We start from the raw sequence: 56313 nt of genomic DNA, 5'->3' as shown, positions 1-56313 counted from the left end.
CCGAGCAAGAGAAGGAATGCGCAGCACGTGCAGCCGAACGCAAGGCTCAACGCAGGCATGAAAAGGCGCTAGCAGAAGCCGAACGCGAGCATGCAAAGTCGCTAGCAGAAGCCGAAGAGCATAGATTGCAGCTCTAATTAAGTCTCGCAGAAGCCATTGGGAGTAGTCGAGAACCCGCACCGGGAACCTCAGTAGCGGTTAGCCTACACAAATTGATCCCGCCTTTCGACGATAGCAGGGATGATTTGGACGCATACCTAAAACGTTTTAAGCGTATCACAGAAGGGAACAGCTGGCCCAAGGAAAAGATGGGCAACAGCACTCAGTATGTCTTTGACTGGGGAGGCTCTCCGTGTGCTCGGTCGATTGTCTCCAGCAGATTCAATGGATTATGATAGGCCAAAACTAGCCATGCTCCAACATTTTCGGTTCACAGCACAGAGTTATCGCGAAAGCTTTCGTGAAAGTAAGCCGTTTAATATAGAAACAGGCGAGCAATACGGAGCACGCTTGCTAAGTCTTTTTGATCGATGGGTTGGGATGTCGGGTACGGCCACAACGTACAATGATTTATGTGACTTGGTGGTGGCCGAACAGTTCATGAGGAGCTGTCATACTCGTCTGGCGATTTTTCTTCGAGAGAGTGCAAGACGCTGGACAAAATGGCTGAGGCAGCAGACAACTTCTAGAGGTCCAGCGGCAAAGAAACTTGTCTTCGTTAAAAGAATCGTTCGAGGTGGGCATCCCGAGAGAAAAGGATGTTCCATCAAATAAACAGTCAGCAAGGTGTCTCATTTGTAACCGACCTGGTCATAAGGCCGCTGACTGTCGCTGTAAGCCAAAACAGCTTTATTGCGTTTACTGCCCAAAAAGAGGGCATTATGTAAGTTCCTTCTCAAGAAAGCACGAAAACGTGAAGCAATCGTCCTCTTGTGTTCAGCCAGAGTGTGTTGCGCCTGAAACGATGTCCACAACAGCAGATAGGCTTGAACCAGCTGCGGATAAGGTGGTGGTTGGACTTGTCCGGAAAAAGCCTGCAGACGCCCAACACATGCCTGTACAGGAGGGTGAACTCTGAGGCCTACCCGTACATGTTTTACGGGACACGGGGAGCAATACAGTGGTGGTGCGGAGAGCCCTAGTTCCTGACTCAGCTCACACCGGCTCGAGATCTACGGTGTTCCTTGTTGATGGCAGTAGCCTCGAAGTTCCCGAGGCAGAAGTCTATATCGCTTCCCCTTATTTCACTGGCACTGTCCTGGTAAAATGCATGGGGGCACCATTGTACGATGTCCTAATTGGAAATATACCAGAGGCCCGTGAGCCGTAAAATCCAGATATTAATTGAAAAAAAAATTGGAGGGCGCTCTAATTTATGTCCTGGAGTAGTCAATGACGAGGTTGCCAGTGAGAATGGTGAGGGCGAAGGCCCAAAAGTGGTGTTAGCTGGAAAAAAAGCTTCTGGACGAAGGAGGGAAAGTACTGCTTTAAGCGTTGGTCCCATGAGATTCACCAAGGATATGCTAGAAGCAGAGCAAAGGGACGATCAGTCATTGAAGCCGTGTTGGGTGAAAGTAGGAAAGGTGTTCCATGCAAGCACGGCGCTTCGCGATCGTATTTTGTAGAAAATGGTTTGCTGTACCGCCTCTGTCACCTCGGTTCTGACAGAGAAGCTCGACAGGTAGTACTTCCAAAGTCTTGTAGATTACAGGTGTTAAGCCTTGCCCACGATAGCCCGTTGGCGGGGCATTAGGGCATTAAGAACACTACAGACCGAGTTCTGGAAGAATTTTAGTGGCCGGGAGTGCAGGGGGAGATTAAGAGGTATGTCAGGTCGTGCGACTCGTGTCAAAGGACGTGCCCGAAAGGCAAAGTAGGGAAAGCTCCATTGGGACGCATGCCTATTATCGACACTCCATTTGATCGGGTCGCTGTCGATATTGTGGATCCGCTGTCGCCCACGTCGGTGAAAGGGAATAGATATATTCTCACTCTCGTCGATTTTGCGACGCGGTATCCCGACGCAGTGGCTCTGCCAAAGATAGGTTCAGCAACCGTGGCAGAATGTTTGGTTGAAATGTTTTCATGAGTAGGTTTTCCGAGAGAGATCCTTTGTGAACAGGGCTCCTATTTCACTTCCGAAATGATGAGAGCGCTCAATGATCTCTTGGCGGTAAAACATCTCAGCACGACCCCTTTCCATCCAATGTGCAATGGGATGGTGGAGAAATTTAACGGCACACTTAAGCAGGTGCTGCGGAAGCTCAGTCAGGAGCAGCCCAAAACATGGGATCATTATATCGCCCCTGTTCTGTTCGCATACAGAGAGGTGCCGCAGGGGAGTCTGGAGTTTTCTCCATTTGAGTTGATATTTGGACGTCACATGCGAGGACTGCTCGCAGTTCTCGGAGCTCTGGACCCGGGAAGAGCTGGGAGAAGACACGAAGACGACCTATGGTTGCGTTCTCGATTTAAGAGAACGTCTCGAGAAAACTGTGAGAGCGGCACGTCCAAATTTGTTGCGTGCCCAACAGTCCCACAAGAAATACTATGACAGGAACAACAAGAAGCGACATTTAAAGGTTGAAGATCGTGCCCTGATTCTTTTGCCGAGCAGCCACAGTAAACTGCTAATGCAGTGGAAAGGCCCATTTGTGGTTTGTGGAAAAAAGAACGACGTATAATATTAGATCGACTTGGGAAACCCTAAGAAGCTTTTCCACATCAATATGCTGTAAAGATACGAAAAGCGTGCGTTCCAAGAGACTGTGCAAGCGTCATCTTTCGTTGTATTCGAAGAAGGTGACTCAGGAGAACAACTGCCTACCCTTAGCACGGACCATGGTAAAGGGATTGAAGTCGTGCAGATCTCCACCAAGCTCGATGACGACAAACAGCAGGATATTCGGAGCTTACTTGACACGTAAGCAGACAACTTTTCTGAGGTTGCCGGAAAGACTAATCTAGTGGAGTGTCAACTCATGCTCTCGACTTCTGAAGTCGTGAATACCCCACAATACCCGTTTCATTTTGCCATGAAGGACGACGTGGTCTAAAAGGAGATAGACGAGATGATGAAATTATGGGTCATTGAGCATTCCAAATATCCATACAAATCCTTTCTCGTTCTGATTAAAAAGAAAGACAACACCTATCGGACTTGCATCGACTTTCCACGCATCAACGATGTGCTTGCGTATGATGCAGAGCCGATTCCAAGAACAGACGTTATAGTTACCGAGGTTAGAACCAAGGTGTACTTTTCGAAATTTGACCAGACTAAACGCTGCAGGCGGGTACTCTTATAGGAAGCATTGAGGCCAAAAACAGCGTTCTCTACCCAATCCGGTCACTATCAGTTCGTCTATATGCCCTTCGGGATTAAGACAGCATCGGCTATCTTTACGCCCCTGATGCGCATTCTATTACAAGACATAGGAATGTCGTTCATTACATCGACGACATTCTTGTAGCGACCTCTACCTGGGAAGAGCATATTTGGACTTTAAACCGGCTATTTAGCAGGGTGCGCGAGGCCGACCTCACGAACAAGCCGCAGAAGAGTGAAATCGGAGCCACTAACATTTCCTTTCTTGGACACCACTGCAGCTTGGAAAAGGGACCGTCCGACTGTTGGAAACGGTGGTGGAAAAGCCTGTCAACGTACCGCTTCCAAAGACGAAGAAGCAAGTGCGTTCCTTCTTCAGGCTTGCCGGATACTATCACGATTTCATCCCTGGTTATGCCGAAAGAGTCCAACCGCTCATGGAGTTAACACGCAAAAATGAACGCAACCTTGTCTCTTGGACACCACAGAGGCAAGCCGCTTTTGACGAGCTCAAGAACGCATTAACGTCCAGGCCCGTATTAAGAGCTAGGGCTCCCAAGCTCAAGTTTGACGGCGCGACAGCAGCGCCGCTTCGGCGCGAGGCGAAGTTGTAGGGAGTGCCGCGCCTAGGAAAACCAAGCGCAGCGGCCTGTTTAACAGTGCTAAACGCTCATCTAGCGTGATATGATCTCGCGTGCAGTTTTTGCAATGGCATCAGCTTCTTCGTGTTCACGGAAACCTCGAAGCCATTACTGTTGTGTTGTGGAGTGCCATAACAGTCTGCACAACACGAAGAACCGGGAACCGCCGCTGAAATTTTATCGCTTCCCTGGCAAGTGGTACGAGAAAGAGAGGTGCCAAGCGTGGATCTCAGCAGTCCGCAGAATAAAGTTAGTGTTTCCTTTGCGGTAGTATGAGCTTAATTCGTATCGCACAGCAATACTATAGTGATCCCAGTCATACCTGTGCGGCTAACTAGCGCGAAGACTGGCTTAGCCCTCAACCGATGCGCACGGCAGTTGAATGTGTGGATGGGCTCTTATGTTTATCGCGCACTTGAAGGCAGTGCGCGTTTTTAGCAGGTAGATTGTAATGAGTATAACAGTTCCGCATAATTTGCAGGCTAGGGATTTGAGTGGGTTTTTGATCCAATCTAGATTAGCAGCGCAACAGGACGAAACACCGAACGAGAAGGGACGCTTGTATCGCTTCTCGTGTTTTTCGTGGTGCTTTTCGAAGTGGCACTAAGATATTTGACAGTTTTTGTTTCGGCTGCAGTTAGTGACAGGTCATGAAGGCACCGGATTGTTGGCTTCGCCCGGTAAGTGTGTCGTGATAAGCGAATTCACCGTCGTCAGCTGATTTATGAAGGAGGGCCGTGGTAGGGCGGCCGCTTTTTAAGGACACTTAGAACAACTATCCGTTATTAATCTTCTGAACAGCTTTTGCCAATGCTACTTTTTGTTTAGTGTTACCATGGCACGCTGCTTTTGAGCTATATATTAATATTATGCTCATTTATGGGCTACAGCTCCAGACAGGCACTTTGATCAATGACATTTAATGCGGAGGCTCAGCGTCTTTGTTTTAGGATTGAATAGTTTTTTTCGCACTGTGATTTTTTTCCAGTAATAAATATTACTACGTTCTGCTGTTACATTAGAAAATGCAGTAAAACACAGAATTAGCTTTAACAATTTCTTTATGATTTTCTTGGCTTATGCCTGTTGTCTCACTACACTACGTACTGTTCTTTATGCAGTCCCGATGGCACCACATGGAAGCCAAATGCTTCATCAAGAATTTGCAGCGACCACTTCGTGGGCAACTCTAAGAGTGATATCAGCCACCATCCTTCGTATGTGCCCAGCATCTTCCCTTCAGTCTACAGGAAAAAAATGCCAAACCAAGAGAGGGCAAGAAGGTATGTAAAAATGCCTTAGAAGTATGTATACCTGAATGTAAGAGGGGCACAGACAATTCATAAAGAGTGGTAAGATGCGTAGGTATCCTATCGAGATATTGTGCAAAGCATGTATTCATTTATCTTTCAGAGGATGGAAGTCATAGTTTTTTTTTTGTTTATACGACACAGGTGGCTGAAGCATTTTAAACAGGCAGCATCATCACCTGAGGAAGCTGATGTATCACAGCAGCAGCAGAAAGTGGCGGTCAATGACTCCACTCCTCCATATACTGTTGATTCGGCGAATTCCATGGATGACGTGCAGCTTGCGTGTATGAACAGCACTGCAGCTGAAGCTCCCCTCCCAACACATGCTGATGTTGCTAGTACACCTTTAATTGCAGACACTTCAGTGTATCCAGAGAGCACCTTCGCAACATTGTAGGGCACTTTCACTATCACCTTCAGTTCTAGAAGCTATAACAAAGATAATGACATTCAAGCAGGTTTTGTTTTTGAGTTGCTAGACAAAACCTGCTGAACGTGGAAATTCTTTCTACTTCTGTGATGAATGGGGCTGGGGCAGCAGCCTCTGCTGCTCACTTGGCTGAAGTGTGGCTCTAAATGTTTGTTTGCATACATAAACAATATGTTGTGTTTGGTGTTAAGGAATAAACGAAATAAAGGTAATGCAGGTCATATATGCTACCATAACAGGAATAAGCCTTGCAACTCAATACTAGGTATTCTCATGTACCATGACAGCCGTGCTGCTTTGAAATTAAGTAATTTCAAAACTGTTTTAAAGCACATGCACCTACAATTGTCCAAATATAATGCAATACAATGTGTTGCAACTGCTTGTAAGGAAAATGTGTGCCTTAGGGGAAGGGGAAAGCTGCAATTTGTGGAAATATATATTTACCTAATTTGTAAGTTTTTGTGTTCATAAAGCAATTGTAACTACTGCAGTCTGTGAGATGTTCACCGTAGATTGAAAAGCTCTTGCGATGTGGCACTTTGTTTGGGGTTAGAATCTTAAAGGGAAGCATCGACATAATTGTGCCTGAAGATTATACACCTATAAATTTGTTCTTTTAGGACTGCCAAACAGCACCCTTTTCTTCAGGAAGGCGAGCCCTGCTTCTGTGTGTGACCAATGGGAGTGAAGCATCCGCCAAGGTGTCTCACACAGAACTGACCGAAGAGGTTTGGCTAATCTTTATTTGTAATTCAGTAGACAACGAAGAAGCGCTGTGAGACCTGTGTGGAGTCACACTGCCGGTTTTCTGCCTCCTACTAAACTTGATGCCCCGTTCTAAATACAGAGGTGATATGGCAGCTGAGGACAAACTGCTTGTTTCTTACAAAGCTGCGGCTCGGGATTACCTAGGCCGCACTGGCAGTCATGTTTAATGTAACAAAAACGACAGCATCAAATGTGTTTCTGAAGACTTAAGACGTTCTTAGTGTGGCCTTGCAAGAGTGGATTTTTGTACCTCCACGAGAGTTGATTAGCCTGTCTATGCCATCGCCATTCAAGGAACACTACCCTAATTGTACATTCATAATTGACTCCACAGAAGTACGAACTGAAACACCATCTAATCCTGAATGTCAGTATACGATGTATTCAAACTACAAGAGTGGCTACACTATAAAATTTCTTGTTGGGATCATACCAAATGGAATGATCGCATTTGTGTCTAATGTGTATGGTGGGCGTCAGACGGATTCTTTTATAACTCAAGATTCTGTGTTCTTGGAAGTCCTGAAGCCAGGTGATTTAGTCCATAGTGACAAAGGGTTTCCTAGCATAAGAACTACTGCTTAGGGGAAAGGTGTGGTCTTACTTATGCCTCCTTTTAATGTAGGAGGTGGCCAACTATCTCAGGAAGCCATGGAAAAAACTTATGAAATCGCATCCATTCGCATTCATGTTGAGAGGGTTATTCAGAGACTAAAAATCTACTGCATTCTGAGCAACAAAACTCCTCTCAAGTTGATGCCACACATGAACAAAGTAGTTTCTGTGTGTGCTGCTCTTGTTAATATCCAGCCACCAATCATCAAGAAATAAGGCTGGTGGGTTCACCGCAACAATCATCATCGGTCCAGTTTGCCAACTGTAGGATGAAGGCCTCTCCCGTATCCCTCCACTTATGCCAGCTGCGGCTGCCTTAACCCCACAAGCTTCCTGATGTCATATCCCAACCTGAATGTGTTGCACCTGGTATGTTTACCTTCTCTTGGAATCCAGCCTGTTACCCTTAGAGACCATAAGCTAGCCCCTTTACTAATCAATGCCTTGCTGCCCATGCCCATTTTCTCTTCATCTCAAGTGGGGTTTATTAACTTGTGTTTGCTCCTTAACCCTCCCCACTCTCATGCTGCGCAAGCGACATGATGGGCACACTTAGTTCAAACTGAAGACCTGAATTCAGTTTTACTTCTCTGTGATTCTTGATATGCATTGTAGGCATCATTACTATATCGCTAAATGCATGTCCGCTTACCTGGTATAGTTGGGAAGGGAATCACTGGTTTCATGCTGATAAGTTGTTCCCTTTGCTTTGTCTACTGGCACGATATTTGAATGCTTTGCGCTTGCATTATATTTTATGGTATTTTCTGGCTCAGTGCTTTAATAAATCTAGCCTCCTTCAAAAGGCTCCAGGCTTTTGCCTTTCTCACCTTAGTGTCGAAGATCTTAAGCAGCTCTTCATTGTTTTAAAGTAGGTGGCTCAGCCTTGAATCAATAACAAATGAGCAGACCTGCACTGTCGTATTGACTTCTAACCTGGCAATCTTTTTCGAAAGCTTATGCACTGTGCTTAAATACAAGAATTCAAATGACTTGCGTACTATCCTAAAGCACTTTGAAAAGGCCAGAGGATAGTAAAAAAGATTTTCTTGTGCTCACATATTAGTTGTTGTATTTGTTATTCTACTGCCATTTTTAATTATTTGCAAATAATTGTGTTACTTACATTCCTTAGTGTTTTACTCATTTATGCATTTCACGTATTTGTATCATGCACTGGCACCTCTTCTTTGTACCTTTGGCACAACCAGCAAGTGCATTGTCATGTGTGCAACAATAATGAACGAATGCACTGCTAAGCTCTGCAGTGCTAGCATATTTTTTTTCTTACTGCTGTTCTCTTTCACATGTGCTGTGCCAATGATAGAAGATTTTTTGCAATGTTACCTGATGGGATGTTTTTGCAGATTTATGCACAGCTTGTGCACAGTGGCACTACTATTGTGTGGTATTTTATGTCAACATATTGGTTGTTGTTTTTGTTGTTCTATTTCTATTTTTAATCATTTCCAAATAATTGTATTTCTTAAATTTCTAATGTGTTTTACTAATTTATGCATTTCACGCATTTGTGTCATGCACTGGCACCTCTTCTTTGTACCTTTGGCACAACCAGTAAGTGCACTGTCATCTGTGTGCAAAGAAAATGAACAAATGCACTGTGTCACTGTGGTAATGCTAAGCTCTGTAGTGCTTGAATATGTTTTTTTCTGAGTGCTGTTCTCTTTCACTTGTGCCATGGCAATGACAGAAGATTTTTTTGCAATGATACCTGATGGGATGTTTTTGCAGTGGCACTACTTCCCTTGTGTGATATTTTATGTTCACATTTTGGGTTGTAGTATTTGTTGCCTGCTGTTTTTAATTTTGGTAGATAACTGCATTAAATACATTCCTTATGCATATTTTACTCATTTTATGTAAGCAGCATTGTTTCTATGACTTAACGCATTTATAAATCTGGAAGAAAGGCTTTATGTTTAGTCTTAAGTATGGTGAAATTATAGGGTGTACCCAATAGAGCTACGAAAAGTAAACTTTTATTTCTGAATACATGAGTACAATTAGTATCACTGGTTACAAAACCAAGTCACTCAAATAAGTTATTGTCGCTGTTCAGCATTTTACTATACACACATAAATTAATACTCCCAAAATTATTAAAATGTAAAACTGCCATGATTACTTGTGCTGTGTAAGACTGCAGTAACAATGTTTAAGGACTAGAAGATGGAGTGAAAATATTGCATTTAAAACAGAAAGCTTGATTTGTTGGCGTACTGAGCGCCAACCTACAAGAACCCTCTTTGCTTGTGAGTGGAAACAAAATAAATTATACTAAAGTCTAGATAAGGTTTGGGATGAGAAATTTGAAATGAAAGTATTCCAACTTCGGGATGAGCTCAGTCAAAAATGCTTCATCCCTCTTTACTGCTACAATCATAGATTGCTGAGGAGTGAAAACAGAGTAGTGCCTTATTTAAGTTCAAATCATACAGTTGTACCTGGATTTGGGTGTAGTATTGGTGGCTAGACCAAAACTCAATTCGATCGTTTCGGAATTCCAGGTAGGGCAATTTTATAGACCTTTCATAATAGTTGATGAATGGCGTGTCTTTATATTTAAATGGGCACTTTATCTCCACGAGGACTGTCTCATTCTCAAGCTTCACAAGTCCATCAGAGCTACAACACAGCCATGGCTGCTATGGCAGCACTACCAACCCTGTCTGGAGAGGCAAGGAATTAAAAATGATTTTGTGAAATAATAGGTTCTTCGCAAGGCAGAAGCACATATTATGCGCATTAGAAAAGCAAAGAAACAAAATCGCACCTGAAATATGTGTGCCTCAAGCCGCCGCTCCAGCTCCTCTCGTACTCTGGCTTCTGTGTTGATACCTGTTGGATATTCAAGTTTTCCATTTAATTCATCCGCATGTCAATCGCTTGATTTCAATGAACCTCATTTGTGCTTCAACTTTACCTTCGACACATATCAGATTTAACTTGAGAGCATGCCATTATCATGAGCTTTGCATCATGGTGTGTAAGATAGATGTTAGATCTTACCGTAACACATAGCAGCGTTCTTGAATGAGCGTGCAGTCCTCAGTTGCTCAGCAGCTTTCCTGTAGCCATCTTCATCACTTTTGGTGCGTACACAATGTGCTTTGGTGCTGCTAATCCGATATCTGCGTTCCTGAAGCCACCTGCACGTTTTAAACGAATGGTTTGAAATCAGCTGAAAGATTGCCTTCACTACCATTATAACTTACCGTGGACACTTTGCTTGGTCTTGCGTTAGGACAGACAGTTTACAGGGAGTGCAGGAGAGGACAACGTCGGTTTGGTACTTAGCAGCCTCTAAGCTATTCATCTCTATTGCAAGGTCCCTGCGCATGATTGTTTTTTTTGTTGCACTGTTGTCGACAACTTGCAGGCAGTGGTACAAAGGCCGCCGTGCCGTTAATTTCAGCTGGTCTTCCAAAATTTCTTCATCTGCCACCTTCGAAGCTTTATCTACAATTTTGTTAAGCATGTCCTGGCACACCATTTTTTCCGCATTCATTTGTCCCATTTCCAAAATTGCCTTCATCGAACTCATTATGTCCGGGTAGTTCAGTAGAATGGACGGAGATGCAGCCTTCGTGTCGGCTGAATTGCTCTCTTGACCTGTTATGCAAAAGGGACATATACAAACACCCATCAGGTTACACACGTTCTGAACAGAGAAGTGCAATTTAATTTTAGTATAAATGCAAGCTGTTTGGACATTCAGCGCGTCAAGATGCTAAATAATTGCAAGGTTTTAACGTTTCTGTTTGCTTCATATGCTAAGAGAAGCATGCGCACACAACTGAAAGTGTAGGAAATAATAACCTTAGACAAAATGGAATAGTGCTGAGACTCACTGGGAAAGAATGCCACCAAGTCTTGGTTCCGTGGCCTCTGGGGTTTCATGCTCGGTTTGACCCACTCTTGAGGCTGGCTGGTGCAGGAAGATTCCTCGTATCGGTTGATGTAAAAGCACACCGCGGCGGCATGCTTGCACTGCGCTGCAATGCCCGCTTTACAAGTGCATTGGCCGTTCTTTATGTGAAGCTCCTGCTATGCATGAAGTGACCAAGTTAGCTGTGGTGAAAAAAAAGAGTGCCGCTTAAATTCACGCAGTCGACACTGTGACTGGATCACTGTTCGCAAGTCGAAAACAGCCTTCAGTCACACTGTGACTCGTCCGCAGAAAATGAGCACGCGAGTTCATGCAATGTTTTGAGCTGCCTCCCAGCCGCGACGACTCGATGATTAGTGCCCTCGGCTGCTGACCCCGAGGGCGCGGGTTCGATTCCGGCTGCGGCAGCCGCGTTTCGAAGGAGACGAAACTCAAGGCGACAGTGTACTGAGTGATGTCAGTGTACGTTAAAGAATCGCAGGTGGTCAAAATTAAGCACGCCACAACAGTTTCACAGTTTAGAAATAAATGTCTCAGAGTGCATGCCTCGACAAGCGCGCAGGTGTACACACGCGGCCAAAAGAGCGAAGTCTTAAACAGCGGAGTGCTCGCGCGCAGTCGTCATCCAAGCATCAAATGGTCCATATCAGCTCTGCTGTTGAAGTGCGTGCGTACACACTTGAACGTGCGAGCTAGAATGCCGCTGCGTGCTGAACCGCGTTTGTATGCTCACTCACGAGTCAAATGTAAAAGCAAACAGCACTTGAGCCATGAGCCTGTGACGCAATCCGAAACCACATGCGTGACAAATGGGGAGTTCAGGCGAGTGCACCGAGCATGCAAAAATCGACGCGACACAGTATGCAGAACGCGAACAGTTACTCACTAGCAATAAAAATGTCTTTACTCTCCGAAAAGCGGAAGGACTGTGCACTTACCTCGAGACGCACGTCGTAGGTGACGTGATAGCTCACTTGCGACACGCACTTCGCTTGAACACAAACATCGGTGTCCTCAATGATCTGCTCCACACTGTACACATTAGGTACCAAACGCTCTCCTTTCATGAGGTTCGAGAGGCGTAAATGTCCATCAAGATCAACTATCATTTTAAAGCCGCACCGCAATCGATACATCGCGAAGCGAAGAGCACCAGCTGCCTTCGTCCCGCGTTATGAAAATCCCGGCGCAGAGGGCGCTGATTGTCTGCTTTCACTAGAGTTCCTGTATATGCTCCCGCAGGAACCCTAGCTTTCACGGCGCCGCCTGGCCGAGCTTGGGATCCCTTCGTGCTTCGCACAGATGCTTCCGAAGTCAGCGTAGGCGCCGTTCTCCTTCAGGAGCAATTAAGGTGGAATCCTCCGCCCGGTATCATATGCGAGTCGACAGTTGTTACCTCGCGAATCTCGCTACTCAGCGATTGAACGCGAGTGTTTGGCGATAGTCTGCGCTGTTGAGAAATTCCACACATTCCTGTACGGGACGATCTTCATCATTCAAACCGACCAGCAACCCTTGCAGTATTTAACAAAGGCAAAGCACTTGAACAGCAGGGTACTGCGTTGGAGCTTTACATTACAAGAGTATACCTTTCGTGTAGACTGCATCAAGGGCTCCGAAAACGTAGGCGCCGATTGCATGAGCTGTTTGTAAATTGCCGGAGGATAATGCACAATGTTCAGCGCTGCTATTCGGTGTGTTTGCAATGATTACCTGTGCAAATGTAGTCTACGAGAGTCTATAAGTCGCTTATTTTTCTTTGTTTTCTGGTTATGCGGTGTTCAATGTGTAAATTTTCACCTTTATGTGCAGACGGGTTTAAAGTTTTTGCCGGACGTTTTGTACGGTTTTTATTTTTCCTTTTGCCAAATGTGTAATGTTTGACCCCATGTTCCCTCTGTGCGCGTTTCCATGTGCACCCACGTGTCGCCGTGTAAAGTGCCTTCGGTGATTTCGGTGGCGTCTAGCTTGTCCGCGTACCATGTGAGCATTAGTGTTGGTGCATCAACGGCGTTGGTCTGCTTCCCACGTGAACATTCGTGTTATGTGCACCGACTGCAGTTTTTTCTGTGAAAAAACTTCCGAAGGGGGGCATATGTGAGGTGCAGAACAAATTCTCGGGGGATTTTTGAGTGCGGTACGTGCGGCGACAGTGGTGCGTCGGACAGCGGAGCGCTGCGCGTGCTAGCCCTGCGTTGCGCGTGTGCACGTGCGAATGGTGTGTGCGAGGCAACGGCGACAGGGAGCGTGGCGAGCACGATGAGGGGAGAGCTGACGTGTCAGAAAACTGAGGTGTAAATGGAGACAGGGCAGCGGAGGTCGTGTCATTCAAGCGTGGAGGTGGCAGCCGTCGGACGTTTGGTCCGTGCTGCCGTGGACCTCCCTTGGATGACCGACGCAAGCCTCCAGCTTTCCTTGCCAGCGTCGAGGTGGCAGCCGATGGATTGAGGGTCCGTGCTGCCTAAAGGCACCCTTGGATAGCCTGCTTTCAGCCTCTGGCGTTTCGGGCCGCCGTCGACGAGTTTTGGCTACGCTTGTTCTTTCTGCTGCTGCCAAGTTCTTGGGGCTGCCGACGGGAGTCCTCCGGCGTCCTCCTGTGTTCCTCTCCGCTCCTGCTACCACCTGGCTCCCTTCTGCCGCTTTCTTCGACCCAACGCCAGCGACGCGTCGCACTACAAACACCCGCGTCCGCCCTGTCTGCAAGACATCCCCGCTTCACCTGGGACGTTCAGAACACTTTCCTTTATTCTGTAGTGTTGTACGCATGTTGAGTGCGTTTTTTTCTTGGTGTTTTCCTTTCTTATTGGCTCTTTTCCTTGAAATTATAATATGGCTTCGTTTTGTTTTGTTTGATCTCTGATCTCTTGTTCGAACCCGCACGCGATAGCGATCCCTTTCGGAAAGTCGGGGACGCGTTACCAACTCGTGACAATCCCCAACTGTTCCGAATTCCTCGAAATACCTCCTGTAAGCAGGCGGCATTCCGCCTGTTTACGAAAAGAAAAAAAAACTAGGCGTGTCGATGGAATTGCATAAGCAGGCCTCGGGTGCGGCCTGATCTCGGTGACCAGAACCGACAACGCTCCCCCTCACCAGAACAGGATTTAGCCATCCTGGTGTAGTACTTGGCCACAACCTTCTGTGAACAAACCAATTATGGTATTTAATTACCTATGCAGAAAGAGCGTTGACTCACAATGGTGGAAAAGAACTAGGAAGCGAACCAGTAAGTTTGCCAGACACGAGGACGGAGAAAGAAAGAGCATTAAGCGACAGGTTAAAAATGCGGAAAGTGAAAATTGGATAAATTGAATGGAAAAGAAGCAAAGTGTAGGTCTACATCGGTACTGGAAAAGGCAGATAAGGAAGGAAGCGGTTCATGATAACTCAAGAGGCAATGCTCTACTCTTTGAAGTCAAGTCAGGGTGTCTTAGAACGCGCAGCTACAAAAAAAAAATTAACGAAGAAGACACATGTGCTCTGTGTGGTAAATCTGTAGAAACAATAGACACCTCACACACAAATGTCCATCCCCATGTCGATGCAGGCACAGTCACTCTTCCTGAGGCCCTTGGATTTGGAGATATCAATGGCCATGTAAATAAATCTGCGGTAGAAATGAGCAAAAAGCGATTGAAAGATTGGTGGCTCAGAAGGAGAGAGGTGACATAAGGTTAGATGGGTAGGAAGACGTTTTTAAAGAAAATGGCGAGTTTTAATAACTTAGGACATAGTTAAGCAAAAATAAAGAAAACAATGTGAGCACGGTCGCAACTGCCGTCACCCCGTTTCTAAGGGGACGCTCCTACTTTCCATCCATCCTTGGCTACAATTGCGGAGCGCGCGAACTGAAATAAAGTTTTCTCCTGAGTCGGCGTAACTGGTTGCTCGCTTCCGTTCTCCTTCTTCCAGGCGGGAGCAAAACGTCACAGATGGTTTCCAAATTTCCCTAACAGTGTGCAATTCTCATTTCAATTTCCCTGTAAAATGTTGGCACAAGGCAGATTGTTTTGCAATGGTCCCGGGAAAAAATTGTTCCAGTTGGAGCCAATTGATTTTTAACGCCACTGAAACCAATTGAAAGAGCCTCAAATTGATGTCCGAAAAGCTAACTGGTCCCAACCCGCCGCGGTGGCTCAGTGGTTAGGGCACTCGGCTACTGACCCGGAGTTCCCGGGTTCGAACCCGACCGCGGCGGCAGCGCTTCGATGGAGGTGAAACGCTACGGCTCCCATGTGCTGTGCGATGTCAGTGCAGGTTAAAGATCCCCAGGTGGTCGAAATTAGTCCGGATCCATCCCCACTACGGCGCCTCTTCGTTTCTTCTCTTAGTCCCTCCTTTATCCCTTCCCTTACGCCGCGGTTCAGGTGTCTGCCGAGATGTGATACAGGTACTGCGCCATTTCCTATCCCCAACATCCAATTTTCATTTTTTCCACTGCCGCAGGGAGCCAGTTATGCGCCTTCCTTTCCTCAAAATCATCGAAGTCTAGAACGTTGTCAATGCTAACGCCAATGAACACAAAGAACACCGAAGGTCTATAGCTTCAGTGCCGCGTTTCTGCTACAACGTCGTTAATGCCAACGCATGCAGAGCACATCTGCGGTTCAGGGAAATATTGCGGTTCAGGGGTGATGAATACCAGCCGCGGTGGCTCAGTGGTTAGGGCGCTCGACTACTGATCCGGAGTTCCCGGGTTCGAACCCGACCGCGGCGGCTGCGTTTTTATGGAGGCAAAACGCTAAGGCGCCCGTGTGCTGTGCGATGTCAGTGCACGTTAAAGATCCCAAGGTGGTCGAAATTATTCCGGAGCCCTCCACTACGGCATCTCTCTTCATTTCTTCATTCACCCCCTCCTTTATCACTTCCCTTACGGCGCGGTTCAGGTTTCCGACGATATGTGCAACAGATACTGCGCCATTTCCTTTGCCAAAAAACCAATTATTATTACTGCGAACTGCATCGGCTTTTCACGGTCCCTGCTAAGAGCGTGAGTAAAGCCGATGAGCGAACTCTCAGGCGCCTGCTGACCAACACTTTGTTGTGTCCTGCAATCTGTCCGGTACCACTTCAGTTGAAACGTGGTGCTTACACTTGAGGAAAACGGTTCTGGCCGCAATAAGAGAGTAGTCTGTCACGTGGAGTTAGGAACCTCAGCATACACACCAGATCATAGTTGTTAAGCAAACCTACAAGGTCGATCATTTTCGCAGTTATCTCATTGCCACATCACGAAAGCAGTAATCAAAATCGCGCCGCAATGGACGATGGGGTGCACGTCTCCCGATTCGCGGAATGCTGTGCAAAACATCAGCCGGTAGCTAACAAAATGGTTAACGCAGCTTTAGGCCAACCGAGCTGACAGCATATATAAGGAAAAATAACTCCTATCATTACAATGGCGGCGTCGCAGAGCACTTCGAATGCATCATTAATCTGTGCCATGCTACAGGTGCATGTTAAAGCTCTGTCAGCTCACTGGGTAATGGCCTCCGGAGCAAGATAAATGCAACTACAGTGGCTTTACCTTCAACGCAGTTTCTTCACTCGGCAAACTATTTGCCGCTGCTGCTGCCCTCACGCATGACCGTGAAGGACTTTGGATCGAAGGCAGCTGCTACAGAAAGATCCTTCCTCACTCGCTGAAAAACATACTTTTAATAACTCCGCTTGGCACATCGCGTCTTAAACTTTTGTGGGCCAAATAGGGCCATGCTTCTTTATGCACCGCCTCTATTTCTCGGCCTATAACAAGAAATTCATGGCGCTTAGATCCGACTTCTTAATCCATTCATTAGACCACTTAGCTTCGTCTTGTACCGAATGCGAAGCACGGGTACTGGATTCTGGTCCTTGCGCTTGCCGTCAACAAAATGAAGAGAACATACGTGCGACCACTCACAGGAAACAAAATTCTTGCGATTGACAACAGTTATCCAAAGCTGCCTAAAGCCAGGGTCTGCTGTAAAATCTGCACAACAGAAACATGTTGCACCCAAATACTTTTTGAACAGCGCCTTAACCTGTGCAGTGCGCTTTTTTGCCGCATTTTTTTTCTGGCTGCTTGTTAGGCATATACAGCGCACTGTTGTCCAGACGAAGACCGGTAACTGATCGCGACAAGCAAAAACAGTGAAAAAAATTGCATACAATTATGGCGTACACGCCATGCAGTAGTTCGCAGCAGTCCCAAGCAGCCAACAAGCAGACCAGAGGAAATGGGCAACACTGAAATGCTGGTCCTCTCACTACCAGAAAGGCAGTGTTGGGTTTTTGGCCCGTGGTTGGGGGCTTCTACTAGAAGCGCCTATTGTATTGGAAAGCTGTACAATGTGAAAGAAAACCCTTTCTTCGTGTACCTTCTGCGAGTAGCAGGAATGCGTAGCCGCTGCGTTCTCGCCCCAACCTTTCAAAATTTCCTCTCTGCTTCTTGTTATATTCTCCTCCTTCATTTCTTCAAATACATTCTCTAATGTTCTGCTTTTTTTCATAACAGGTAGTTTTAGCTTCAAGCACTCTGAGTTTGTTTTAGGACGCCGTCAGGTTTTCTTGTAGTCGCTTCACTTGGTCCTCAAGAGATTCTCGATAGCTGTATGAGTGGTCACGCCTCTCTTGTGAATCATAGGCACTGGTGGACACCTGTTATGCTGCTTGCAGGGAGATTACAGCATTATGCGGGTCTGGCAAGAGCGGTGACGCAGCTTCTCTGTGTGGGGCTGTGCCAGCAGATCGACTGGATTGTGTGCAACCTGGGAAAGTTCGACAAGGTAAGATGTTGGGCGACAATGTAAGTTGTTGTAGTTATGGAACCTGGGAAAGAAAGCCGTGGATTTGTGGAAATACACATTTGTTTCTTTTCAGGCAGCGTTTTATTACCTGGTGTGTTTACCTTTCTGCCTGTGTGGTGTTCTTTATACACTTAAAATCTTTAACTTGCACCTTCGCACTTGCGAATTTAGGCCAAGAATTTACCTCAGAGTGCGAGGCTAATGTATCCCACTTAATCCTGTAAACATCTGGCGAATGTGCTGAATTTATTTGAATGCCTGTGATGATATTTTTGTGCCAGCCACCAGTGGCAGCTGCAGCAATGCACGCCACACTTACGAGACTCCAATGTCTCTGCACTGCAGCATCTTAGCAGTTAGACCAATTTTATAATTTACTGCTTGCCAAGCCAGAAATTTACAAAATTTGTTTGCTGCTCTTGAACTATATTTTGTCTGCTTGCTATTGGATTGAAATAAAATTTGCATATGTGTATTTTCTGTTTGTTATGCACGTTCACATCTCCTTGCGCCGTTGCAATCAATACGTCCCCCCTTATGTAATGCCTTCAGGCCTTTAAGGAAACAATGAATGAATGTGTATGCTTACCTGTGTGCCTCCAGTGCTATGTTCAAAGTGCGATGGCACTGCGCCTTCGCGCAGCAGGTGCCGTTGGAGGCCAGCTCTATAGTCACTTGCCTGGAAGTGCGCTGAGCAGTCTATATGGTCCCTGCTGGGCCTGAAGCCCGTTTACCCTATTGCTTTGCGCCATTTACTCAGCAAGCTAGATTTGTCCAGTGGGAACCTGTGTACTGAAAGGTGAAAGAAGGGAACAAATTTTTTTATAAATTTAAAACTCTACAGCCTGCTACTGTGCCCACTACGCGCATACCTCGTATAGGAATCTCTGCGACATTTAATATTTAAAGGGGCAAACAACTTCGACAAGCGCCAGTTTGTTAAGGGGAGCATTTGCAGCTCAATACGCGCTAATTCAGAAAGTGATGAAGCGCCGCCCATTAAATCAGGCGCAGTAAAAGCTACGCACAAATGGCTATCCCCACTCATATGTGATGAGCTCGGAGTAGTGGGATTGTATGCTGACAGAGGCGGAAGCATTGGAAATCGCATTGCACACGAACGCACTGGCATATGAACCCCCTAATCTTGCCCCCAAAACTGCGTGTACACATTGCCGCGCAACTGCAGAACGATAGCACAAAATGCTGAATGGCGCCTGCCAGTCCAATGCACCAACGCATTGGGGAGCAAATCCGTGAATTTTTGCGCAACGTTGCTTCGTCTAATGGCACAGAAGCGGCTGGTGCCGTCATAAAAGGATCATCTACTTTACGCCCAAACCGGTATCACCTGGTACTGGCATAAAGAAGTGGCTGCTAAATCTGAATACACAACCGCCTTCGAAATAGTATCTGGTAGCGCGCCTTAAGTCAAGAGACGCGCAAGCGCCCACAGGCGATCGTCCCTTGCTGCATGATACTAGAGCGGGACAAAGCCGTTGAGAACAAAATAGGCGTCCCAAATATATTTTGCAACCACATTTACCGCTCAGGCACACTTTTAAATAATTTTCAGGTATAGACGCACCTTGCAGCACGGTCGCGCCTAGTTCTCAAAAGGGAGCTGCACACAAGTGGAGAACACGTGAAAGCAGCGCATATTGAAACATGCCCGCTTCGCTGGCAGGAGAGCGCTTGGTTGACTTTGTGCATCCGAATTTGCATCATAAACAGCAAAAATCTGAAATAGTCGCTTCGAGTCAAATAAGCTTGATAATAAAGCTTGAAAAAAGACTATTTTTAAAGTCGGATATTAAACCACTAAAAGAACTTAATGTATCGCCAGCCGTCGTGAATAAAACCAAATTACAGTGTTTAGGTGCCGTGGTAACACAACTGCAGTGAAACAATGAATGCCCCAGATGCTCTGCTTATAGCCCTTTGGCTTCTCCGCAGATGGTTTCATCAGCGCCGTTATTTTTTATTTAATTTCGAGCAGTGTTAATTCGCGAAGCGGGCTCCGTGCTTCAGTAAATATAATAAAATGCATAGTGGTCTCATCCCCACTAACGTTCTCTTTTTTCCAGTGCTTAACAAACGCCTTCTTGGCGCTCTTCATCGCAGTAAATTGGCGTCCGTTGGACTCGAAAACAGCGCTCTTTCGGTCTTGGTGCTCGTCTCGGTTGCTTAGCGTGGCATGTACGCTCCCTCGCAGCACGCTCCCGGGAGAGGAAGCTGTCCTGCGCCGACAGCTACGTACAGATACCTCCAAAACCGACACACAAGACACCCGGCTCACACACCCTCGATCTGTAACTCTTGCACCAGCGCCACGACCCTGAACCAGACGATCTGGGAGTGCTCGAGTATGCCCCGTGTTTTCGACCTCATTAGAGCCTCGTGTGAACGCTAGCTCTTCTTTCCCCTGACCAGGCGCCAGCCCACGGGGTGCTTGTCCGCCGACAGCGGGACATCGCCGCTAGCTCTGGTCTCCTCAATAAGGAGATCGCCCTCGAATGAAAAAAAATATATAAAGCTCCCTCTGCTTCTCGTCTGAAGCTACGTGCAACTCCGTACAGGAATTTGAATGTGGAAGTGGTTCCTATGGTTCTGTTCAAGACCCGAAATGTGCTGAAAGTCTTCTATAAAATTTTTTGCTCGCTCTCCTCATTTTAGGTCGTCAAAGCAGTCATTTTGTGTCGTTGCGAAGTCAGGAAAGCAAGCTAACCCTGAAGACTGCTTTCAAACTGGGAAAAGCCTGGAGAACGCTTTCGTGTACATCCGGCGTGAAAAAGCAAAAGCAGCGTTTTTACTACACTCATTTTTTAATATTTAGGCTACCGAATTTTGTTTTCTGTGGGGAACAACTCAGTTAATTGCATGAAAGCCTTTAGCGTTTAGGAGGAAAACCCTTAGCGCTATTGCGAACACTCCACGTGGCATTTTTTTTTCGTCTTTTGGGTTTGAAATATTGCACTGTTCATGTAAATGAGGTCTTCAGGTCCAGATTTGAATCCTGTTATAAGGATGCTGTGGGTAAGAAAAGATATTTCCTTCTAACGCAGTTTTACTCCATCATAGTTTTGCAACAAACGACCAAAGATGCTTCTGCCGCCAGCATGTAGAACTATAGGTGCTGTTAGAGGAGTCCCGACATTTAAGGGTACAAAAGGTTAGCGACATGCGACAAGTCTATAGGATTTGTAAATCACGAAAGTGGGAAATCCTGTATATTTGAGTCATCAGCTCCATAATCTAGCAGTATGCATAATGATAATCAGAACAAGCTCTGGGAATTCTTTTTTTGTTGTTTGCATCTTATGTAGAGTCGTAGACAGAAGAATACGGACCAAGAATCGTTGGTCAAACTCTTCCAACGTGTTACGTAGCAAAACGTAATGGTTGTTATATGTATATTCAAGTAATATTTACTTTTTTTTTTCTTTGCACATAGAGGCACCAAATATCACTATTTTTGTTACGCAAGGCGACAAAAAAATATGGAAGAAAAGCCTGATCTATATTATTCTATCCGCGACTGTACATGCAGTTCACTTTCAAAACAATCAGCGGTAGCTGGTTGCTTCTATGTGTGTACCAGGCTCCTGCTGGCTTCTCATTATGATGTTGCAGCCTGAAAGCAATGAGCAGGTTTTAGTACCTGTCATTATCCTTATTTTTCATTTCTTCTTGATACATATCTATTGTAGGCTCGAAAAAGTAGTTTTAAAAGCAATTCGCACAGTAACAGTTTCATACAGTAAGGTGCACAATGCTCAGCCCAGAGGGGCAGTTCGTATCTAAGAGGTCTGTACCGAGCGATCTTTGAACTTTATGATTGAATTATTCTTGGTGCTAGGTTTTGATTTTTTTTTACTGGTTTCGTGAACACCGTATTTCAGTGCCTTATTCACAGCACCCCACTCGGTTGAGTCATTCAGTAAGTTTATCCATACACAGGTACTGACTGAATGTGAGCGTTTATTCACAACTAAGAAAAATCATATGAACAATGAAAAATATTGTTTTTGCGTTCCATGTCTTTTATTACGAGAAGATTTTATTTTCGGAATTATTTTTTGGTTGTGATGCCATGTGCAGGTTTGAGGTCACGTGAGGCAGTGAAAAATTATAGCAGTTCTTTGTTCACTCGCTGTCATTGTTGTTCCTGAAACAATTTTATTACGAGAAGAAGATTTTATTTTCGGAATTATTTTTTGGAAGACATCGGTAAACATAGCATGTGAATTTCCTGTCCCAGTAGACAATTTTTGGCTGAATCTGTTTTCCAATGGACACTTAGTTTTGAGCCGCTAAATAGTGGTTGTGATGCCATGTGCAGGTTTGAGGTCACGTGAGGCAGTGAAAAATTATAGCAGTTCTTTGTTCACGCGCTGTCATTGTTGTTACTGAAACAATTTATAGCGTAGGAGATGGAGCCCATTAAAATTATGAAGCAGGTATTATGCTGTGGTATTTGTATGCGTCACATGATTTAAAACCCACGTGCGATCTCGCAGCTTTTCATGTGAAACTAGAACAATGGTATGAGATAAAAAATTAATTACAAATTGCCTATCGGCTGACCGTAAATTTTATGTGGACATGCATGTTCACTGTGCTTTCTGTAGCATTCTAAAAGAATACAAAACGCAAATGTTGTCCATCTGTTTTAAGCTACGACGCGTTAATGATGGCTTAAAGTTTGTTAAGTACAATTCTATTTTACCTTTCCACTAACAAATATCTCTTTTCCTGCATGCCAACCTGCCTGCTAAAGTGCCCCGATGCCAGCAGTACCTGCCGGGAAGCCTGCCGCAGCACTGCTATCAGCCCGTGGTTTTAACCGTGTTACGCAGTGGAAAGGTTTTCAAAATCCGGTTTTCAGTCCTCTTTCTTCCTTTATTTCCCTCTCTCCTTGCCGCCGCGGTGGCTGAGTGGTTATGGCGCTCGGCTGCCGGCCCGAAAGACGCTGGTTCGATCCCGGCCGCGGCGGTCGAATTTAGGTGGAGGCGAAATTCTAGAGGCCCGTGTGCTGTGCGATGTCAGTGCACATAAAAGAACCCCAGGTGGTCGAAATTTCCGGAGGCCTTCACTACGGCGTCCCTCATACCCTGAGTCGCTTTGGGACGTTAAATCCCTCATAAACTATAAGCAGTGGAAAGGTTAGAATGCCTAAATCTACAAAACTCTTGTGGGCTTCACACTCATGCGTAACATTAGGCTCAATTTTTCATCTGGTTGGATTTCGAACGTGTTTAACATCATCATCATCATCATCATCCTGACTACGCCCACTGCAGGGCAAATGCCTCTCCCGTGTATCTCCAATTAACCCTGTCCTTCGCCAGCTGCCCTATCCGTATGCCCGTAAACGTTTTAATCTCATCCGCCCACCGAACTTTGTGCCTCCCTCTGCTACGCTTGCCTTCTCTTAACCCCTTGACAAATTGGTTCCTATACTTTGCATCAGTCAGTAAAAATCATCCTAGTGAAAGAGAAAAAGCAGTGTTTTCATCTTTTTGGATATCGTGTCATGCCTTGATGCACATTTTACACGCTGTACAGCTGTCGAAACACCAGTTTGTTTAACTGGGCCTCTATAGACAGTAGTGATAATCGGCTTCCTGATGCGATAACACTGTGATCAGGGGCAAAGTGATCACCAGTTTGAATTTGATTAACAAATAGGCACAACAGCATACTCGCGGTCAGGTGTACACGATATGAAGGACTCTGGAGAACTAGAATATCACTGAATTTAAAATACGAGAAAAGATAACCATCGAAACGTACTATGCCAGCTAGATTGTGCTAGTCACTGCGCCGATTCAGAGGAGAAGCTAATAAAATCTGCAATCCAGTCGTGTTCATTCCTTTGCTTTGGAAAAGTGGGCACAGATTTTCAATTCAGGGAACTGAGGACTTATGAATTGACTTCTCTGCAGAAAGTGTCAGCATGTTGCAAGCAAGTTGAATGTATTCAGTAAGAAAATTTGCACGCAGTTTAGAATGCCGCAGTTTGACGCAGCAGATAAATAGCTGCCTCAACAGGAACAATGTTACCTAAACTAGAATTTGTTCTCAGGCCCTGTTTAGGTTGCTAATTTCTGCAACCTGCCGCGGTGGCTCAGTGGTTATGGTGCTTGGCTGCTGACCCAAAAGACACGGGTTCGATCCCAGCCGCGGCGGTCGAATTTCATGGAGGCGAAATTCTTGAGGCCCGTGTACTGTGCGATGTAAGTGCACGTAAAAGAACGCCAGGTGGTCGAAATTTCCGGAGCCCTTCACTACGGCGTCCCTCATAGCCTGAGTTGCTTTGGGATGCTAAACCCGGTAAAACCAAACCATAAACCAAACTAATTTCTGCCTAAGGCGAGGCATTAGTTCGCGATCGTGCAAGGCTGAGTTTAATTGGACACTGAGGAAAATGAATTTAGTCCGTGTTTGTAGATTACCACGTTCTGATGGTAGAGAGGCCCATTTCACTGATAAAAAGCACGAAAACATAAAATGATAAACAGGTATTGCGGTCACCACAAGTTATCACACAAAAAATAAACTGCTGTGATAATTTTTTCTCGCGAATCCCTGAGGACAGGCTGCACAGCCGTTCATTCGAAACGGTGATTGCAGAGATTGCAGTGGCCTTGATATGGAAATAGGCGGTGAGAGAAATTTCTCATATTTAGATCTAATCTTGCACAAATAAGCTTTTTGCTGCCCAGCAACCATCAAAGGCACATGATGAGTGAAAGAACCACTCTTTGCTAATAAAAATATCGTTCAGTTGGCCTGAGTATCCCTTTAAGGCTGGCCAAACTGAATATTTTTTACCTCCAGTGATCAAAGCGAAAAAGCCCATGAAGTGCCTAAAAGACAAGTATAACATTACACACCTCACTACAGCTTGCGCAATCGATAAAACCAACCGCACACAACAGCTTGCAATAACTGCAAACTATACCTGAATGAAAGGCGCAAGCATAGTGATGCGATAGCACCACACATAAGATACATGGCGCTTACGATAAATGGCTCAGAAAGCACTTCTGAAGCTCGCACCAATTGAGGCGATGGCGGCACAGACACAGCATGAGCGACTATTTTGGAAGAAAGATGCGGCCACGTGCTGTGGCAGCATCGTTTGGTTTGACGCCATTTGCTGGAAGGTGCACACCAATCTTGTTTAAGCAGTATTTGCTGCTGCAGTCTTTAACTTTGCTACAGCAACTGAATTTAACCTAAAAGGTCATAGCTGGTGTCCAGAGCTAAAATAACTGAACAAATAAAACGCTCGATTGGCTCAAGACTGAATATTTATGACTGCATGTGCCACAAGAAAAAAAAAGTATTTTCTCTAATATTTTGACAGGCTTGTTCTGCCGTTTTTGAAGTAGTGCTAGAGTAAGCTGTCATATTAGTGGCAGGTCATTAAAATGCATCATTGTGTGATTAAATGTGTATAATTTTTCTAACGAATCGGTCTCAGATTGCTCTAAAACTACTCCAAAATCTCTACATCCAGATTATCAACATATTTGAGAGAAGACACTTCCTTCTTTGTAGTAACAATGTATGCTGTCCGTGTTGTTTAAGCACATTTGAGAAAACCATATTTTCAAAGTAGAATCGCAGCAGGGCACTTCTGCGTTTGAAAATAGGAAGCATCGGTTGTCGCGTCCCAGACAGGCCTGGTCCACAACCACAAAACACTTATTCCAGTTGGCTGAAATGCGCTATTTGCAAATTATGAAGCTACAGTCCTTGACTGCATCTGTCTACAAACTTTGTTTTCATTTTTAATGCAGAAGTCTGTGCACTGCACGTCTGCACACAGTGCTTCCATAAGCAGCTTTTGCTTTTTACAGCTCGGTTTTCTTTTCACATGGGGAGCACAAGTCTGGACAAGTTACAGAAGTGGACAAAAGTGGACAAAAGCACTGGGAACTTTCAGCTCAAGTAGAAATAAAACCGTTCTGGAAGACTCTTTGCTAGTGCCCTGTAGACAGGTACTATATTCGTTTAAACTGTCACAACGTCGGTTTGAGAAGTCATTGCTGCATTGTGTTGCAACAAACTTCAGAGACAATTTTCGCTTAATTTTGCCCAACTTCTGTATTTTCAGATATTCATATAACTGTTGCAAGCTTGTGCGCGGGAATCAGAGTGTGCTGAAACGACGTGAAGGCGCAGGTCACGTGTCTAAGAGCGGCCGCACCTCCATGCTCACGGACCAACAAGCCATCAATCATGCAAGCTAGCTAACCAGCACCAATAGGATAACATTAATGCCATTAGCACCTGACCATTTGCATAGCACCAACACAGTCAAACCTCGTTATAACGAAACGGTTTATGAAGAACTAATGAAGATAACGAAAGAAGTGGTATTTCCCTTGGAAGCTCCCGTAGAAGCCCATCTATCCGATACCCCAGTTTGCTTAATAAAATTTTACCACGAAGGAGTATAATGAATCCCAAGACGCTTGGTGTCGAATCCTGCGGTTCCCTGCTTACTCTCTGGTCACTAAAAAGCTTCGTGGCTTTCGCCGGTGTTTCTTCCCCGAAAGTGCTAGGAGTGTTCCTGCCTCGCCCCAGTGCAGCGTAGCAGGCCAGATATCCGTCTTTCCAGCCTACCCCTTTGCCCTTCTTTTCATTAAACTTCTCTCTCTCTCTCGTGTTTCGTCTGTATGAAGGTTGATTTTATAACGCAGTAGTAAAAGAAAGAATTGCATGTGGGAACGAAGCATCGCGCTGGTATAACACGAGGCTGAAGTTTCTCGAGTAGATCATCATCTCCTTGAGCGCGACTAAAGGGAAAAAAAAGATGTGCCAAGAGGAAAATGATTTAGAGTAGGTACACTTATAATGTTACGCTATCATCAACTTATAATATTAAAGTAATCATTGTAATTATTATATAAAACAACATGATCAAAATGTTTTCAGGTAGTCTCGCTCCGTTCGCCGTCATCGTCGAGTTCAGCTGTGATGCTGCTGCTGGTAAACGCTTGGAGGGGAAACTCCACGGTTTCACGGCCCGAATCCGTTCTGGAGTCCTCGTAGTCGACGGACTCCGCGTTGAGTCCCTGCAACCGATAACGTGTGCGGGTGCTGGTTATTACGCACGTAATGTGCTATAGAATGCACAGAACATTATGCATTGTCCGTTCAGTGTCTGTAACAATTCCGCTGGCTTTTTGTTAAGTAAAACCGAAAACAATGTTCCCAACCTTGACATCACAGTCTTTAAACAAGGATGCATATTTGCTGCCATAAAATGTATACGGTATGTTCCTACAATAAAACATCTCATTTTTATTTTTGCTCTCAGTTTTCATAAAAACGTTCTCCAAAAACAAAAGGAGAGCTTGTGAAACTTCTACGCTTACCAATCATGACTAAACATAAGAGATTGGATTGCAAGAAAAGGATGACAAGAAAATGAGAAATTACTCAAAATGGATTTCAATAGGGCATACCTACACGGCTATATTTTGCCACTGAACTGCACAGTAGCCTCTAGCATCTAAACTCGGTCTGTTTAACAGTGTAGTCATATACGAGCCTACTTTGCATCTCAACACCGAAGCACACTCAAAGCATTCAGTGTCGCAGAGAAAAGACTCAGTGTTAATCGGCAACATTGGGGAAAGGAAAAGCACTACAGGAAATGTGTGCAGATATGTACTGGAGACGTAAACGCCGTGTTATTAGTAGACTGATTTATTTCTTAGAATTTTCACAGAACCCGTATTTTCCAAGATATATTTCTCGAAATATCTGTCTGAATCGGCATAATTGCGTAAGCAAGACGGTAATGGTCGGCTTGAAACTCCTCCCGGTATGACGGAGCAATTTCGTATTGCATTCCTGAGGCCAAAGATGTAGGGCAAAATTGTAGTCGGTAACTCTTTCCCTTTCACTTTTGTCTAGTCAAGTCCAAGAAACGCCATACATGTACACAGCCGCTGCGTAGAATCAGTGGGGAAGTAGGACGTGACATGTTGTGGCCAGGAAGGCTTTTATTCTATGGACCTATTCCTTTATTCGATCCCTCATTACGCCGCAGTCATTATCCAGTCGGGGTATTTTGCGTTTTCTTTGAATTTTCATCTCATGTTAGGCCGAAAGGGGAAAAGAATTGATCATATTATAGAGAATTTTAATAATTACCAGAGAATTTAGGGAGATTTTAGGAGGCTAAAGATGTTTTCTGCTGTGATGAATATCACGGCCAGGGAAACATACAAGTGGATTTTGAGGTAACGAAATGACGCAGTAACTGTCTCACATCTCGGTGGACACTTCAACCGCGCCGTGAGGGAAGAGAGGAAGGTGCCTAACGGAAAAATGGAAGGGTTTTCTAAATGGAGGCAGGGAAAGAGTGCCCACGATATGAATTTTCTGGCTTAGGTAAAGCAATTTTTGCTTGCGGCATGGAACGTATCTCTGAGGCCGTCAGTGTTTATCACATGCGATAGGCCTCAGGAAAAGGGTTCGGTGATCGCACGTTTGGGCTCACTACCATATAAAACCTTTTTAGTTCTTGACTCATTGCTAACTTTGTAGTCTTGCACAATAAACCACGTGCGAGAGTGCCAGAAAGGCGAAAACCCCGCTGTAGAACATTGCTCGCAAGTAGGGTTGGCACCCAGCAGTTGCCACGAGGAGAACGCAGCTATATACCAGACTCGCGGCTTGCACACCCTTTATGAGATACGGTGAAAATTGTAGCGTAAATGGTACTTTTTTGTGCAATGAAGGCAGAACTGTTACGTTTTCAGCTGGCAGTTGAGCTGCTCGCAATGCCAACTGTGATTATTATTTTCTTAGCAGAGCATTAAATGAATAAATACAAATCGCAAACTGCAAACAGTGAAACTAGGTCAAAGAAGAAAAATTCTCCAGAAGCTTAAGCTCCTGTAATATTAGTAACAGGCTTTATTTGCCGCTCTGGGGTAAAGGCGCGAGCGACTTCTCCTTCCAACAATTCTGTATTTTTCATAAGGCATCCACTGAAGGTATAATAGTTTGGATACATAAATGAGCTAACCGCCAGCTTGTTTATGTAATAAGAAGAGGAGAGATGACGGTAATTTATATTAGACTGGAGCTATTGAGCTGGCAGCTACCTGTACCGTAGTTTCTAGCACCATACATTTGCCGCAAGTGAATAAATTTATTACCAAGAATCACGCGTAAAACCCCCAGAACACATCGGACATCATAAAATGTCGCAGTGGTGGTACGTTCGCGGAACTGGTAATTTTACTCGTGGCGAATGTACTGGAAATGTCCGGCTTCCATGAAGGTATATGGGATCGCTTCAGGATACCCGGACTAATAGAAACTATTGCACGTTCTACTAGTTGTGTACAATTGTTCCCAAGAGTTTCTTGCTTTTAAGAGTGTCAGCTCTTACTAATCACATTTCGAGATTTCGTCGGGTCTGCTACAACCGTTGATCACAGCGTCATCTGTGGCAGCGACTAATCACGTTTCAAAATTTCGTGAGGTCTCCTACCACCCTGAGACCAAAGCGCCATCTTTGGCTGCAACTAGAAAAAAGCGCATCTCGCATTGAGACCTGTAACGCCACCTACAATAGCATTGTAGAAACAACCACCTGCCGCGTGCTAATGATGACGTCACGGTCCAATATGGTGGATAGAGCTAGGTGGAACCATACAGCTACTACGGGTGGAACTATTGGTCTCCTCGATTTGGCTGCACTTTCTGCACCAGTTCAGGAAGTGCGGCACTCTCGCACTCGATTTGACAGTGCAGTTAGTGCCACCTGCACTTCGGCACTCGATTTGGCCTCGTGCTGCACGAGTTCTTCTGCACTGCTGCACTAGCCTCCCGGCGAGTTCTCTTCTCGTGCAAGGAGCTTGGCGCGCTACGTAGCAGACAGCTCCGCGGCCATGCTATGGTGGCTATGCTTGTTTTAGTGAGCGGCGTTGAGACCATGGTTGAGAGGGCCGCGTACCCATGAGAGACGCGGCATCTGCGCTGGGCCCTCACCAAACAGCTGAAATGATAGTGTGCGTACGTGTGTGTATGCGCGCGTTTGTGTACGCGCGTAAGCGACTGGCTGTCATGGCGCACGTAGTACGCGTACTGTGTACGTGTTCTCGTCTTTCTGTCCAGCATCGCACGTTGCTTACACCATTTCTCTTTTGTGCGCAATTATTATAGACGCAGCACGATGGAGCGCCTCCATAAAGAGGTAGATTGTGAGATGTTTTATAATACGTGGGCGATCGCAACGTTTGTGACTCGCTGCGACATCAGTACCTCCGCTTACGGCAGCGACTGGGCTTGATCGAGGTCGCGCCGTCAGCCCACACCTTCGCCTGCTAGTTAGCCTCTGACAGTCACGTCGCCGTCACCGCCCGCCGAAAGTGAACGCGATTGAGTTCAAATATAGATCAGGCAACTCTTGGCGGACAACCGCAGTCACTTTTCGATAGAAGGGAAGCAGCCTGAATCACGCGTATGGACTGTAAAAGATCGTCTCGAGCGGTAGTCTGTATAACCTCTCGAATTCATTGTTGCCTCTTCAAAGTACCCGTTGAATCAGTGACGGTCGACCGCGGCCTGCGCCACTTTGCACAACGCAACGGAAAGAATGTTGTCAAATTCTTCACCACCTTTGGAATTAACACATTTTATAGCCGCTCTACGAGATGTGCCACTTCGAGCAAATTTGCACAGCGTTCAATGCAGCTAGCATGTGAAAACACGCAACAAACACCAACACATGGCCGCAGCAGACGAAAATTTCTGCACTTTTGCACTCGATTTGGCCACTGCACCGACAGCACTAGTATCAAGCTACACTCGCGCCTCAAGAACTGGCACTACACTGACACGGCACTTTTGTGAACTAATGCAGAAAGTGCAGCCAAATCGAGGAGACCGATACATATATCCGCGTGCCCCGCTGTTTTCTTCCACCGCGTTGTGTCCGTGGGGCGCCCTACGAAACCCAGCGGGTGTTATGTGAGTACGACAACAGGGGACGAAATGGCGGAATTCTCGAATCCATTTCTTCTTTCATTCCCTCCTTTATCCCTTCCCTTACGGCGCGGTTCAGGTGTCCAATGATATATGAGAAATATACTTAGCCATTTCCTTTACCAAAAAACAATTAAAAAAAGATAGTGGCCATTAAAATTTGTTGTGCCCTCTCATCCATTCCCCCCCCCCCCCCCCTCACCGAAAAATATCCTAAAACGGGTAGGAAAACTGCCCCGTTACGGGAGCGCTATGCATGCATATAGATTCGTTCCGCTATATATACTCCGAAAACAACGGAAACCCATCCGAGGACAGTTGTATACCGAAGTTGGTACGCAAATAAAACCCTATGGGTTGTGGTGTAGAGATAAAACCACAGTTAAATAACAGGTAAACATTGTATACGTGCAATTACTAATTTAACCGTTACCATATTGCACCGCCAGTCGAATTCTAAGCCCACCTTGACCCTCCCCCCCCTCCCCCCCCCCCCATCCCCAAACGAAGCAAATTCCGCTTGGGACGTATTTTGAGGGAGGGCAACTCGACAATGGGTAGACGTGCATCGTAATTTCTCTGATAGATGGTGCTAGGCGGCGATCATTCCTCTAGGCGGCGTGCGTACACGCGTAGCCGAGCATTGTGGCAATCCACCCGTTTCAATGGGTATTACATTCCATTTCTCGAGACGAGCGGCGCGTTCTTCTTCGCTTTCTTCATCTACTAAACCAAACAGTTAACGCTCGTTACTTCAACATCTTCCAGACGGCGGCGGCGGCACCTTTATTTGAGGCAACCCAATTACGCATTCAATGTCATTCGCATACGCAACAGAATTCCGGCTGCTGTCATATAGATGCTTTTGCGGTAATAGGAAATGCCTTTTAATGATTAACATGTAGCTTACCGTAGCCTCTTCGGAGCCGTCTTCGGAGACAGCTGGCCGCGGACCTCTCTGTTTTTGCGGGGCAGAAATAAGACAGAACAGACAAATTGTAAGACCCGTGTAAAATGCGCACCCACTTTTATCCGTGCCGGCAGAGAATTTAAAGGGCACCCTTAGCGTGCATTCTATATTCAGGTCAGTGTTTTACTCCTGATTTATATAATTCGACTTGTATGAAGACGCCACAGATGGTCACCCAATGTTTAGGGGTTACCCGTATCTACAAGTCAAGTAATAATTCAAGTAAATATTCAGATAACACACTGTCGCTGTAGCCCCCTTGTGGTAAGCCACATTCTTCATCAGCTCTAATTTCTTTGCATCCAGAGCCGAAATAAATAATTAGAGAATAATAACGAGTTCGAGACGGTGCATAAAGGCAAATAACTTTCACCTCTTGAGTTGCAGTCACACTGACAGCCCTCCGACCAGCCACCAGCTAAGAAGTGGGAACTTCCCAAAGAAATCAGTAGCGAGAAAAGATGCATGCACCAGTGGTGGCTCGCATGGTTTCAGCTATCGAGCTAATTGCGCACATGATGACAGGAAGAATAGAAAATAGCTTGGAAGATGGTTTTACCAGAGGAACGTTGCCGTGACATCATGAGTAGAGTTTAGAGCGCCGAAAAACAAAGGTATCCCCCTATAACCTCCAGTTGTTCATATTCTGCGGCTTGTGTTGAGGAGGAAAGCTGATCTGTTTTCCTGTTTTTCGCGTTTGAAATGACCACTGCGCGTTTAGACTACACTGTTTAGGACAAGGACTTCGGAAGCTGAACACAATATCACGTCCTCTCATTATAAACACACCGCCCCCGTGAAAACTATGCAGCGCAAGGGGATTGCTTCGAGTTCCCTGGCACATGTAGCAGTCCAAAGCTTCGGAAGATTGAGGACGCTAAATCATCCTGGTTTCGAGAGATTGCGATTGCCGAGGATGCAGAACGAGGCACGCTGCAAGCCTCACAAGCAAATCCTTTGAGCTGTATACTTTTGACAGTGGGTTTACGTACAACTGTATACGACTGAAAGCAAATATTCCGACATTCACTAAAGTTTTCAAGCTCGTACACTCGCCATGGAGTCGGCGCAGTGGTCGGCTGCAGTTAGTGAGGAAGGAGAGGGGAATAAAGGTTGAGTTGAACAATTCTACATCACTCATGAGGCTGAAGGGGACAGTAGTGTTGTCGTTGCCCTTGGTGGCTTGTGTGCTTTCACTGTGGTCTTGACCGCACTGGTCTTCGGATGTTTTGGGCAGATAATAAGTATAAGTGCATGCTGCAATATAATTTCACAATAAAGTCTGTGACTGTGGCTTGACAGATGAGAAAAGAGAGAAAAGGTATAGAAAATTGAGGAAGGCAGCAGGTATTTTACGTTGTCAATTCCTACCTGCACTTTTAATTGATTTACTGGAACAGTATACATAGTGTCGCATTCTAGGCTACGTCAGCATAAAAGAAGTACTCGCATGCATGCTTAGTGGATGATTTTACTTGGCGCAGTGAGAATTTAAAATAGTGGAAGCGCTTTACAGGCCTCCCTAGAAAGCAATAATTACGGGCCTCAATAAGCGGCTAAGTTAAGTAAATGGCGGTTGCGCAGTCAATTATTCAAAGAGTACTCACGAATTCGCCGGCGTCCGCGGCGCGCGTTTTGCTGGAAGATCGAAACAAAGAGCTCAAATATTCCTCCCGCGTGTGTTTTTTTCTCGATTCTGGCGATTCTGGCAATCCCGTCCAATAATTCATTCAAAACATAGCTCAATTTGCTGTCATTTGACAACGCATTCCAAACTCCTTACTACAGGTGTGCACGTGTCCTCATGGAATGCACAGTTGCGTTATGTATTTTTTTCCTGTGCAGTAATCTCGCTAGAAAATTTGCAAGCTTCACTTAAGCACACATCTCTTCCCGCGATCGCGAGCTGTTATGCGTACATAAGGGTTCAATCTCCATGCCTGGCGGATTTCCCTCTGCGCTGCTGTCGCTTAACACAGGCCTCTTGCGTTTACGAAAAACTGTTGGCAGCTCTGATTTTCCACGGAGCAGCTGCGACTCTCACTTACAGATATGCGACTGCACCTGCAGCTCGCGTGAGGATGCTATAGATAATTGTAACCTATAACCTCAAAGCAGCGTCCGCATGCAGGAGCGGTCTGTGTTCAGCTGGCGCCTAACCAATAGGCTGCCATCTCTGCAGCGTACAGAAGCAGGCGCTCAGCATTGGTAGCACATCTTGCCACAAGGTTGTGCCAACCATGGCCTAAACGTAGCACTACGGAACACATCTGGAGTTAAAGTTTGTGCGGCACGCGAGTCGCTGGAAAAATCTATGTGTGGCCTTTGTGCACGGCTCGAAAATCGCATGCAGTGCGCCGTGTTACGGCGATAAATCGAAGATCGCCCACCGCCGGTCACACGCAATGGCTGGAGCATAATTCTTCTTGTGGCTAGGGTAAAATGACTTTTGACAGCAGATGTACATTATGTTCCCCTCCTTGCGCAAACGTGCTACCACGTAGCGCCGTGGTGACGAAGAAATTGGGGCTCGCCGCAGCTTTAACGAGCCGCGTTAGGACGTTCAACCCCCATATGCCATAAGCCAAACGTTTCTGTCACTTAAACGCAATTTACTCCCCTTCTATTCCTGCAGTCACTTATTATCGCCCGCAAGGTGTGCGCAGAGGCGCTAGCGTCACCTCGAGGAGATTGCGTGCACACTTGAAACGTAGGGAAAACACGGGCATCGAAGTTTGCAGCAAATGCTGAAATGTGCTGAACAGCACATGAGTTGTTGAAGCCATGGCTCGTAACATAGTTGAATTTCTGTGTTCTTGAGATCATTATCGTAACAGAGTCCCCGCGGCCGTATCTGGCCAAGTTTCAGGTAATCAGCACGGTTGTTAAAGGCCCCAAGAGGCTTTGCGTTCAGAAGGTGCACTGGAGCGCTGACAAGGTCCTATTGGATACTTCTGTGGATAGCAGCTGAAAATTTATATCGAGGACACGTGCTAGTATTTGAAGAGTTTGCTGCGTCTATACGAAACGTTATTTGACCGAAGCACTTTCGAGCGCACTGATACGGTAGGTCGATGATTCGTCATATTTGTGCAACTGTCTCCATTGTGTTACAATACACTAAGTGAAACTAAATTCGTTCTTCTAAGAACCGCCTAATATGAGTGAAAGATGACCTGTAAGTACCAGTACTTACTTCGGGTCTTATGAGGAATAGAAAATGAAACAAACGAATGATTAGGCACGTGCTTCGACATTCAATTCATGTTAGGTGCATCGTTTTTAGGTCGACTAAAACACCGAAATCTAAGTGCGGCGATATTCTCATGAAGAATATTAAATTTGCAAATTTCCCCCAAAGCAGATATTTCTTGACACAGAGTCGCTAATAATGTTCTTCCGTTGTGACGCATTCCTTTAAGCCAGTTTTACGTAGTGGCACGGGCGAGGACTTACTATTAGGAATTCAGCAGAACGCGGTTCGCTGCATTGATAATTTTTAGTCGGATCTAACAGCCTGCGCAGTGGGAGGTGTGCGCCCGCACATGGCTGCTGGCATATTGTGAGAGCGAGTTTACGGGCTAGTTGGTATTGCATGGTGAAGGAACAGAGCTAAGTACGGGACAGGAGACAAACATGGAAGCACAAACACGGGCACTGTTGTGGAAAGAAATGCACTGGTCAAACGGGGAGATGCGTAAAGGTCAGGCTGCAGGAACACAAAAATAACGTGAGCAGTATCGCTATCTCCGGAAACCTTGCCGAACACTGCAAGAAATGCAAAAGCGACACCTGCACCCCAGTGTAAGATGGATGCGCGATTATCTGCAAAGGACGAGATCGTTTATCTAGGAAGATAATTGAAGCCATTGAAATCCGTCGTGCCAAGGACTACTGTGTTAGCACTCTGTCTATCTGCCTATATGAGAAAGAATGGATATTCCTAAAGGCAGCTGGCCATGTTTTTGGAGCGGTGGCTTCACCCTTGGCATTTCTTTGTTTTAGCAGCCAACCTTCCTCGTTTTTGGTTTTAACAGACTTTTTAACCCTTTTGGCCACGCGTAAGCTTCAGATTTGTTGAATGTCTTTTACTTTTTATGTGTTTGACCCTCTACATCGCAACATTTTTATGGTTCTTTTACTATCTTTGCCATCAGTTTTAAACACTCAAAACCCCCTTTTGCGCCATACTTTCGCATCCTGTTCTACCCTTTTCCTGCTTCTTCATAGTTTGCGTGAAGGCCCTCTTCACCGTGCAGCTTTTATCGGTTTTATCGCCGTCACCCATCCGTCATTCTCAGCTTCAGGTTTTTATTAATTTTATTATTTGACTGGACTATCCACTGTTTCCCCGTGACCGCGCACGCCTCAATGTACCGCCTCCCTTGCTGCCACCTGATATACGTTTGTGCTCCGAAATAAAGATTCAGTTGATAGTCAGCGCCCATGTTTGTGCTTCCATGTTTGTCTCCTGTCCCGTATTTAGCGCTGTTCCTTCACCAGGCATATCATGACACGCGATCCGGTATCGCGAGAGCTGCGCATGCGCGCACGACTTGAAATCCCTCTGCGCATTCGTAGCTGATGCTTCGCGGAGATTTGCTATGGAGACTTTTTGAAGTCCTCTCCTACTAGTTTAACGGACCTTAAACTCCGCTGCTCTACAAGGAGTGATGGTGTTGCGACAAGCAATCTGGTTAGCTGACTCATGTTTTGTAACCTCTAAAGCTACTTATGAATAAAATAAATTTTATAACCGCTCCGTGTAACACAGAGTCATGTAACTAAGTTATAACTAAAGGGTGGGTGCTGTGCTGATGCCTTGCGGTCAGGGCTTGCTGGGCATCGCAGGCTCCTCTTCCGACCGGCCCCTTCCCCGCTAACGCTTCAGAGGCGATCGTAGGTCAGATCTTAATAATTTGTCCCGGATTTCGAGCGCCATGCAAGCTGCACCTCGGCAGCCATAATTACCACCCTAGCCGACCACCAGACCAGAATCTGGACACATGGACCCCAATACCGGGCCTTGTTGGCATTTATACCGACACAGGTCTTCATATGTACCTATAACTGTCTTAGGCAAAGGGCACACTTTAGCAAATAAAGCAAAAACAACTAGAATCGTCTCATAAACACCGGCAAGAGCAATGGTTTACAAAATATGGCTCATCAGCGAGTTGTTTTTTGCTTCTTGGGTGCGAGAAGCCAGCAAGACAATTGGATTGGGGCCAGAAATCGCAATATCACCACAGCTGTGTGCATCGCAAGCTATAGTGTACAAAGGTGGGCACATAGAAAGCGATGCATGAACAAGAACAAAAGGAAATGACCATGGAACAGGCACTTGAGGTTTCTGAAAGCACATGCGCAACTTTGTAAACAAAAAGTGAAGCGAAGAAAACAAAAAATTGGTAGTGGCTTAACTTGGCTAACTCTGGAACTCAGATAAAGCAAAGACGCTTGCTAAGCGTCTGAGGCTCGTCCTTGGCAGCTCCGCTACACGCTCGCGACAGCCGTTCTATATATACCCACACGACCACGTGGCTATGACATGGAATCACATGGTCTTAGACCCCCCGCATCGAATGTCATCGCGTGGCTTTACATCATCCCATTGGATGTTCTTAAGGTCAAAGGCCAAGCCAAAGGTAATCCAATGTCAAAGGTCAGAGGTCAATTTGAAGTCAGGGGTCAAGATCAGAGGCCAAGGGTTTGGCGCCGTAACTTTACCAATTATGGTCATACACGGCTAACGTGGTTAGGCTGAAGGTCGTGAAAGGTCATTCTGTGGCCTACGCGACGACTGCTTTACCAACGCAGCGAAGCTTTTCGCTGCAAAACAGCACATTTTTAGTCGATTTTCGCTCAATGAAAATAACTCTTTCCCACCTACCCGGTTTTCCACCTTTCTGTGGCCGCATTTTGTAACAAACGATTTCTCGTTCATTTCATTTGGTCGTGATGTCGGTGCTGACAGTGCCAACAGAAAGAAGGGAAGGAGACGACCAGTCGCACACAACGCCGGTCTGGTCGCGGCACAACCGCCGCTTCCAGTACGGCTCAGTCGCTTGGACCATGTTGAGCCATTTCGTGGTACAACCGCCGCACAGTTTCTTTGCGAAGACCGACTGGTGCCCATAAAGATGGTCAGGCGTGGCAAATGCGCCGTCGTGCTCTGTCATTCCCTGGCGTAGGCGCCAGTCAACCAGTGAGACGGGCGCGGGATGCGTTTATTAAAGCAAGTGGCATCAGGGGCCTGTATCTGCCACGACCAACGAGACGTCTTCTCCCACGGTCTACGCCACCGCGAGCACGACCAATGGCAGAAGGCGAAAAGAAATGAAAAAGAAATTAATCATTACATAACACGCCACTGGCTTTTACTCCAGTTCATATTTAGAGACAGCTTTATGCAGCTTATTAGCAATCTGCGAACTGTCCCTCGGTATGGCCTATCCAGATTACATTACACACGCTTTCTCTACCACAGTGCAGTTTTGGGCTTACCTTGTGTTGGATTGTGCGGCTCTTGTTTCCCGCCGGCTGTGAAATGTAATTACAAGGTGTTATCATTCGCTGGCTAAGGCGCGCTTTGCTTGTTTGCTAGAACATGCGGATCTTCGACATGCCAAAAACCAGCTTGCCCCTTAGCCAGATAATATGGCGTCAAACCTTCAGTTTTCACACGAGTGCGTCAGCCTAGTGCACCTATGAATATAACATTATTCACAACGTTAGACATGCCTCGTTTCCTGCAAAAAAAGAGTTATTAATGTGCTATACTGCTACTCACTGTCGTTTCAGGTAACATATTGGACTTTAGGGAGAGAAGCTGCAGCTTTCAATGAAGAGTACCGACTGAAAACCGCATTGATGTAGGCTTTCCCCATCCGTTTCGGAAACACAAACAAATCGAGGCGAGCACCTCAAGAATGTTCGACGCAAGCTGCACATTTTATTCACTTGTATTCGCTGTGTAGTAATTGTTTCACAGCTTCAGGGCTGAACGTAACCTGCGGCCTCACTACACTTCGGTTCCTGACAAAATGAGGTGTCGTGTTTTTATTTGTCCCAGCTGTTTCGAAGCCATTCAGCCACTAAAGTGTATTAAGCGGCCCAAATAGTGAGCAAACTTAGGTAGCATCATACGACCGGGCATTCGAACGCTGTTTCTTTCCAAGCTGAACTACTCCAGTTTCTTCATTATCGTCCGTTGTTTCTTGACACCACAGCCGTGTGACAGTCTGCACGTGAAATAGGCAATCATTTTAGCTTAACTGAATGCACTACCGGCAGCAAAGCAAGCATGCCCTGGAACTTCCGACAACATACATGACTCCGCCACGTCGCCTACTGACGACTGCGAGTTGGGTGGTTCTGCCCACAGTTAGAGTACCAGATTAAAAATAAAATAAAAATGGGAGCGGACACTTAAGCTTCGCCTTAAGGGTATGACGCAGTAGCGTTTTTTGTTAATTCCCATATATGCAATATTGGTCATTTTCTACTTGACATTCATTGATCTCTGGGAGCTCATACCACTCTTAGCGCAGTGGTGCAGCGGTTAAGCGATGCGGCACTGCCCTGCGATGGCAGGTGCTGCCACAGGTGGGCTTGCTGCGACGAAGGTTGTTCTTCCTGTTCGACCAATCATTACTGTAACGGCCACTTGCCATGGCGCGCAGTTTGCTCACAACCTGGCGAGCGCGTTGCGATGACGCCACAAGGCCACGTGACACAAGTGGCCCACCTACTTAGTAGGTTGCTTCTCGAAGGACTTTTCGTCGAATTTTCGCTTACTGTCAACGACGACGCCGGATATTCTGCGACAGGACCTCATTAACACTACCGCTTCTAATGGCGTGACAAGGAGGCGACAGGGAGTGAATGGTGGCAGTTTTAGAATACAGTAAGCGTCCTTTCGAAACAGAAACAAAATGAAAGGCCCACTGACCACATACAATTTTCTTATGTGATGATAGCTCTTATTAAATGTAAAAGCATTATATGCCTAATTAGCACAAGAGGCGCAGACCGTCGGCGTCAATTGCACTAGTCACCATGTTCTCGCATGACTTCAGCAGTACACTATAAGATAGTGACGTCGAAAGCAAAGAAGGGTGAAACTTCTGAAGGTGCGGGAAATTGAACCAGGACCTTCAGACTGCGAAGCGAGCGCGCAACCCATAGGCCACAAAGCCGCATTGCTTCTTGGCGAATAAAAGCGAGCCTCGTGTTTGCGTTACCTTAAGAGAATACGCTAATGAGTAGCGGTGTCTTTAGAGAGGAAGGAATCTTTAATGAGCCTCGCAACGGAGCTCACGATGAGGCAATGCTTTCGCATTCGAAGCACGTAAGCAGTCTTGAGTGCCCTCCGTAATTTTTTCTGCTTGCTGCTGTCAAATCCACCCTCCTCGAGGGTGTCCGCATTGCTCATCTGCCCTTGAATACAAATAGCGGTGAGTGGCAAAGTACTTGATTTAATTAAGTATTGCTGAATGTTGATTATTGCGCACTTAATAGAAATGTCATGGGAAGTTTGGGACTGCGGGCGCAGCGAGCAGTTTTTTTGATTCTATGACCGTTATGCTTGGGAACGCTAGATGAATTGATGGGAAGTGCTGCACCAAGCAGAATTTCGCGCTCGTTCCTTTTTGCACAGGCTGTAGATGAGAGAGTCCTCGTTGTGTATGAACGTACGGGAGACGGCAATACCTTGGGCATTTGCGCAGCGATGAGTTCAGCACCCGACGATAGAGACGCCACGCCTTCCACCACATCAAGGCCTTCCAAGCGCCCTTCCAAGATGTGTCTCGAAGGTGTGAGAAAACGAACGCCGCACTAAGTGTTGAGAGTGCAGCGTGACTGGCTTTCATCGGGCGCAAGAGAGGGCGCGTGCATCGCGGCACCCTTAGGGAGCCTACATAAGCGGCACATGTAGGCGCCCTAAGCATATATAGTGCAAGACCGACAGGAGCGCCACCATTACGCTTCGCGGACGGCCCCTACAGGTAAGCGGCGAGTTGCATGCACCTAACGAAATGGGTACGTACTGCCTCTGTTTCCTTTTACTTTGTGCTCTTGTTGTTTGTGGTTTTTATCGCTGATTTGTAATTTACTTTTGTTTCTTTGATTCCTGAAATTCAACTTTCCAACTTCTAGTTATTAATCAATTCGTTCTCATCCTACCATAAACTTGCCATCCCAGTTAGCTCAGTTGGTAGAGCGACTGCTCCTGTGAAGTGCTGGTCACGGGTTCGAACACCGGACCAGGACGAATTTTTCTTTAACTGCGAAGTTTCTGAGCAGGCTGCATAGCTTTCTTTTGTGGCCGTACGGCTGAGCTTGGGTGGATGCCAGTGAGTAATTACTCCCTCATTAGAAATTTACTCCACCTTGGGGGATTCCCCTAAACATTTGACCACCCCTCTTACCTCCGTCAGGAACATGTGAGATGCACATTCAGTTCAGGTTTAGAGATCGGCCACTGAGATCTGGCTTTGATTCCCCAGATATCCTCTAGTACTAGGAGGACCGCCGCCTGTCTCTTAACGGGGCCCTGCATGAAAGCATTACGCGGATTATCTCACCGACAATGTAGATGATCAGGAGGGCAGCCAGCAGGAGCGTCGTGCCCACAGCTATTACGGTGTTCTTGTTGAACCCCGGAGCCTCGGTGACCTCCTTCACTTGGAGCCGCTTCCTGGGGAAAGACGTCGCCACGGACTATGCATTGCAGCACCTGGCCGTCATTGCTGAAGGGATCGCGCCAAACATGTTGTCGGAAACGTGCTCGCGGAAGGGAAACCCAAAACAATCGGAGGCGTTGCCCACATTCGTAAGGCAGCAGCGCGCCCTTTAGTTCACGATGCCCCCAGCGCAGGTCAGGCAGAGCGGTCATTTGGCGCGACATCGCCTGCACCACAACGCACCGCAACCAGGGATTTCGCACGCTAGCCGTGAGTCGAAGGGAAGCAGGTCTTTGAAGAGAGCTCGGCCGTATTGAACAAAATCCTTTATTTTTCTTGTTATCTGTATAGTTACGCAATGAGAAATCTTCCTAGGTTGAGAGCAAGAGATATTCGTACACGCTGTGAGCTGCTGAAAAGAGGACACAGACAAATTTTTTCGAGGCTCCCGTTTCGCGAAGGGGAGCACTACGGTAGTCCTCGAAGCGAGAACTGCTGGCTCCTAGAATAAACTCCTTCCTTCGCAGGTGTCTGGCCCACACTAGTGGGCCAGACTTTGAATTTCTCCTATTTCCTCCGGTACGTAACGTAGACGCTCACGACCCGGGGGCGATGTTAAATTATTTTTTATGACGTGTATTCTGTAAATCTGTCAATGAATTAGAAAAAAAAACGAACAAGAAAACAAAGCCACTCGATCCGCCGATCACACGTAACTCTCATTTCCTTATGTATCAACAGATATTTATGCCATAGTTTGTGGCACCACGTTTTATTCAGCTCTTAATTTTTTTCACACGTCAAACCTTATTTCCACACGTCAAACGTACAATGCTTGCTATACAGCTTCGTATCTCTGAAAACCTGGGCTCATAAAGCTATTTTATAGCAAAAAGCTTCCTGCCGCGGACAAAATATAACAGATCGGATTCCTGACACACCGTTTCATTTTTTTTTCTTTGTTACACACAAGATTAGCTAATGAAGATCGTTTAGTTTTAAAGCGAGAGTGTCAGTGCCACAAACGGCGTTCCGTTCGACTCTGCAAAAGGGCAGCCTAGGGGCGGCTAGGTAACATTTCACACTATGCGCAGTCCACTCGCGAAATGACTGCACCTCGCGAGCACACTCATTCCAACGAAGGAACGCTAGCGCCAGCAAGAAGAGTGCCTAATCTGCTTGTTGGTACGACATAACTCGCTGAAACCTTCTCCACAACGAAATGCCTCACAGGATAAGCAGAATACATATCTTCATTTGTTCACTGTGTTTGGTTTGGTTTGGTTTCAATTTTTAGGATTTAACGTCTCAAAGTGAGCCGCGCTATATAAGGAAGGCCATAATGTAGGGCTCCGGATAAATACGACCACCTGGGGTGCTTTAACGGGCACTGACATCGCACAGTACACATTAACAGGCCTCCATCATTTCGTCTCCATCGAAATGCGACCGTCGCTTCCGGGATCAAACCTGCGTCTTTCAGCCCAGCGGCGGAGCGTCATAACGGATTAGGGGAGAGCCCATACCGACAAGAGGGCCCTTTTGTTGGCGCGCCCCCTGGCGTCAGCAGCAACTCTCTCCACCCATTTTATGGCAATTCGTTAAGGGATTAACGGTGGCGCGGTGCTCCAGCAGTATCGATACCGTCTACAGCTGGCTGAGTGATATCGCAAGAGGAGTCTTCGTATTATGCCTGCTTACCGCAAGACGATCAGCGAATCCTTCTTCCCGAGCCGTCCAGCACCATCCGCACCTGCATCCGCCTGGAAAAAATACAAAGAAAATTGGCGGGGACACCTAAGCTCCGCCTTAAGGGTATGACACGGAAGTGTTAATGCGTTAATGCTCATATATGCGAAATTGGCCCTTCTCGAGTTTACATTCAAATGTTCCCAGGAGTCTTCATACCACTTCATGTGCCATGGTGCTGTAATTAAGGGATGCACAATTGCCATGCGATGGCGGGTGCTGCCACCGGTCGGGCTTCTGTGACCAAGGAAGAGTCTCGGGCGAAAAATTGTCAACTGCCACATGCCCCGATGAGTTTCTTCACTGAAGATTTTTCGTGGATTTTTCGCTCACTGTCAATGACACGGTCAACGGTCAGTTTTCGACACAGTCAACGAGTGACGTTTACGAGTGTGTAACACGAATGTTTGAGCGTTAGCTGTGATGTGTCAGGAAAAAAAAATCCAAAAAGTCAGGCAGCCGAACATGACTCTGGACTCTCTCGTGACCGAAGCGACAATTTGAAATAAACTTCTTTCGAAAGACCGCTTGCAGCAGTGACAGTTAATATGCAGGTCTGTTTAGACGCGCAGGTTGCTTCGTATGAACTAAAACTTGAACCCTCGTATGAGCACGGTAGCTCATGCCAACTTTGCAGACTGAGGTGTTCCAAACGGGGTTTGCCCCCGAAAGGGCGCAGGGGGGGTTCCCGGAGCCTCTTCTTAGCACACACACTTAAGAAAACGGGCGTCGGGCAGGAAGACGCATGTACCCATCCTTGTGCGTAGGCGGAGTTCAAACCAACGGCCTCCAGCAACCAGGGCGGACGCCCAAATCCACTGGGCCAATCGTCACCTCTTGACCTACGCCGTCGACGACGGTGCGCAACTGAGGAACAAGCTAAAACAATCTTGCGCTCTAAAATAAAATAATGCTTGCACAACACTCGGTAAACTGTAACTGCTTCCCCACAAGTTGGGTAGTTGGCTAGCATTACTAAACTGATGAAACTGCGGTTAAGTATAAGGGAGATGCACAGAAAGGCGATCAGAGCGAATCCTAGGCGCTCCACGGTTCGCACTTCTTTTCATCACGCTTTTATTTGGGTGGTATAGCAAAACGACGCTAGAGTCGTCCGTTATGGAGTCTAGGAAGACTCTAACGTCTTTTTTTTGCCACCCAGGTAAAAGCGCGGTAAAAAAAAATTGAAACAGCGGAGCTCGCAGGCGCCGCGTTGTTCGTGTTTCTTTCCGTAGCGATAGTGCATACAGTAGGCAGGTTCCCATGCGGTCGTTGTCCAGAGCGCAACCGTAGCAATCACCACATATAGAACTCAACTGGTTTTGAGATCCAACTATTTTAATCGCTTTGCTTCTTTCCCAACAATCCATTAATCCGCTTAATTTTTTTCTATTTTAGATACGCAATTCAAAAGTGGACGGCACGCATAATTTGTGGTCACTGAGCCCCACACCCGATTCTCGGATTATATAGGAGCGCCCAGAGCAAGCTGGACGAGATAGCTAGCCGCCAGTGACGGTTTGCGTGCGGTCATTTCTAGGAATTCGAGCCAAGCGCTTCTAGTTCCCTTGACTGGCACCATGCGGCGCACAGTTTTCAACATTCAAAAATTGCGCGTTCACATCATGCATGACGTCAGAAAGAAAGACTGACCGAGTGGCTGCAAAACAGAACGTGTTAGGCCTCTAGGCTTAGCGGCACTGGCAGTGGCCGGAAGTTGTCGCGAATTCCTGGCAATGCTGCGGATTCAATGATAACTTCGCAGGGTCCACAAGTGACAGTGCAGTTAAAGGAGTGCTCATAATTCTTTCATCACCATCGTTCCAGCCAAGCACCACAGTTATAGTGTTCACGAATCGGCTGCCTAACTGACGCACCACAGGACAATAGCTCCTCGAGTACAACACGATGTGTGTTTTTTAGGCATGTGTAATGCTTGAGCAAGTTAAATGTGAGCACCTTACATTGCAGAAAGTTCAACGCAAGCGCGTCCGGTTCTTCGTGGTGTTCAATATTTATCCAGGTCTCTTTCCAGAAACAAAGTATGCGCTTTCTCTGTCTTAAACAGGCAATGTCCCCTTCCAAGTCGACGACAAGGGGTCGCAGAAGTAATATTTTCACGCATAAAAATGGAGTGAATATCAACACCGCCGTTACGAACAACAAAATCCATAACCTTCATCTCCATACTTGTTTATGAAACGCAGGTGGTAATAAAGTTCTCACTGCATTTTTTGCTAATGCCAATGTGGCTAACTGACTCGCAAATATCGAGCTATGTGCACCAATTCTGTACCTGTGTTAAACATATATGCGGCTTTCGTCGCAGTAAATGATCCGCGAATCGAGCATATTTGAAAGAATAAAAATTTTTGTCGCTTCCCCTTGCCCTCATGCAGTCGAACATCGATAACATGGATAATATGGTGAGCTCAATTCTCGTGTATTTATTCATTGGCATAAATCCCACATATTGGCCAGCGATAAGAATTTCATAACTTATCTGGACGACTCTCAGTGAATTCAACCATCCATTTGACATTGAACACCACCGCGCTGCACCACCACCAGGAAGTAACAAGCTCTTATAAAACATCGGCAGTAAATGCCGGTGTGTCTACTAACCCATGCGTCCGCAGGTGTTCGCCCTTGCTTAGGCAAACAGAAGAAAACGCTCTAAGCATGGTCCCCGATTAACCCTAACCTGCTGGCATCCTGTCCAAGCTGTACCGGCAACGCAGTGGTCTTCCAGATCGAACCTTTGTTCTGCGCTTTCTAATAGGCTGAAATAGGCACGTAAGCTTAGATCGCCAGTGGGCAGAGACACAGCATCCACTCACCGCCGTTAATTGCTGCTGCAGCATTTCGCCGAGTCTGGACGCAAGCAGCTGTCTCGAGAACGCGCTCTTCCTTCTCGTTCACTTTGCTCGAGCCAAAAGCTCGCGCATGACAGCGCAGCCTGACGACGTTGAAATTCGGGTTTAAAAGAAGTGAATATCCCCATTTAAAAGAGCGTTTGGGTATTTTCATACATTTAATTTCCAGATATTCTCTCCCGATATTTTGTTTTTTGTAGCGATAGCTACATTACGGTAGCATTTCGAGCTTTCAGTGTGGCGGCGTGCCACCCTGTGGCTGCGATGCCATCCTGTGGCTGCGCCGCCACCCTGTCAGCCTGCCCTGCCACGCTGTCACGCGGTTGGTGTCGTGGTGCAGAGCAGATGCCTGCGGCGCGGCGCCGTGGCTTATCACGTGGTTCGTCACGTGGTTGGTCACGTGACCAAGTTCCACTCGGCCAGCTGTAGCTGTCGCGTCACTCCAGGTTTAACCAGAGCTAAACCACCGCCAATTTTTTTCCTTCTCTTTTTAATTACTCTTAAATTTCACCCAAGGCAAAATCATTAGCTTGGCACCAGTTTAGCCTATTCTATGGGGTCTCTCCACTGAACCCTGGTAAATCCCCCGTCGGGGGTATGTGCCATGTCTCGAAGGTAACAACAAGTGAATAGCAACCTCTGCCTCCTGATTTCTGGCCTGGCAGTGTGGGCATGGGCCATCTTATGAAAGGCTCCGTTTTTATGGAGGAAAAACGCCTAGCGCCGGTGTGCTGCGCGATGTCAGTGCACGCTAAAGATCCCCAGGTTGTCGAAATTATTCCGGAGCCCTCCTCTACGGCAGCTTTTTCTTCCTTTCTTCTTTCAATCCCTCCTTTATCTCTTCCCTTACGGCGCTGTTAAGGTGTTCAACGATATATGAGACGGATACTGTGCCATTTCCTTTCACCAAACACCAATTATTATTATTATTATTTTTAGGAAAGGAAATGGCGCAGTAATTGTCTCTCATATGTCAGTGAGCACCAGAGCAGCGGGGGGAAGGTAGGAGTGAAAGAACGAGAGACAGATGTGCCTTGTTAGATCCGAAATAATTTCGACCACCTGGAAGGAGAGGAGACATGAGGCTCCGAGCAGTGCGGACGTGCGCCGCATGGCTTCTGACCTCGAGACCAGTTTTTGGCGATTTTCGTTGACTTATGTTCCTGTGAATTGTGCGATAATAATTAATAATTGGTTTTTCTGTGGAAAGGAAATGGCGCAGTATCTGTCTCATATATCGTTGGACCCCTGAACCGTGCCGTAAGGGAAGGGATAAAGGAGGGAGTGAAAGAAGAAAGGACGAGAGAGGTGCCGTAGTGGAGGGCTCCGGCATAATTTCGACCTCCTGGGGATCTTTAACGTGCACTGACATCGCACAGCACACGGGCGCCTTAGCGTTTTGCCTCCATAAAAACTCAGCCGCCGCGGTCGGGTTCGAACCCGGGAACTCCGGATCAGTAGCCGAGAGCCCTAACCACTGAGCCACCGCGGCGGGTTGTGAATTGTGCGAAGCATTCGGAAAGGTGCTCCATGCCAACCGATACCGGATTTTGCCAGGTACGACCACTGGTTACCCATCTTTCAGGACTTCAAGTGTCAACACTTGGTGAACCGCATTTGGCCTAACGCTAGGTCGAACGCCGGTGCCACGCCGCTGGGACCCGCTCGCCACGCGGACCGCCCAGAACGATCGCATCGCGTAATACGCCGTAGAGGGCGAAGGCATTACTCCGGCGCAGCTTGCCGAAGGAGGACGGAAGACCGTTCTCAACCTGCAAGAACGCTACCGGCGCCCCGGAGCGAAGAACTCTTCATGGGAACGCAGACCCGTCGAGCGCGCCGCCGACGCCGGGGAAGGAGCACGACACCGCTACCGGCGTTCCTCGCAACGAAGGCAAGTCCAAATCCGCTCTTCGGAAAAATCCGCCAGCCCGACGTAGGCAGCCACCAATACCACGTCTACCAGCAAACGAATATAAAGTCCTCGTCAGGCCGCGAGGCATGGACTTGCGCACCGTCGCGCCGCGCAACATTCTCCGAGCTACCTGTGCTGTGTTCGAACTACCCGTTGAAGAGGTGGGGAATCAAGACAGTTTTCGTGTTAACACATTCACCGTTAGCACACCGAATAAGCTCAGGGCATCGGTGTACAGCAACCTGATACTGCTTAAGATGGGTGACAAAGCGTTCGAAATGACATTGTACGTGTCAGTGCCGGACGACTCCACGAGAGGCGTCATTTATTATGCACATGATGCCGGGACAGCCGATAAGGTCCGGCAGGGATTTCTGAAGCGCAACCACGGGAATCCGGTGGTGGATGCTCGCCGCCTCGGACAAACAATGTCCATCATGGTGACTTTCGCCGCCAAGAAGTTTCCAGACACCATCTACTATTGGGAGTATCCTTTCCGCGTGCACCCGTACAGGGAGCAGGTCGAAACCTGTTTCAACTGCAGAAGAGTCGGTCATCGGGTGGACGTCTGCTACAAACCCAGGACCCAACTGTGCCACAGATGCGGCGAAAAACACCCTTCCCCAGCCGAGGGGGAAGAGCACACCTGCACGCCAAAGTGCATTGTGTGCAAAGGCGCCCACAACAACGGCAGCAGGAACTGCAAGCATCGCTTTGTAGACCGCCGCCCCAGACACAACCGACAACAAAACAAGAAAAACGAGGAAAGCGACCAGCGGTCCGGCCACAAGTCGCGTTCCAGAGACAAGGCCGGCAACCGATCGTCGAGCCACCGTCGGGGCAGCAATTCCCGCAACAGATCCACCTCCTTCCCACCGCTGTCGTCGAGCCAGGGTGGCAGTTCGAGGCAGGGAAGCAAGGACAGATGGAGTGTGAGCAGGAGCAAGAGTGGAAGCTGCTCGAAGAAGAAGGTGAGCTGGCCGGATGCGGCCCCCATAACTATACGGCTTGCGAGAAGGAGCTTCTAAAATACAGTCCAGAGACGAAACCATTGCGCAAATGCATAGAGAGATGGCCGAAATGAAAAGGCTGTTTAAATCGATACAACCACCCGCAACAGCCATGCCCCACGTATCTAGCACTCCCCCCTCTCTCGCGCTAAGCGCTATACCCTCCACCAGTAATGCGATGGAAACGGATAGCCGCATTAACCTCAAAAGGCCGGCTCCTTCTGACGAGGGCTCCGGATCAAAACGCGCTAGGACACCTCGCAACCGACAATCAAATCTAAGCCTACAGACAATATAAGAGCTGAAATGAACGCCCTCGAGAACAAATTTGGTGGTCTCGAGAAAAATGTTAACAATCTTGCGAAGGAAGTAACCCAGCTGGGAACAAACATCATTACGTTTTTCAATCAAGTATTGGAGCGCTTCGCGACCTTGGAGGCTAGCCGTAACGCAATGCCACCAGTCGCGACTTTGCCCGTAATCATCCCTCCCATATCCCACCACGGCCCCTCGCCAACAAATTGAGGTATGGCAACGGAACTGCACGGGGTTCCGCAACAAATGGGGAAACCTGCAGTTTCACATCCAAAACCTAGGTAGACAACCCTACGTGAGAGCGCTTCAAAAAGCTTACGGCCCGGTGAAATTACCAGGCTATAAAGCATTGAATACTCCTTCGAACGCAGTGACGACGGCAACGACCCCGTTCACCGCTACCTTTGTGCAACGCAACATTACGGCGATACAACGCACTATAGACAGTTCTAACCAACAATACACGTTACTAAAAATTGTACCGAGGAACAAGGGAGCCTCAAATTTCTTTATTCTGAACTTATACAGTTCCCCGAAAGAAAGAGGTTCAGGCATTCCCGACCTAGTGCTTAACGCCACGCGCCTGGCCGCCAGGGTACAACTCCTGGTGGTAGGCGACTTTAACGCCCAACATTCAGCTTGGGGTTGTAGGAAAAACAGCCCCAAGGGCACCAAGATGCGGCAAACGATCCAAAACCTGGGCCTCACAATTCTTAACGATTCCCAAGAAAACACGCTGGTCGGAAATAGTGTTAGCATAGATACCTCACCGGATCTCACACTCTTCAAAAACATTCGTGACGCCCGCTGGTTCAACACGAAACACACACTGGGAAAGTACCAGTACATACTAGCCATGACATTTGACATGAAATTGCACAAACTGCACCCCATGCGCAATCACATTACCGGCTGGGAGAGGTTCAGACGCCTACGAGAGCAGACTGCCCCCGGTCAGATAAACAACCCAACGGAGTGGATCGCTGTATTCAAAGACGGCGCCAAAACCACCACGGTCGAGACGCCTACTGAGGAGCCGCATCAAACGACATACTCTAAACTCCTCCACATGTGGGAAGCGCACGCCAGCCTGCTAAATCGCTGGAAGAAACAGAGACACAACAGAAACTGTCGCAAGCGTATGGCGCAACTCGAGCGCCAAATCGAAACATACACGCTAGAACTTAAAAAAAACAGTGGGGCCATATTTGTGATAATATGAATGGGAAAATGGAATGCAGAAAGATATGGCTCTTGCTCCGCCACCTGCTCTACCCAACACACACAAAATCCACACAATGATACCAACTCACGAGACTAATTCGCCATTACCAGGGTACAGACGCAGAGCTACTCGCTGAACTGCAAAAACGCTACCTGAATACGTCGCATACAGACCCCCTACCCGCATACGAGGGCTTCCCGAATGAGACCCTGGACGCGGACATAGTAGATGCCGAGGTCTGGTTTACTCTTGGTCAGCTCTGTACAACCTCCGTGGCAGGACCGGATGGAGTGTCGAACAAGACGGTCAGAACCCTAGACCTCAAGTTTTTCGCGGCTATGACAGCCCTAATGAATACCTTCTGGAGGGAAGGCGCGATCCCCCAGGAATGCAGGCATGCACGGGTGACCTTCATCCCCAAACTGGGAAAGGAACTCTCGATCGAGAATATGCGGCCTATCTCCCTCACGTCTTGATCGGAAAACTCATGGAGCATGTTATCCTTAACCGATTGCAAATTTACGCGGAAGACTGCGACCTACTTCCTCCCACAATGATTGGCTTTATGGCTAGCTTGTCCACGCAGGACATGATGCTCCATCTTAAGAAGGACGCGCTGCACCCTGCACGCGGGACCGGAACGAAGGGAGTGCTCGGGCTAGGCCTGAACAAGGCCTTCGACAACGTCTCGCATGAGGCCATCCTCACGAACCCCTTTAAAATAGACCCAGGAGAACGGACATTCAATTACGTCTGATCATTCCTATCCGAGCGGACCGCAGAGCTTGCATTAGGTGGCCTCAAATTGAAGCTCATTCCTCTGGGAAGCCGAAGCACGCCACAAGGCTCGGTGCTCTCGCCTTTCCTCTTTAACCTTGCACTCATTACGCTACCCCCCAAACTAGCCGCCTTGCCGTGGCTGCACCGCACCTTACACGCGGACGACATCACCCTGTGGGTAACCACTGGGAATGACGGCCAAATAGAAGATACCCTGCTCCAGGCAGTTGACAAAATTGAAACTTACGCGTCGGGAGCGGGCCTTGAATGCTCGCACTCTAAATCGGAACTGCTGGTTCCTAGGGCGAAGCCACACGTTAGAAACGCAAACCTGACCCCGCCGACCCTTCTGAATGTATGTGTGCACAGACTTCCGGTCAAGGAGGTCCAAAATATACACATACTGGGCATGTACATACAGAACAATCGCAAAAACACCGAAACAATCAACAGACTTACGGCCACGGTCAATCAGGCTGTGCGGCTAGTCAGGCGGATCTCCAGCAAAAGACGAGGCGTGAAAGAGAAAGATCTATGTCGACTTATGCAGGCTTTCGTGCTAAGCAGAAGGATCGTCTACTCCCTCCCTTACCTGCAACTGCAGCTCGCGGAACGGAACAAGGCCGACGCATGCATTGCGGCAGGCCTACAAGGCGGCCCTTGGGCTCCCGCACAGTACGTCCACGGAAAGGTTGCTGGCTGTTGCGTTGTGTCTGCTCCGTTAGCGGACCCAACGGGTAGCGAAGAGCCGATCGTCAGAAGTCGGGCAGCAGGCACTCGGGCATCGCGTTTGACGACGATGCAGAGACGAGTCGAGCAATAGAGAAAACTAACAGAGATTTATTTACATGGTGATCGAAACGATTTCGGTCCCACAATGAGCACTACGGCTCGTTTTAAAGGGTCCCGTGTCCCCAGGTCCCTAGTTGGGGAACTTGGTTTAATCAAAAGCGTCCAATCACTACCCTTTTGGGTCACGTGCACTTTCTTCGGGAACCACCCACCGAGACGTCCCCGACACACCCTCGCCACTTCCGGCGCCTGGCCGTTCCTGCAGCAGCGATGACAAACACGAAAGGCGACCCAGGTGGAAGGAGCGAAAACAAGGCACAAGTCGAAGCAGCACTTGCGAACAGAGTTCCGCACAATGGAAGAGGAGGCGTCTTCAGAACGGCTGGTACACAGGTGGTGGGGCTCGCTGTAAACAACAGCAGCCGCGTCCGCCGCCGGGCACGGACCACCCAACAGGACACCCAGACACACTCTCGCCGCCTCCGGCAACTGGTTGTAATGGGCTTTGCCACTTAGCGCACGACCCTCTCGGCGCCGCTTTCCCGATGCACACAATTGAAAACATACGCGCGCCGGGAACCCGAGGAAGCAGCTTGGAGCAGTTTGGCCAGACCAGCGGATGTCCGTCCGAAACCCACTGTCCCGAGGCTCGGGATATTTCGAAACGTAACAGCTTCTCCGGCGGCGTCCGAGATCCCGATGGACAAAGGTCAAGAATCATTGTTCAGAGGGATAACTGGGGCGGATGGTGTTCACCATGTGCTTCACTGATGCTGGTACTCTGTTTCTTCAGGAAGTCTCTGCAGCTGCCCCTTTTTTTTTCTCTCAAAATGACGGCTTCTTGTTCTCTGCAGGCCAGTTTACTTCCTAGGAAGGCAGCATCAGTTGAACAACACAGAAACCACAAATGCAAAGCAAGTGCCATGACTCTCTCCCTGAAATTTACCAGGCTTCTTTTCAACCAAAACTGTTTTAATCCTTGCACAATTACGCCAGCAATTGAAGCAACCTGAGCATTCTTCAAACATACAAACAAGAGTTCAAGATGCCCGATAAAAAAAAGTGATAGTACGCATAAGTCAGGAAAAAAAATGCACACAAGCCAGAATCTCCGAGGCTATCAGATACACTAAAAGCAGCGACTTAAGCCATCGGCATTGCCGTTTAATTTACCTCTTTTGTACCGAACGTCAAAAGAGTATTGCTGCAGTGCGAGGCTCCAGCGGAGCAGTCGGCCGTTTTTAGGGGACATACTCTGCAACCACGTGAGAGGACAATGATCCGTTTCAATGGTGAACCTGGAACCGGCGAGGTAGCATGCAAGTTTCTGCACAGCCCACACAAGACAGGCGCATTCCTTCTCCGAGGCGCTATATGCTTCTTCTCGTAACGTAAGCTTACGGCTAGCGTAGAGCACCGGATGCTCTTCCTCCTCCTCGGCTCTTTGGCACAATACCACGCCCATGCCGCGGTCACTGGCATCGCACTGTACCACAAATGGCCTTGAATAGTCGGGTGCCTGCAGCACAGGTTGGCCCATTAGCGCCCTTTTCAAAGCTAAGAAAGCCTTTTCCTTTTTTTTCGTCCCAGCGGAGGATCTGCGGCTCGCTTTTTCTGAGAGCATCAGTGAGAGGACTGGCAAGCTCTGAATAACGTGGGATATAGCGCTGGTAGTATCCGGCTACTCCAAAAAATGACCGCACATCCGTTTTAGTACGCGGCGGCGGGAAATTACTGATAGCTGTCACCTTCACCTCAGATGGTCGACGGTGGCCTCGCCCCACTATGTGACCCAAGTAGGTCACCTCTGCACGTCCAAGCTGGCATTTTTGAGCTTTCACTGTCAGACCCGCGTCGCGAAAACGTTCAAGAACCGTTCGCAGGTGCGTGATATGCTCGGACCACGATCCCGAAAACACCGCCACGTCATCTAAATAGGGCAGGGCAAAATCGTGCAATCCCCTCAAAACCTTATCCATCAGGGACGAGAAGCAGTAGGGAGCGTTCTTTAAGCCGAATCTTAATACTTTAGGACGGAATGTCCCTACGGGCGAGATAAATGCCGCATATCTGCTTGCCTGTTCGGTAAGTGGCACCTGCCAATAGCCCCGAACGAGATCGAACGTAGAGATATACTGAGCGCTGCTAACTTTCTCAATTCTCGCCTCGATGTTGGGTATAAGGTAGGTCTGATCCTTGGTTATGAGGTTTAGCCTCCTATAATCAATACAAGGACGTGGTTCCTTGCCAGGGACTTCCACCAAAATGAGCGGCGAGGTGTAGTCACTCTCGCAAGCCTCAATGATGTCGAGGTCAAGCATTCTTTTAATTTCATCCTCCATAATCTCCCTTTGCCGCGGCGATACCCGGTAAGCTTTTGAACGTACGGGCTGAGAGGAAGTAAGCTCGATGTCGTGAACTATCATCGTAGTTCTGCCTGGCTTGTCCGAGAACATGTCTTTGAATTCGCGCACGAGTTCTGTTAAATCTCTATTTTGATCAACACTGAGCTCAGTAGCCTCTACCATGGCCTTGATCGCTAGGTCAGTGCTGCCCTCGTTTTTCGGAGCGCCTAGTTCCGGGAAATCTAACGGCGTTTCTTCAGGAACATTCAGCGACATGTTTACTATCTTTTCTCTTTCCCGGTACGGTTTGAGCAGGTTGGTGTGGTATATCTGCTGTACCTTTCGCTTTCCAGGCATGTTTATTATATAGTTCGTGTCCGACAGTCTCTGAATGACTTTCGCTGGGCCCTCCCATTGAACTTCTAGTTTGTTTTTCTTCGAAGGCCTCAGTAGCATTACCTCGCCTCCGGCTTCAAAACAGCGTGATCTCGCCGTCCGGTCATAATAGTGCTTGGCCTTTACTTGCGCTTTACTCATCTCGCGTCCCACCTGCTCCTGCGCTTTGTGCAGTCTTTCAAGCAGCGCGAGCACATATTCAACCACCGTGGGGTCATCTCCTCGGCCTTCCCACGATTCCCGAAGGATGCGGAGTGGAGATCGCAGGGAACGGCCGTAGACCAGTTCCGCTGGTGTGAATCCAGTGGCCTCATGAGAAGCGGTTCTGAGGGCAAACATTGTGGCCGGCAAGCAGGCATCCCAGTCGACTTTGCGTTCGAAGCACAGTGCCCTCAGCACGCGTTTCATAACCGAATGCATCTTTTCCACTGGATTGGACTGCGGGTGGTACACTGAACTATTTATTAGTTTAATCCCGCATCTCTCCAGGAAGGTTGTAGTTAGCGCGCTGGTAAAAACGGTCCCCTGATCCGACTGTATTTCCGCGGGAAACCCGACCCGCGCGAAAAGGGACAGGAGTGCGTTTACGATCTCTATTGAGCTTAATTCTCTCAGCGGCACTGCCTCAGGAAACTTAGTAGCGGGACAGACTACAGTCAATATGTGACAGTAACCAGACCCTGTTTTAGGAAGGGGGCCAACCGTGTCAATCACGAGCCGTCGAAATGGCTCTGTGATCACCGGAACGAGCTTCATTGGGGCTTTCGCCTTATCTCCTGGCTTGCCCACCCGTTGACATGTGTTGCAGGTCTTTACAAAATTCTCTACCTCCCGAAAGCATCCCGGCCAGTAGAATTCCTGCAGCAAGCGGTCCTTCGTTTTCCTGAGCCCTAAATGACCCGACCACGAACTACCATGAACCAAGTGCAAAAGATCACGACGGTAGCGTTTAGGCACGACTAACTGGTCGAACTGTACCCCTCTGCGATCATGATACCTACGATACAGTACCCCGGACCTTTCTTGAAATAGCACATTTTTCTTTGCAACATCTTCTTCATCCCGGCACCTAAGATTCTGCAGTGTGGAGTCTGCCCTTTGTTCAGCTATCAAGGACGATCGGTCAACCCCTAGCAATCTTTGCAGGCTATCAGATGCCGGTGTTAACAAAAGCTCACCAGAGGCCTCTTTAAGCTCCATACAATTTTTGCTACTTTCAGGCCTGCCCAGAATGTTTACTTCTTCAGTCGCCGTTACGGGGACCTCTACTGACGCGTCAGGAGGCTCACTTTCCACCGTACCAACGCTACTTGACGCTTCCAGCGGCATGGCCTTAGCGGCAATTTTTCGTGCTTTCGAGCGAGTTAGCGCGTAGACAGTCCCCTCCCCGAACACGAGGTCCTTCTGCCGCAGCAGTTGATCTGATCTG

At 47.3% G+C, this 56313-nt stretch overlaps 1 protein-coding gene and 1 long non-coding RNA gene across 2 annotated transcripts; both read right to left on the bottom strand.

Annotated features, from left to right (window-relative positions):
• Positions 1 to 26744: 26744 nt before the first annotated feature.
• On the bottom strand, positions 26745 to 33612 carry LOC144120041 (uncharacterized). Its single transcript, XM_077652516.1, has 3 exons — positions 33400 to 33612; positions 31733 to 31780; positions 26745 to 26888 (listed from the first exon to the last, which is right to left on the bottom strand). Exons 1-3 carry the CDS (start codon positions 33520 to 33522, stop codon positions 26745 to 26747), a joined length of 315 nt encoding a protein of 104 aa, XP_077508642.1. The 5' UTR covers positions 33523 to 33612.
• Positions 33613 to 35496: 1884 nt separating this feature from the next.
• On the bottom strand, positions 35497 to 46160 carry LOC144120040 (uncharacterized). Its single transcript, XR_013312422.1, has 5 exons — positions 46071 to 46160; positions 43183 to 43244; positions 41383 to 41495; positions 38300 to 38335; positions 35497 to 35501 (listed from the first exon to the last, which is right to left on the bottom strand). It is a non-coding gene; the product is annotated as an uncharacterized LOC144120040 (long non-coding RNA).
• Positions 46161 to 56313: the final 10153 nt, after the last annotated feature.

Source organism: Amblyomma americanum, chromosome 2 (assembly GCF_052857255.1).
Source record: "Amblyomma americanum isolate KBUSLIRL-KWMA chromosome 2, ASM5285725v1, whole genome shotgun sequence".
Lineage (NCBI taxonomy): Eukaryota > Metazoa > Arthropoda > Arachnida > Ixodida > Ixodidae > Amblyomma > Amblyomma americanum.
Note: the sequence above shows the minus strand (reverse complement) of the source record. Positions and strands in the feature narration are given on the sequence as shown.

Coding starts and splice junctions, on each gene's coding strand:
- LOC144120041 (XM_077652516.1), bottom strand. CDS start 33,522: ATGAATTATTGGACGGGATTGCCAGAATCGCCAGAATCGAGAAAAAAA. Junction 31,781..33,399: donor CCGCGGACGCCGGCGAATTC/GTGAGTACTCTT, acceptor CCGCAAAAACAG/AGAGGTCCGCGGCCAGCTGT. Junction 26,889..31,732: donor ACGGCTCCGAAGAGGCTACG/GTAAGCTACATG, acceptor TATCGGTTGCAG/GGACTCAACGCGGAGTCCGT.